Raw genomic sequence first — 72,089 nt, 5'->3', positions numbered from 1 at the left:
GCAAATAGAAGGTGAGATGCCATAATTGAAGAGTACCTTCATTAAGGGATCAGCCAGAGATTACTTTATCTGAGTCATGTTGTAAGTTTAGCTTTTCTGTATGGTTGCCATTAACAGAAATAAACTACAGGGTTAATGGTTATGAATGTAAGTTATGTGTTGTTTGAAGCTCTTGGTGAATGGAAAACAATGAATTCAATTCAGAAATGAAATTCTGAAAGTTTAACCAGAGCAACTCCTGCTTCTGCAGAAATCCATGTTTATATACAGCAATCAGTAGAAGACATTCAGTATTCAGGTATTCACAAAATACTTGGCGTTTTATCATTTTTGTGTATGAATTGTGGCCTTGCAAGAGGATTCAAGAACATTTTTACATCGCTGTCATTTTTTTTTTCCAAATACTTTTTTTGAGGTTAATTTATATACAGTAAAATGCACAGATTGGGACTTCCCTGGTGGCGCAGTGGTTAAGAATCTGCCAGCCAATGCAGGGTACACGGGTTGGGGAAGATCCCACATGCTGCGGAGCAGCTAAGCCCGTGCGCCACAACTACTGAGCCTGAGCTCTAGAGCCCGCATGCCACAACTACTGAAACCCGCGCTCCTAGAGCCCGTGCTCCGCAAGAGAAGACACCGCAATGAGAAGCCCGCGCACTGCAATGAAGAGTAGCCCCCACTCACCTCAACTAGAGAAAAGCCTGCACGCAGCAATGAAGACCGAACGCAGCCAAAAATTAAATAAATAAACTTTTTTTTTAAATGCACAGATTTAAAGTAAAGAGTTTGATCAGTTTTGAGAAGGTATACCATTGTTACTACATCAAGATAAAAGAACATTTCCCTCAGTCCAGAAGTTCCTTTGTACCCCTTTCTAGTCATTCACCACACTTACCTATCCTGGCAATCACCATTCTGACCTCTATGAACAAAGATTAGTTTTACTTAGTTTAGAACTGCAAGCATACAGTATGTTCTCTTTGGCACAGGATTGTTTTAAATTATTATTACTTGTGGGTTCAGCTGTTGTCCTGAGATTATATATGTAACATGTTTTGAAGACACCAAGTAATATAGTTGGAGAAGCTTTTGGAGAAACTAATTTCTTTTCTTTCTTTTTTTTTTTTTATTTTTTTTAATGGAAGTATAGTTGGGTTTACAGTGTTTTAGGTGTACAGCAAAGTGATTTCAGTTATACATATACATGTATGTATACCCATTCTTTTTCAGATTCTTTTCCATTATATATTATTATAAGATATCGAATATAGTTCCCAGTGCTATACAGTAGGTCCTTGTTGTTTATCTATTTTATATGTAATAGTGTGTAACTGTTAATCCCAAATTCCAAACTTATCCCTGTTTCCCCTTTCCTTTTTGGTAACCATGTTTGTTTTCTATGTGAGTCTATTTCTATTTTGTAAATAAGTTCATTTTTTTAGATTCCACATCTAAGTGGTATCATATGATGTTTGTCTTTCTCTGTCTGACTTACTTCACTCAGTATGATAATCTCTAGGTCCACCCATGTTGCTGCAAATGGCATTACTTCATTCTTTTTAATGCCTGAGTAATATTCCATTGTATATGTATATACCACATCTTCTCTATCCATTCATCTTTCAATAGACATTTAGGTTGCTTCCATGTCATGGCTATTGTAAATAATGCTGCTATGAACATTGGGGTGCATGTATCTTTTCAAATTAGAGTTTTCTCTAGATATATGCCCAGGAGTGGGATTACTGGATCATATGGTAGCTCTATTTTTAGTTTTTTAAGGAACCTCCATACTGTAGGAGAAAGTAATTTTCTGAGCTTCGAAGTTCTGATCCTTTCATTACTAGTTATTGTGACACATAAATTGACCTTTTATATTTTAAAATGGCATATAATTTAGGGTTAAGCTGCATTCTACTTTAAATAAAACTTGGTTTCTAGGCAGAAGAAGAAAGATGTGAAGCAGTGTACCTAAATATTAATGAGTCTTTGTGTTTAGATAAATACTTCTGGTTAATCTTATTTTATATATATATATATATATATATATATATATATATATAAAAGATAGCATAGCTACCTTGTTTGGTACCAGTCAGTTGTTAGTTAGGGGAGCAGGGATTTGATTTGAAATTTGTTTGCTTACAAACTTCATGTTTTTTCCAGTTAAGCTGCTGATCTGGAAAGTTGTACATTGTTTGGTAAAATTTGGACTCTGTAGTTTCCCTACTCTTGCCATTACCTGTAGGTAGAATTTTGACTTCTAGGATATTGTTCATTTTACTTTTACTGTAAAATTTATAATAAACATTTAAATTAAGTTTGTAAAAAAAAATCTTACTTTATAGAACTTGGTTTCAGTAGACTCTTAGCTCTGTGTTAGTTGGGTTTTTATTGTAAAGGAAACTAGAAACTGTCACATCATATTTTTCTTCCCTTACAAGTAATAATAGCTATATTTTTGAATGATTACTATGTGTTGCTAGGCATTGTTATTTCATTGAATCTTTTTTTTAAAAAATAAATTTGTTTATTTATTTATGGCTGTGTTGGGTCTTTGTTGCTGCTCACGGACTTTCTCTAGTTGCAGAGAGCAGGGGCCACTCTTCATTGCAGTGCGTGGGCTTCTCATTTCAGTGGCTTCTCTTGTTGCAGAGCACGGGCTCTAGGTGTGCAGGCTTCAGTAGTTGTGGCACGTGGACTCAGTCACCCCGCGGCATGTGGGATGTTCCCGGGTCAGGGATCAAGCCCATGTCCCCTGAATTGACAGGCAGATTCTTAACCACTGCACCACCAGGGCAGTCCCTCATTGAATCTTAATAGCCTCTCAAGTTAGTTACTATTATTATTCCCAAATGACTTGCTTTGGACCACATAGTAAGTGGTAGAACTCTGTATGACTTCAGAACTCTCTCCAGCTCTTAGCCCCCCAGCAACTGCTTCTGCCCGGCTCTGTGGAGTCTTGTCCTACACGTGCATAATTTAGGATTTGGGCAAGGACCTAAGTGGGAATCCTACACAGATTTTTGGGGCTCCTTCTCTTTAAGTCCCTCCTCTCTAGACCTTACCTCCTCAAATTCCATCTGCCTTATTCCAGAGCCTAGACTCCAATCCCTGTTTCTTCCCCCCACCCAGGAAGAACAGTACTCTCTACTCAGGCTCCACCTTTCATGCTGCAGTTTGGAAATTGTGTCCAGCCAAAGAGGGTGAATGCAAAGCTCACCTGTTTCCCTTTCTCAAGAATCTCACCCTGTGCTCTCTGTTGCCCAATGCCTGGAAACAGTTGCATCATAAATTGTGCCCAGTTTTATAACCTATCACAGGAAAACAAGTACACTACCAACTATTCCTCCTATTTTTAAACAAACATTTTATCATTTTTTTGAATACTTGGTTGGATGGCACAATTCATTGCATCACCTTTTCATTTTGGAACAATTTTCAGTTGTTGGATGATTTCTGAAAGATTAATCTGTTGTGATGGTTAAAACAAAATGTGCTAAACAATGATATTACACTCTATCTCTCAAGTACATAAGGTTCATATGTCAGATTTGGGGTTATTGTGTGTGTGTGTGTGTGTGTGTATATATATATATATATACTTCTCTATGACAGTAGTAGGTCTATTTTGGGCTTTTTTTGTTAAACTGTAGTTCCATAGAATTATTTTTGTGAATTGTTGATTAGTTTCATGTATTGGGCCTCAGAATCTAATTAGTGCTGTAGATCATCATGTGTTGTCATATTGCTTCCCCAAAAGAATAAATAGTTACTAAAGCCCTCATCCTTTACACTTATCGTAATTAGAGTATCTACTTGTTATAATTTATTTAAATTATTTCTTTCTCCATTGTTATTCATGTTATAAAATAAAAGTTCTAAAATAGTTTGAATCAGTTTTTGAACATTATTCAGTTTATTTTTTTAATTCTTTTTTTTGTGTGTGTTTTTCTTAAACTACATTGTTGTTTGTTATGTATAGCAATCTGATAGGAAAATATATTTAAATGAAAAAGTAAGATGCAGAACTGTGTGTATTTTGCTTCCTGCCATTTGTGTAAATATACATTTACATATATGCATGTGTGTGCATTGATTATCATCTCATGGCAATAGTCTAGTTACTACTGAAGAGGGACTAGAAGACACAGGGATGTGAGGGAAACTTCACAGTATACCCTTTTGTATTTTTTCTACTTTTGTGCTGTGTACATTTACTGACAGTAAAAAAATAAATATGTAATTAAGTTAAACTTGGTAAGATATTGATATATCATCTTACTCCTTTAAATTTTTTTCTTAATATTTTTTATTGAAGTATAGTCGATTTACAGTGTTGTGTTAATTTCTGCTATACAGCAAAGTTATACATATACATACAGTCTTTCTCTTTTATTTTCCATTATGGTCTATCATAGGATACTGAATATAGTTGCCTGTGCTATACAGTAGGACCTTGTTGTGTATCCATTCTATATATAAAAGCTTACATCTGTTAACCCCAACCTCCCACTCCATCCCTCCCCCAGCCCCTTCCCCCTTGGCAACCACCAGTGTGTTTCTATATCCGTGATTCTGTTTCTGTTTCATAGATAGGTTCATTTGTGTCATACAGTAAGTCCCCCACAAACGAACCTTCAAGTTGCAAACTTTCAAAGATGCAAACGTGCCCCTGGATGCCAGCTGCTGTACTGTGCTGCTGTGCTTTTCAAGGTACTGTCCTGTAAGGTTAAAAGTGTTTTATCTGGGGGGCTTCCCTGGTGGCGCAGTGGTTAAGCATCTGCCTGCCAATGCAGGGGACGTGGGTTCTAGCCCCGGTCCAGGAAGATCCCACATGCCGCGGAGCAACTAAGCCCATGCGCCACAACTACTGAGCCTGTGCCCTAGAGCCTGCGAGCCACAACTACTAAGCCTGCGCACCACAACTGTTGAGCCCACGTGCCACAACTACTGAAGCCTGTGTGCCTAGAGCCTGTGCTCTGCAACAGGAGTAGCCACCGCAATGAGAAGCCCGCACACCACAATGAAGAGTAGCCCCCGCTTGCTTGCAACTAGAGAAAGCCCGCGTGCAGCAACGAAGACCCAACACAGCCATACATACATACGTACATACATAAAAATATTTTTTTAAGTTTTATTTTTTGTTCTTGTTTGTTTTTTATGTATAATTTGTGTGAAAAATATTATAAACCTGTTACAGTACAGTACTATATAGCCAATTGTGTTAGTTGGGTACCTAGGCTAACTTTGTTGGACTTACAAACAAATTGGACTTACGAACGCGCTCTTGGAACAGAGCTCATTTGTTATGCAGGGGGCTTACTGTATTTTAGATTCCACATATAAGTGATATCATACGGTATTTGTCTTTCTCTGTCTGACTTACTTCACTCAGTATGGTACTCTCTAGCTCCTTACATGTTGCTGCAAATGGCATGATTTCATTCTTTTTAATGGCTGAGTAATATTCCATTGTATATGTGTACCACATCATCTTTATCCATTCATCTGTCGATGGACATTTAGGTTGTTTCCATGTCTTGGCTATTGTGAATAGTGCTGCTGTGAGCATAGGGGTACACGTATCTTTTTGAATTATGAACTTCACGGTATACCCTTTTGTATTCTATTTTTGTGCTGTGTACATTTACTGGCAATAAAAAATAAATAATATGTAATGAAGGTACACTTGGTAAGCTGTATCATCTAACTCCTTTAAACTTTTTTATTTTTCCATTTTTATAGGTAATTCGTATAGTGTTTTATAATAGGTAAGTACTCTTTCCTCAGTATTTCTTGGAGAACGCTTCATATCAGTATGTAAAACTGTCTTGTTTTAAACATATGCAAGATATTCTTATATACAGATGTGTACCATACTTATTTGATTGAGTTCTTACGGATGGAAGTTTAGGTTGCTTCCAGTTGTTTGCTATTTAATACTATAGTCAGTGTTCTTTTACATAATTCTTTTTGTAGATGTCTGAATACATCCTTAAGATTATCTAAATAGATTGCATTAGAATCAAGAATTAGATTATAGAATTAGAACTCCTGGATTGAAGAAGATACACATTTGTAATTTTAAAAGATTTTTGCCAAATTGCTCTCAGTAGAGATTGTATTAATTTCCATTTACACCAACATTGAATGAGAGTCTGTTTCCCACAGTCTAGCCAATATTTTTTTTTTTTTTTTTTTTTTTTTTCTCCGGTACGCGGGCCTCTCACTGTTGTGGCCTCTCCCGTTGCGGAGCACAGGCTCCGGACGCGCAGGCTCAGCGGCCATGGCTCACGGGCCCAGCCGCTCCGCGGCATGTGGGATCTTCCCGGACCGGGGCACGAACCCGTGTCCCCTGCATCAGCAGGCGGACTCTCAACCACTGCACCACCAGGGAAGCCCTAGCCAATAATTTATCAGACCTTTGGATATTTCTCAGTCTAGTAGTTGGAATTGATTGTCTCATTGTATTTATAATTTATTTATCTTATTATTGTGAAGTTCAGCACCTTTTCTTGTGTTTAAGAGAACTGTGTATCTTTTCTTATCTGAAAACTTTAGAAACATCACCATTGCCTACTTTTCAGCTGGGATGTGTGCTTTTCCTTTTTGATTTGCAAGAATTCTTTGTGCTATGAGTTACAAATACTTTTTTCCTAGCTTGTCATTTCTTTTGACCTTGCTTATGGTTGTAGTGGTTGTTGTCATTTTGACAGAAATATTTGCTTTTTATGTAGTCATAGTGTTTAATTTTCATATAGTCAGAATCATCCTGCCTTTTCAGGCTTTTCTTCTAATGCTTCTACTGTTTAATTTTTTTCCTGTATCTATATGGTAGTTTTTCCATTATCATTTTAGATATTTGTGCTTACTTTCTCTTTTCAACTTTTGCTTATAAAATTTTATCTACAGATGATCCTCATTATTCATAGATTCTATATTTGCAAATTTGCTAGCTTGCTAAAATTTATCTGTAATCCCGAAGTCATTATTTGTGGAGCCTTCACCATCATTCATGGACACATGCAGAGGGTGAAAAATTTGAGTCACCTAACAGACATTTTCAGCTGAGATAAAGCTGAAAATGTAGTGCTCTGTTTTCTTGTTTCAGCTTTCGTACTATAAACAAAGGTCATTTTCACAATCTATTTAGTTCTACATTTTTCTCTTTTGCACCTTTTGACTTCACTCTTTAAAATAGCCCCCAAGTATTGTGCTGTAGTGATATCTAATGTTCCCAAGTGCAGGAAGGCTGTGATGTGCCTTACAAGGAGAATACATGTGTTAGATGTGTTCAGGCATGAGTTGTAGTGCTGTTGGCCATGAGTTAAGTGTTGTTGAATCAACAATATATATGAAATAGTGTGTCTTGCAACAGAAACACGCATAAGGTTATGTACTGATCAGCTGGTAATGTGACCAGAGGTTTGCAGGAACCTAGCCCTGTGTTTCTTCTTGGAGTAATGGCTCAGTATTCACAAATTCATTGTTTGTAGTGACTTTTAAAAACATAACTGCCATGAATAATGAGAATTGACTCTATGTAATTTCAAGTCATTTTACAGTTTACAGAATAAAGAGATAGTGAAAATAACTTCGTTAGCAATTTCAATGAGAATTTAAATACAGCAAACCCCAATTTTTGTTTAACATCTTTATTGGAGAATAATTGCTTTACAATGGTATGTTAGTTTCTGCTTTATAACAAAGTGAATCAGCTATACATATACATATATCCCCATATCCCCTCCCTCTTGCGTCTCCCTCCCACCCTCCCTATCCCACCCCTCTAGGTGGTCACAAAGCACCGAGCTGATCTCCCTGTGCTATGCGGCTGCTTCCCACTAGCTATCTATTTTACGTTTGGTAGTGTATATATGTCCATGCCACTCTCTCACTTTGTCACAGCTTACCCTTCCCCCTCCCCATATCCTCAAGTCCGTTCTCTAGTAGGTCTCTAAGGAAAAAAAAAAATGTCATGAAGAACCTAGGGGTAAGATGGTAATAAAGAAACTGCAATTTTTATTATGTATTTTCCTAGTATTGAATGTTTATATATATCTCCAAATCAGATAATATTCTTTGAATGCAACTAACTGTTCATTGGCTGTTATGCATGAACCTGAAATATATTTATCTTATAAATACTGACTAATTTTTTTGAAATTTTGAATTTTATTTTATTTTTTATACAGCAGGTTCTTATTAGTCATCCATTTTATACACATCAGTGTATACATGTCCCAATCGCCCAATTCATCACACCACCACCCCACCCCCCCGTGGCTTCCCCCCATGGTGTCCATACGTTTGTTCTCTACATCTGTGTCTCTATTTCTGCCCTGCAAACTGGTTCACCTGTACCATTTTTCTAGGTTCCATATATATGCGTTAATATACGATATTTGTTTTTCTCTTTCTGACTTACTTCATTCTGTGTGACAGTCTCTACATCCATCCACGACTGACTCTAAATTTTAAATGCACCTCTGCTATGTTCTAGCTTATCATGACCTTGATTCTTCATGCACTTGGTTCGTCAAAACAGTACTTCTGAAAGCTTCTATTTGTTGGATAGACAGATGATAGCTATCCTCTGTGTTGCCTAATAGCAAAACATTTCTTTTTTTTTTTATAGATACCAGTTAGAATGATCTTATTGTTTTTCATTTCTACATATTTATTACCTTCCAATTACTTTGTATACACATCTGTCTTCCATATCTGTCCACAAACTGTAAGTAAATTTTAGTGTACAAGCATTGTAAAAGTTGAAAGAATATTGTCACATGTCCTTTTAGCAAAATGGGATGGTTCAGGTTTTTAATCATAAAATATTATATAATGAAGTCCTTCCTGTTGAAGGACTAACTAAATGATACTACCATATTTTCTTTTTTGTCCTGAGAAATATATCAGTTCCTTTATTTACAAAACAGAAACAGACTCACAGACTTAGAGAACGAACTTATGGTTACCGGGGGGGAGGGTGGGGGAAACAGATAGGGAGCTTGGGATTGACATGTACACACTGCTGTATTTAAAATAGATAACCAACAAGGACTTACTGTGTAGCATAGGGAACTCTGCTCAGTATTATGTAACAACCTAGACGGGAAAAGCATTTGAAAAAGAGTAGATACATGCATATGTATAACTGAGTCCCTTTGCTGTACACCTGAAACTATCACAACATTATTAATCAACTATACTCCAATATAAAATTAAAAGTTTAAAAAAAAAGAAGTATATCATTTCTTGAGTTTGGGAAAATTCACCTAAGTAGAATATGTCATCTGAAGATTCATCATCTGAGACTTTACTTATATGAACAATTGCACCATTATTAGTCCAGAATAAAGATCAAAATTTTTTTCTTAAAGGGTTAGATAGTAAATATGTTAGGCCATAGTTTTCCAGCTGCTGGCCTAGATGTTACTCTCTATCCCTTTACATTCGTCTTCTAATTGCTTTAATAATTTTGAAATGACTTTCTCTGTCAATTTTTTTCTCTTTGCTATTATGGACAGAAAATGAAAAAGTCTGAATTCTCAACTGTGTTCAGGGAAAGCTTTAAAAAAAAAAGACTACAAGGATTGTATCTCCATACTTCCATTAAAACTTCTTGAAAGATAATCCAGTACTTTGGACAACAGAATAAGAAAACTGAAGGATGGTGTAATAGTGATGCTTTATTTCACTACTAATGATTTATTTCATCATCGTTTTAGGTGATTCCATCCTGTCACGTCCTTATTTTAGTCTTTTGTTTTTCTTATGCATAGCTAGAGGTCGCTGGTGAATGTATTATCTACTGCTACGTAACAAATTACCCTAAAATTTAGCACCTTAAAACAGCAAATATTTATTTATTTATCTTTAGTTTCTGTGGGTCAGGAATGTGGGGCAGCTGAGGTGGGTGGTTCTCCTAAGGCTGCAAATCAGGTCGTCAGCCTCAAGGCAATAGTCATCTCACAGTTCTACTGGGGCTGGAGGATCTGCTTCAGGCTCACCCAGATGGTTGTTAAGAGGCTCTCTTGCTACCTGGCGTTCTCCATAGGCAGCCTGAGAGTCCTCACAAACTGATAGCTGGCTTCTCCAAAGTGGGCGATCCAGTACAGAATGAGCAACACCACATGTACTTTTATAACTCAGTCTCTGAATCACACACCATCACTTCCACCTTTTTCTATCCTTTTGACGTAAGTGCAACCCACGGCCAACTGGAGGGGATTAGACAAGGGCAGGAATCACTGGGGACCACCTTGAAGACTGGCTACCACAATGAGTTAAAATATATCCTGGGATGAAGAATAACAAAATGTTTCAAGATAAGGGATAGTAAAATCACTAAGATTCTATATTGTAGATTTATAAAAGAGTCCAGTAGAGTTACAGCATAATTGCAAGATAGGAGTTTTGTTTATTTTTTTTAATAAATAAATTTTCTCTTTGTTCTTTGGCAGACCTCTAAGAGTGAGTCATGAATGTAAGGACAAATAGTTAGAACTGATCGAATAAGAAACTCAAAAATTGGGAATTCCCTGGTGGTCCAGTGGTTAGGACTCGGTGCTTTCACTTCCATGGCCCAGGTTCAATCCCTGGTTGGGGAACTAAGATCCAAAAAACAAAAAAAACAAAAATTAAAATTGGGTTCACTGGGCCCAGATGACATACTCGGGATTAATTTCCACTTTCTGCTTTCCTTAGAAGTTTTTAAAATTTTTCTTCCTATCTGTTGTTTATTAAAATGGATATTTCAGGACCATAAATTTTTCTCTGACAATTTAGTTGTATTCTGTAGAATTCTTATTTTCTAGATATTCCAAATTTCAAAATTTTGTTTTTAACTCTAGAAATGTTTTAATTTCAGGTTAATTTCAATTAATTTCAGTTAATTAATTTTTAGGTTAATTTTAATTTCAGTTAGGTTTAATTTCTAGTTTTGTTGTATTGTAGTTATAGAATGTTGTTTGTATTGTTCTAATTACTATTTTTTTAACACATAATTTTGATCATTGTTTTTAATATGTTTTAAATTCTGTTAGGACAGATCAAATACCAGTGCTCCTTAAGAATTTTTTAAAAAAATACTCTTGCCCATTTATTCCTTCAAATGAATTTCACAATTAATTTGTCTAAATATCTAACTATCCCATAAAGATTGAAATTAGTATTGTTTTTTACACTAGCATATTTTTATTCTAATTTTATTTACCATGATGCATGTGTTGCTTTATGTTTTCTTCTTTATGATTTTATAAGAAAATAGATTTTTAAATTTCATAATTGTATGTAGACTTTTTATCTTTCGGATTCAGGTGCAGCTCTCTCCCAAGGAGGATGGTATATTGATGTGCCCTGGTCGATGTGAACAGAAGTTTCATCATTTTCTTCGTGAACACTTGGATGGATGCATGTCATCATTTCCCCTTGTTGCATGTGACTCATGCTTAAATAACCAGTTAGCTATTTTGAGGCAATAATCAGTTTGAATAACTGAACAATGGAAATATGAGTGATTAAAAGAAATTCAAGGTCACACACAGTGCAGAAAGTCAATCTGTCAAAATCACAACTGAACCCATTTGTATATTGTAACTTTCTTAGTAAGTATGTTAAGATTTTTATCAATGCCTTTAAAAATAAATAACTTTTTTTTTTTTTAAACCTTGACTATCTGAATATTTTTCTTTGGAATATATATGGTAGGTTGGAGTCTGTCTAAAGATGTAGAGAAAACTACTCAGGCTTATTCGGGTCAAGGGTAATATTGTAAAGATACAACCAATTGTAAAACAATGTTGCTGGTGATCCAAGGTTAGGGAACAAAGCCTAGCTGAAGCTGAATGTCAGAGGACTGGACCTGGCCAGTCAGGAACCAAGGCTGTGTTCTGTTGCTTGGATGTCATATTGTCATTCTCCTCCTGCACCTTTTCTTATCTGTCTGCCTCTCTTCTAGCCTCCTCCACACCCTCCTCATGCACACTGCCTAACAGGATTGCCCAGGCCATTCTCTCTTCATCATTACCTTGCAGTTCCATCTACCATCCATTTGACTGTATCTGTGTCTCTCAGTTCAGATTCTCTGGAGAGGTAGAACATAGTACTGTTTTAGTTTAGTCTAAAGGATTGGTGTTCATATGCCTGAGACTCTCCCTAGTCCGTTTAGCTGTGGGAGAAGATGCTAATATGTCAGTGTTATTTCTTTCAGAGGTTTTGCTTGGGTAAACTGCATGTGCCTAGCATATTAGTAGCTGCCCAGTATTTTTTGAGTAAATAAGTGAATATTCAAGTGCCTGGTAAGTAAGCTTCGCAGAATGGAATGTTCTATGGATTAAGCTTTTTTGTACAGGTAAGTAGAGTTTTATCATTTTTCATGACAATTAGCTAATATTTTATATTAATTGCCTAAAATATGCCAGGTTAAATTTAGTTATGAAGGTAGCTTATTTGCTTTCTAAGGTTTTTGGATGTTACCTCCCTTAATATTGTACCTAATACAGTTGGAGAGTAGTTGTAGGTTCAGGAAAGTCATTCATTTCAGCAAATATTTATTCACCTTTGTGTTAGGCACTGTTCTAGGTGCTTGGGAACAAAACAGATGAAAGTTCCTGCCTAGAGTGGTGGGAACTAGCTAGTAAACAAGCGAAATTTATAAGGTGGCATGTAGTGATTCATGTCGCAGAGAAAAGGGAAACAGGAAAGGGAGTTGGCAGAGTGGGATTGGAAGCAGGGATGCTTTTTAAAAAAAGAACAGGGAACTCCTAATTGAGGTGACATTTGAGCAGAGATCTGCAGAAAATGAGAGCCATTCACATAAGTGAAGAACCTCCCAAGCAAAGAAAATGACAGGTGCAAAGGTCCTAAGACAAGAGTGTGTTTAGCATGTTCAGGGAACAGCAAAGAAACCAGCTTGGCTGGAGTGGAAGTGAGCGAGGAGGAGAGATTAAGGTCATATGTAGGCCATTGCAAGGTCTTCAGCGTTTCTTGGGAATCCATTGGAAGGTTTTGAACCAAAGGTGTTGCATGATCGGATGCATAAAAAGAGGCTTCTGGGGGGAATTCCCTGGGGGTCCAGTGGTTAGGACTCTGGGCTTCCACTGCAGGGAGCACGGGTTTGATCCCTAGTCGGGGAACTAAGATCCCACATGCCGAGCAGCGTGGCCCCCCAAAATAATAATTTAAACAAAAAAGAGGCTTCTGACTGCTTTGTTGAAAATAAACCATAAGTTTCAAGGGAGAGAGAGCAGGCCGAGTAGGGCTTGGATCTGAGTGTATTTTCCAAGTGGAGCTCAGGATTTGCCAGTAGGTTCCATGTGGAGTATGAAAGAAAGGAGTCAAGAATGACCCCCAAGGTTTTTGGCCTGAGCAAGTGGGAGAATAAAGTAATGAGATGGGGACTTCCCTGGTGGCGCAGTAGTTAAGAATCCACCTGCCAATGCAGGGGACACGGGTTCGAGCCCTGGTCCGGGAAGATCCCACATGCCATGGAGCCACTAAGCCCATGCACCACAACTACTAAGCCTGCATGCCTAGAGCCTGTGCTCCGCAACAAGAGAGGCCACCACAATGAGAAGCCCACACACTGCAATGAAGACCCAGCACAGCCAAAAATAAATATGCTTATATAAAGTAATGAGATGGAGAAGTCTGCATAAAGAGTACTTATGTAGAAAGGAAGGAGGAGTTGGGTTTGGACCTGTGTAGTCTGAGGAGTTGGATATGAGTAAAGTGTTCAAAGGAGAGACCTGGGATAAAGATGAAATTTTAGAAGTTAGCATAGACCTAGAATTTAAAGCTGTTCATCAGGATGAGATAGCCGAGGAAGTGCATATAAATAGAGATGTTAGAGGAGAACTCTGGGGTACTCCCAATGTTTAGAGATCTGATGCGAGAAGCAGTAAAAGAGACTGAGATGGAGCTCTCAATTAGGAGGAAACCCAGAGTGATGCCCTGGAAGCCAAATGGAGAAAGTGTTTCGAGGAGTGATGGGCCATATCAGAGCTACCAATAGGTCAGATGCTGCTAGCAAGTCACATAGGATGAGGACAAAGAAGTATTTGTTGAATTTAGCAGTGACCCTCATAAGGGCTGTTTTGGTGCAATGGAGGAGGTGGTAGAGAATGGAAAAGAACAGATGAAGACAGCACATGTAAACAACTCTTGCAAGAATCTTTGTATTTCTGAATTTTTGTTATATTTGGGTATTAGTGAAATTATATTTGACATAACTTTAGAATTTTTTGTGAATCTTGGTTGTATATATGTGTATGTGTGTAAATTTTTTAATGTAAGATTTCTTAACTGTGGGTCATGGTGAAAAAAGGGTTTAACAAATATGGGATTAGAACAAGAAGGTGAAGAGAATGTTTAGAAAAGAGGTAAAGGATATGGGAGATGTTACTCATGTGAGCACAGGGGAAGGATTTAGGGAGTTGGAGAAGGTTGGGATATGTGATCAGAAAGGGAGAAGTTTTGAAACATAAGGATGAGTGTCAGGGCGATGAGGGATGACCTAGGAGTCCTGTGGAAATTGATGTATACTGGAATAAAGGGCATAGTGACCTTATGATCCAGAAATAATCCATTCTCTGCAAAGGGCCAGGGTAAATTAGTTTAGCTTTGTGGGCCTCTAAAAATGTAAAAAAAAAAAACATTCTTAGCTTATAGGCTGTGGTCATACTTTGCTGCCTCCTGCTTTTTTTGGGGGGGGGGGCATGCCACATGGCTTATGGGATCCTAGTTCCCAGACCAGGGATTGAACCCAGGCCCTCAGCAGTGAAAGTGCAGAGACCTAAACTCTGGACCACCAGGGAATTCCCACTGCCCCCTGCTTTATACTAGAAGCCCTTGGCAGAAGCTCTGGACAAATAATTTGCATGGAGTCCTGTTATTTTTTAAAGTATTTTTAATAGTACATGTATACGGTACAGAATTCTGATGATTATATGCAGGATAAAGTAAACCTCCCTACCGTGTCCACTAGCTATCCTGCTCCCCTCCCTGGAATCTATCATCATTTACAGTTTCTTAGTTAAGAAGTTTTCTATGTATGAACATGCACGTACATATATGCTCTCAGTCAATCTTAAATTTAACTAGATTCATTTTCCTTGAGGTTTGAACTATGAAATGTAATACTTGTACCACTTATGACGTTATTGCCTTCATATCCAAATCCAGCCTTCACTGCCTACTCTGCAGTAATGAATCTGGACCCTGTAACTACCCCTCCCTTGTCAGCAGGTACAGTGTAAAGCTTCGTCAGTAGAGGGCGCTGGTGAGACACAGGAGGGGCAAGGGACTACTTTTCTTGGGTCCAGTGTGCCTCTCTAGCAGACACCTGCAGCACATGGTTTCTGCAGCCTTGTGCAGTGCCTGCCTTCAGCAGTGGCCAGCAGCACTCAGCAGCCCCACGTGGATGGCTTTCCCTGGCACCCCCAAAACACTTCCTAAGCAAAGTGCTCCAAGCTTATACCTTCTTGGGCTGCACCTCTTTAATTAAGCCAACCTCTCTGTTGTCCATGGCTGTGCCTTCTCTGTCAAAGTCTAGGTCTCAGCCCTGGGGTACTTTCTTTGGGTGCTGTCTCTCAGCCTAGCATGAAGAGCCATAAGCTCTTCCCTATACCTGCTTAGAGTTCTCAATTTCATAATCAATCCTCATTACTCCAGTTTCCTGTTACAGTGAATAACTCTTTATAGTAAACTTTCCCCAAGTTACTGTGTGGTTTCTATCTCCTGATTGGACTCTGATACAAAACTTAAAACCTTTCTGATTAGAAAAGCATTAGATACAAAATCAGACAAGAAGATAATCCATCTTGTAGATTACCTTCTAGTAATCTCACCCTCCAGAGCAACTATTAATGTTGTAATGCTAAACTAGTTTTATGCTTTATTTTAAATATAAAAATAAAAACAGCTACTTGTAAAACAAAAAGCAGTACAAAAAGGACGAAAGTAAAAAATAATACCTTCCTGTCCCCTTTCTACCCACTTAAAATAGTTACCACTATTAACATTTCCTTGTGTATTCTTCCAGAAATTCTTAATGCATCTAGAAACATGAGAGTATAGTTTTTAAACAAATGGAATCATACCATATATACCGTCCCTGTGTTTCATGGTAAAAATAAAAATTAAGGTAAAAGAATGGTTGTTTTCCAACTTATACTAGCATTATGAATTTGGATTGGCCTTCTAACCATTCAGGAAACTCCGTTGATTAACTGGTAGGAATGAAATTTTGGACACAGGCACAGATGTAGACATTCACATCAAATGTAATACCTTGAACATTATGAAGTCACTGACAAAATATGTTCTCCCTGAGCAAAGTGGATTCATAAGAAAATTTTAAGGCCATTATAAATGCATATGTTGGACTCTTAAACGTGGTTATCTAAAAAAACACTGATACTCAAGATTCTTGAAAACACAGATTTAGCTAATTTCCAATAATGCTAAATTCTATTCTACACTTTTTTGCTGTTACAATAAACATTGAATCAAAAGCCTCTAGAATACAAGCATTTTCCCTAAATCCTATTTCTTCATATCCAACACAGTTGGTAAAGGGAAGGTATAAGTAAACCTTACTATACCAAAGTTAATTAAATGTACAAAACAGACCCTACAAGGATTAAGGAATATCTCTTGTTTCACCTATGTGTGAAAGTGATTCAGTCCTTAAGTTAGCCATTTTCTAATAACTTGAATACTCCTTTCATATTGTGGCTTTAAGATAGATTGGTACACCTCTCCCTACCCCCTTCTCTGTGGCTTTGTTACTGTTTACCATAGTTAGCCTGAAAGCCTGACGCTGACCCTGGGTAATGAAGAGTTAGATGCGTAAACTTGATTAAAGGTCTGATCTTCGGTTGGGGAGGATCATTAGGGACATCAAAGTTCCTGGTCATAATCTGTTTCTTAAGCTCAGTAATGGGTAAGCAGGTGTTTGGTTTTTTTATTACATGCCATGCATTTTATTCTTTTGTATGCAGTATTTAATAACAAGTTTTTGGATAATTAGGTTTTTTAAATTGTTGACAAAAATTTTCTTGATTTAGCAGTTTTTAGCTAAATCTTCTATTTCTGAATGATTGGAGAGAATGGCAGTACCCATTTCCAGTGAAGGGTGAAGTGTTTAGATAGAGGATGGCTTTCTATCATGGCATTAAGCAGTGTGATGTCTTCTGCATCCAGGAGCCAACTTAACATGTTAAGTCTAGTGAGTCTTGGCAGTCGTAACACACATTGACTCAAAGACTTGACTGTTGTGGCCTGAGCTTTGATACATTCTTTGAAATGCCTGGAAATCGTTAACTCTTGCAAGTTGGGCATGTTGTCCAGTGTTTGAAAGAAGTTTCTGTATCCTTCCTGTGTAATCTTGTGGTTGATTGAAAGATTAAGATTCTCGAGTTTCTGGAAACCTCCATTGATTGCTACCTTGGCTATAAATATAAAAGCAAAATATTTATGAAAACAGAATCATAAGGACTTCTATTTCAATACTGGTAGACTAGGTTATTTGAACCAACCTCTTCTACCACCATCACTTAAAGTAGAAAATGCCCAATTTTAATGAAGATATATAAATTTAACAATAAGTACATTAGATAGATTTACTTCCAATTGGAGTATTAAAGATTAATAAATTACATTTAAAAAACCAAACTGGGGCTCCCCTGGTGGCGCAGTGGTTGAGAGTCCGCCTGCCGATGCAGGGAACACGGGTTCGTGCCCCGGTCCGGGAAGATCCCACATGCCGCGGAGCGGCTGGGCCCGTGAGCCATGGCCGCTGGGCCTGCGCGTCCGGAGCCTGTGCTCCGCAACAGGAGAGGCCACAACAGTGAGAGGCCCGCGTACCACAAAAAAAGCAAAAAACTATATTTTTACAACAGACACACTTTGAATATAAGGACATAGAAAGATTAAAAGTAAAAGGGAAAAAAAAAAAGAAAAAAAAAAGAAAAAGGGATACATCTCTAAATAACTGGTGTGGCAAAAAAAATGACAACTGAAATTAGAAAATATTTTGAACTGAATGAGAATAAAAATATGACACTAAAACTTGTGAGAGGGAGCTAAAGCCAAAGTTAGTGCTCTAACTATCCATCTCAGAAAATTAGGATATCAAAAAAAAAAAAAAAAAGAAAGGACAAGAAAAGCAAATTATATCCAAAGAAAGTAGCAGGGAATAATAGAGGTAAAAGCAGAATAAATGAAAAACATGTGTAGAGAAAAAAAAAATTTAATAAAATTGAAAAACCAACCAGGTAAAAAAATATATATTGAATATATCAGGAATGAAAAGGTGACTATCACCATAGGTCATACAGATATTTTTAAAATTACAAATATTATGAGCAATTTTAGAAAAGTTTTTAAATCCTTAGAAAAATGTAACTTGCCCAAACTGAACCAATGATAACACTAACGTATACCAATAGAAAACCCACAATGAGGTATCGCAACAGATTCATCAGAATGGCTAAAGTTTAAAGGTCTGACAATACCAAGCAGTAGCCAGAATGTGAAACAACTGCTGGTAGGAATGTAAGTTGGTACAACTATGGAAAACAGAATATTTACCAAATGACTCAAAGTCCGCCCTAGAAATACCTCCATATATGCATCAACAGTCATGTACAAAATGTTCATAGCAGCATTGTTCATAGCAGCCAACTCATATCCAGTTGAATGGATAAATAAATTGGCGTATGTAGTCATACATGGGACAATATACAGCAATGAAAATCAGTGAACTCTATAGTCACACGCATCAGTATGAATCAGTATCACAAGTATGTTGAGCCCGAAGAGGCAGGCACAAGAGTACATACTGTGGAGGATTCCATGACATATATTTTTAAAACAGGTAAAACTATGGTGAAAGAAAGCAGTATGGTGGTCACCTTTGGGAAGGAGGGGAATGCAGTGTCAGAAGGGACACAAAGGCGGCTTCTGGGATGTAATATTCTATATTGTAACCTAATGAGTAATTGTTACACAAGTATGAGTAACAAGATTTAAGTATGTTCACTTGAAAACTCATTGAGCTGTACACTTAACGATTTTGTACTTTTCCTTACGTGTATTAATTTTCTATTTTAAAAAAAGTACTATAAAAAGGAGTACATGGTGGGTATGTGGCCAGGTGTGTGAGACACTAGGTGTTAAGAATGGACTTGAGGGCTTGTGTAGTCTCAAGTGGGAGGCTATCTTTTACTTCTAAATCTGACCAGAATGAACCAAAATCCACAGAACATTAGAGGGAACAATATGATAGCAAAAATGAGGAAGTGGGTTGAACATTTTTAGAGGGACGAATGTTTTTGTAGACATTTTGCAGCAGAAAGCTTGAGTAATACCACTGGCTTTCATGTGAGCTGAAAGAGTTTATCTGAGGGTATCTCACCAATTTCCACCACGCTGTCATCATCCAAAGTCTGGAAAAATGAGAGAATGCGGAGACATTGAAGATGCTGACATTGCTGGATGATCAGTTTGGCCACTTGATGAATCCCATCCCCAGAAGGAAGGATCAATTCTTCCAGGTTATTTAGAGAACCTAAAGTGTAGGCTATCAGAAGATATTAAAAAGCTATTCTCTGTACTGTGTTCCCAAACAATTGTAATTGAAAGTCTCAAAATCATGCACATCCTACGAGTCCCCATGTAGCATAGAGGCTATTCCTCTTTCTCTCCGAGAAAGGGGTCAGCCTACACCTTGACCCTCATTGCTACCTGTAGACAACCATTCCTCCACCCTTCCCCAACCAGTCTCTCCTGTACTGAAGTCCAAAAGGCCTATCACATCTCCATTTCCTTTTTTTTTGGCTGCACCACACAGCTTGCAGTTCCCCAACCTGGGATTGAACCTGGGCCTTCGGCTGTGAAAGAGTGGAGTCCTAACCACTGGACCACCAGGGAATTCCCATCCATTTCCTCTTTTAGACTGAAGCTTCTACTGGCTCCAGGAAACTCTCCTAGCTCCTCAATGCCTTCAGCCCCCTTCCTTTCTGTCCTGGTATCATCCTTAGTGAGTTCTGCCTCTTCCTCCTAGAACTAAATCCTCACAATCCACCACTCTCATAACTTAACTTTTCACTTTGATCCCTCCTTAGCATGGCTTCACTTGTTGCAGAGCATGGGCTCTTGTAGCACGGGCTTCAGTAGTTGTGGCTCGCGGGCTCTAGAGCACAGGCTCAGTAGTTGTGGTGCACGGGCTTAGTTGCTCCGCGGCATGTGGGATCTTCCCGGACCAGGGGGCTCGAACCTGTGTCCCCTGAATTGGCAGGCGGATTCTTAAGCACTGCGCCACCAGGGAAGTCCCCATTTTTGTTCAAATAAATTCTTACTTTTTAATATGCTTCAGTTTATCTTTTAAGACCTGTTAGAACTTTTTTCCAGAGCATACATTGCTTTTGTAATCATAAAAAAATAAGTTGAAAAAGTAATCTCTACAGTTATCATTTTGTTAAATCTAGGTTTTCATATACTGAGTTTTCATAACCTTAAAAGATAGTTTCACCTATATTCTAGAAACCTTTGAAACAACAGGTATTTAACTTGTCTGGAATGGATACCTGGCAATGAAATTGCATGGTGCTGGGACTTCTCTGGTGACCCAGTGGCTAAGACTCTGTGCTCCCAATGCAGGGCACCCAGGTTCGATCCCTGGTCAGGGAACTAGATCCCAATGCCGCAACTAAAGATCCCACATGCTGCAACTAAAAGATCCAATCCCGCACGTGGCAACGAAGATCCCGCATGCCATAACTAAGACCCAGCGCAGACAAATAAATAAATAAATAAGAAATTGCACAGTGCTGTAACAAACAAATCTGTATTCAAAGAAATGAGTCACTCTGAGAACATTTCTTTGAAAGACATCAAGTGAGATCAAGGCATTTGGAGGGTTAAAGCTGAGCAGCACTGTCCCTCCTAATGAGCAAGGGCAGCTAATACATGTTGTAATTTGTTATAGCTAATGCAAAATAGGAGGATTTTATGGGGGAAAGAATAAAGAGCAAGCTTTAGGCACTGTTTTATAAACATACCAAATTTTTCAGCTGTTTCCTTATCAGGAATATATTGGTGCTCAAGATTTAATATCTTCAGAGAAATAAAATTTGGTAAAACAATGACTATAAAAGGGAAAAGAAAAATTTAGTTATGTCAGCTACATTTCTTACACCAAAAAGTAATGTGTTTAAAGAGTATTTTAAAAGTGATAGAAATTAATATAATAATTCAGATTGAATTAATTAGTATGACAAGTAGATAACACAAATCTTTGCTCAGGAAACAATTCTCATAACTAGAAATGTTTAAACATCTAGAAACAAATATACCTTACTTGAAAATTCATTTAAGATCAGATATTTATTGCAATAGTTTTGTTCTTTGACATCAATTGCATTTTTAAAATCTGGCTGTTAAAAAATGTCCACAGAAGCATCTTAAACCAAAATTTTACAATTTTAGCTCTTACCAAATGGGGCGGCTTCAAAAAATGGTCCAGTAAGCTTAATTTCTTCAAGTTTCTTGCAGGAAGCAAGTACAGTCATGAGAGACTCAAGATCCGAAAAGAAATTACATTGCAGATGGAAAACACGAAGGTTTGGAGAATTCTGAATTAATTTGACTGTAAAATATCAAATTTAAGGCATCAGAGATTGAAAGTTTCTATCAGAATTAGTCATTTAATTTATTAACTTGTTTCAACAATAGTGAATTAAAGCATCATGATGTAATGAATTGGGCTTAGGTTCAGGGTCTGTGACTAACTGATGAGTTACGTGAACCGTCGTTACTGACCCTCTCTGGGGAATCAGTTTTCTCCTCTATATAGTAATGGCATTGACTCAGCTAAAACCTTCAGCTTTAACATCCTAATGTCTCTAAGTTTGCACATGATGTTTACACTATAGAAACACTATGCAAAGAAACATAAAGGCAGTGACAACTCTGAAGCAAAACTTAAATTTGAAAAAATTGCTGAACAATATCAGAAAACTACTACTTCAGCTTCAGCTGCAGATTTTTTTGCATGCAGCTCTGCACGTCAGTTCAGTAGAGATTTACCTTTTTTTAGTCTTTAGTGTTTAGTCTTTACTAAATAAACTAAGGAATTGATGATACCTAAGTAATTTTGCTAAATGATATATTTAAGAAAGATAGCTGTACAGATTGTTCGTCAGCCATGAGAATGGTTGATGAAATATATTTATAAAGGCTGATGAGAAACAGGGAAAGGCTTCTGATCACTACCAATCATCAGATTTCCTTCCCTCTTATCTGGCAGATCTCTAAGTTGCAACGTAAGAGCAACTTAAACAAAAACAAAATAAAAGAACTCTACAAACTATTTTTGGAGAGGCAGTACATACCACTGGTTAAGAGCTCAGACTTAAAAGTCAGAATTCCTGTGTTTAGTTGCAAATTTACTATTTCCTTATCTGGGTGACCTTGAGCAAATTATCAATACTTAACCTCTATAACTCCATTTCCCCAACTGTAAAAATTAGAATATAATAGTATTTACCTTGTAGAATGGGTATGAAGGTTAAATGAGTTAAGATTTATAAAGTGCTTAGAACAATTCCTGCCATGTAGTAACAGCTCAATAATTACAAATAGCTGTCATTTTTTAATGACAACAAGTGCTATTCCAACAATTTACCTTGGATACAGGCTACACCCTCAGATCCACAGAAGCTTTAACTTAAATTATTGGCCAAGTAGGTTTTCCAAGTAATACAAAAACAAGTAAATCAAAGTGCCACACTTACCTAGTTTGGAAGGACCGTATTCAGCTAAAATTCGGATCAATAGTTTCTCCATATGGTGGAGATTTAGGAATTCTTCAGGAATGACTAAAAAAACATCTCGTTTATCATCCAGATTCACAGACAGTTCTTTCAAGCACAAGAACTTGTCCAAACTAAGAAAGAGTTGATCTAGAAAGTAGCACACAGTTTCCCATTATTAATCTAAAGAGTTCCAAATGCAAAATTTCAAACTGTCATTTGATTCATCAAACTATTTTCGTATTTCACATGACAACCTTTCACATACCATGAGACTTCCTTTTTTAGAAAGCACATATATGAAGATAACGCTTTCTGCAGCATTTACTGATTACGTCAACCAAAAAAAATACATGCACAACCTAAAAGTTTTGAGTTATGTTTTATTCAGTGGACATTCTTAGGACTTCAAGTCCGGGAGGCAGCATCTCAAATAATCCTGAGAAAACTGCTCCAAGGAGGTGAGGCGGGGAGCCAGGATATATAGGAGTTTTGCAACAAAGGCAGGTAGTCAGAACAAAAGATTACTGTTAATAAAAGAAAACTAGATATCTCAAGTTAAGGAATTTAGCACTTTTCTATGTATGGGAAGATGCAAGAGTCTGGGGTCACTAAAATCATTCTTTTGATATGCACCTCAGCTATCTGGGGCTAGTATCCTGTGTTTTCACATCCTGAGTTTCTTCAAGCTGCACCCTTTGGGGTGGCTGCAGTCTGATGACTGCTAAATGGCAGGTATTGTTTGTTTCCTTCCTGAGTTTCCTCCGGGCTCACTATCAGGGGTGGCTGCAACTGCTGATAGCTACAACATCCTTTGTTTACTGATATGGCAGGCAATATTTTATTTCTCATCTACTATATGAGAAGCCCTGTACTACACTCTGGATTCACAAAGACATCTCAGCAAATGGGCCTGGGACAACTGAATTTCTCCATGCAAAGAAGTTGGACCCTTACCTCCCACCACCATACACAGAATTGGCTCAAAATAAATCAACAACCTAAATATAAGAGCTAAAACCATACAACTCTTAGAAGAAAACAGAAATAAATCTTCATAACCTTGGATTTGACAATAGATTCTTAGATATGCTACCAAGAGCACTAGCACAAAAGTAAAACAGACAAATTGGACTTCACTGAAATTTGAAACTTTACAGATTGAAGTACATTATTGAGACAGTGAAAAGGGCAATCTATCGGGGAAAATATTTTAAAACCAAGTGTCCAATAAAGATTTAATTACACAAAGAACTCCTATAACTCAAAACAAAAAGACAACACAATTTTAAAAATGGACAAAGGAACAAACAACCTAATCACAAAATGGGCAGGAGACCTAAAGGGACATTTCTCCAAAGAAGACATACAGATGGCTAACAAGCACATAAGATGCTCCACATTGCTAATTATTAGAGAAATGCAAATCAAAACTATGAGGTATCACCTGACAATGGTCAAAATGGCTATCATCAAAAAGTCTACAAATAGGGACTTCCCTGGTGACGCAATGGTTAAGACTCCGCCTGCCAATGCAGGGGACACGGGTTCGAGCCTTGGTCCAGGAAGATCCCACATGCCACAGAGCAGCTAAGCCCGTGCACCACAACTACTGAGCCTGTGCTCTAGAGCCCACGAGCCACGACTACTGAACCTGCGAGCCAGAACTACTGAAGCCCGCACACCTAGAGCCTGTGCCCTGCAACAAGAGAAGCCACTGCAACGAGAAGACCACGCACCGCAATGAAGAGCAGCCCGCGCGCGGCAATGAAGACCCAACGCAGCCAAAAATAAATAAATAAAATTTTTTACAAGTCTCCAAAAATAAATGGTGGAGAGTATGTGGAAAAAGTGTACCTACTACACTGTTGGTGGGAATGTAAACTGGTGCAGCCACTATGGAAAACGGTAAAGAGGTTCTTTAAAAAAACTAAAAATAGGGACTTCCCTGGTGGCGCAGTGGTTAAGAATCCGCCTGCCAATGCAGGGGGCACGGGTTCAATCCCTGGTCCAGGAAGATCCCACATGCCGTGGAGCAACTAAGCCCATGCACCACAACTACTGAGCCTGCACTCTAGAGCCCATGAGCCACAACTACTGAGCCCACATGCCACAACTACTGAAGCCTGTGCTCCTAGATTCCATGCTCCACAAGAGAAGCCACCACAATGAGAGGCCCGCATACTGCAACTAGAGAAAGGCTGCACACAGCAATGAAGACCCAACGCAGCCAAAAAAAAAAAAAAAAAACTAAACTAAAAATAGAGTTACCATATAATCCAGCGATCCCACTCCTGGGCATGTATCAGGAGAAAACCATGGTTTGAAAGGGTACATGCACCACAGTGTTCACAGCAGTACTATTTACAATAGGCAAGACATGGAAGCAACCTAAATGTCCATCAACAGATGACTAGATAAAGAGGATGTGACGCACACACACAACGGAATATTACTCAGCCATAAAAAAGAATGAAATAATGCCATTTGCAGCTACATGGATGGACCTAGAGATTCTCATACTAAATGAAGTCAGACAGAAAGACAAATATCATATGATATCACTTCTATGTGGAATCTAAAAAAGTGATACAAATGAACTTATTTACAAAACAGAAATAGACTCACAGACATAGAAAAAAACTTATGGTTACCAAAGGGGAAAGGGGAGGGAGGGAGGGATAAATTAGAAGTTTGAGATTAACAGATATAGACTACTATGTATAAAATAAACAAGGACCTACAGTATAGCACAGGGAACTATATTCAATATCTTGTAATGATCTATAATGGAAAAGAATCTGAAAAAGTTTATATACACACACACACACACACACACACAATCTGAATCACTTTGCTATATACCAGAAACTAACACAAAATTGTAAATAAACTACACTTCAATTTTTTTAAATGGGCAAAAGGATTTAATAGACTGTCTCCAAAAAAGACACACTAACAGCCAATAAGCACATGAAAAGATGCTCAACAGCATTAGTCATTAGGAAAATGCAAATCAAAACCAACGTGAGATACAATTTCACACCAATTAGGGTGTCTCTGATTTAAAAAAAACAAAAAAGCATTGAGGATGTGAAGAAACTGGAGCCCTTGTACATTGCTTGTAGGAATGTAAAATGCTGCAGCCAGCGTGGAAAACAGTTTGGAGTTTCCTTGAAAATTAAAATAGAATTACTATCATTAATAGCCAATAATTCCACTTCCGGGTATATATCCAAAAGAATTGAAAGTAGGGTCTCCAAGTAATATTTGTGCACCCATGTTCATGGCAACTTTAGCCAGAATAAACAGTGCAAGTGTCCATCAACAGATGAATTGATTAATAAAATGTGATATGTACATACAATGAAATATTATTCAGCTATAAAAGTAGTGAAGTTCTGACGCATGCCACAACATGGATGAACCTTAAAAACGTGAAAGAAGCCAGACACAAAAGGACAAAATATTGTATGGATTCATTTATGTGAAATAGAATAGAAAAATTCATAGAGACATCAGCATCTGGGGAGAAGAAGGAGGTATTGTTTAATAGGTACAGAGTTTGGGATGATGGAAAGGTTCTGGAAGTGGATAGTGGTGATGGTTGCACAACACTGTCATGGTACTTAATGCCACTGAATTGTATACTGAAAAATGATTTTAAGGTTTCATGTATGTTTTACCATGATAAATATTTGAAAAAACAAAAATTTTCTAAATTTGATGATAAATATCAACCCACAGATCCAAAAAAAAATGTTCAGTGACCCTCAAGTAAGATAGATACAAAGAAAAGCACACCTAGGCATTTAACAAACTGCTGAAAATCAAACCCCTACTAGCAACAATCAGAAAATGAAAAAATTTAAATACCATGTACAGGAGTATCAAAAATACAAGTACCTAGGAATAAATTTAATGAAAGATGATAAAGTCTATACTGAAAACTCTCAAACACTGCTTAGACAAGTGAAAAGAGACACAAATAACTGGGAGATACTACTTCCCACTTGTTTATTTCCCAGAGTACAAGCCCTTTCTTCCATGAAGCAGGTGGGGTGAGGGTAATTCTCAAGCATCATTTACATATAGATCATTCTTTGACTAATAACAAGTCATTTGTTTATTAAGAGACCTCATTAGTCATTGTATTATTTTTATCAGAGTTTGAAAGCTGTTCTGTTATTTGGAAGCCTTTCACTAATTCATATTACTAACAGAAATAAGTTAGTAAAGATTTATTTTATATCTGTTCAATCAGCAAGGATTTATGGTCTCACACTTTCAAAAGTTTTCATCCACCTAAAACTAAGAGTGAGAAGATAAGAGTACACATCCTAACAGTCATCTAAAACAGATGCAGGTTTACCTTGTAGATGGGTTGTCTCTGAGACTTCAAGAGATTCTAGGGAAGGCAGAGTGAGAAGCAATTCCTGTTCTACTGCACTCAGCTCAGATTGGCTTACGGAGCACTTGGTGAACGAGGCCTTATACTGCTCAAGAGCTGGGCGGATGCTTTCAATAAAACCCATGCTCCTGGTCAAGTGGAGTTCAATGTGCTGTGAAGCTGAGAAAACTTTCGTTAGAAACCTTAGCATCTCCTGATCCACAGCATCAGTACCAGTCACATGAACTTCCAGAAGGGGAATCTTGTACTGCTTTGGAGAAAGGTCCCAATAGCCAGCGCTGATATCTGCTGGTGTCTTGAGTTGCATGTTCAGAAAACTGTTCACGGTTTCCTGTTTTTCAACTAAATTCTGCTTCCATTCACTCTCAAGTTCAAAGGCAGAAGCATAGTCCTGATCTATAGTTGGTGCCTGGGATTTGTCGAAAATTTTTTCCAGTAATGAAAAATCTGATTTGGGTAACCTATTTCCTCTTATGGAGACCTGGACTCTCCCCAACAATAACAGGCTTTCTGGGTGGTCAAAAAAATACCGTAACTTAAGTACACTCAAAGACAGGGTTCTCCCTTGAAGGAACTGCAAAATGAATGGAGAACAGGCAGCAACAGTGTTGCTTCGATAAGCAGTTTTTACAGCCAGAGCCAGTAAATGTTTTGAAACCAGTGAAAGGTAATTTTCTGGAGAGTATTGCCACAACAACCGGAGACACTGCATCTTCTCTGAAATCTCTGGATGATGCTTCAGGTAGTCATCATTTTCAGATATATTCTCCAGTGTCTCTTGATTATCCACCAAAAGAAGCAATTGGGATACAATTGTTGGCCCTGCCTTTGTTGAAGAGTGGCAAGAGACATAGCTCAAAAAATTTGCATAGGGACCTACAGCCATCATGGCTGAGTTAATTTGTTTCAAATAATGAAGTCCCGAATCTTGATCCTCTTGCCTATCTGAATCCAGGAGTTCAGTCAGCCTCATCCCAGCAAGAAATTCTTGGAATGAAGCATTCAAAAACTGGTAGACTGGCCTCAGTCTCTGGGCTGTGAATTTGCTCATCAGGTACATGGCTAGATCTTCATCTTCACCAATCCCTACTTCTATGAGATCATCATCACTAAACTCAAAGCAAGATGAAAAAAAACCTTTCAAGGCCAGCTCACCACAGGAGGACACAGTTGCTTTGAGAAGGTCAGCTGCAGTTTTGTGCTTTAAGAAAAGGCATTCTATATAGGACTTGAAAACAGCCACATCATCAAAGGACTGACAAAAAGGATACCGAAGCCAATTAGCACAGACTGCTGCTACGAAGAAGGGAGTTTTCTGAATTCCCAGCCATGTTTCATTCACTCTAAAGTCAACCATAAACTTTCGCAGACGGGTCAAATCATCTGGAAAGAGCTTCCGTAATATATAGATGGTATTACAGAAGGGAAACGCTTTGATCTCTAAAATTGTATCTAGGTGTCGGCGGATGTCCTTAGCCCTGTTTGTATGGACAGCAATCAATAAGCAGGTCCTTGACAAATGGTTTCTTTGAATCATCCTCTCTATGCTTTGGGGGATTGAGCACATCTCTTTGTAGTCATCCAAAAGGAATAACACCTGGTTCTTTAACTGCTGGATGATGTTCCGCAGGCCCATTTCAGTAACAGATCCTTCTGTCTCTAGGAGTTGGTCACAAATAACATTGGCCAGCCCCTGGTCCAGTCTGGTAGAGCCAAGGGAGACATAGAAAACCAACTGGAACCTGTGTAACAAGGGACAGCATCCTGATGCCCATAGAAGAGCTACTTTCTTCAGGAGGACCGTCTTTCCACTACCAGCTTCACCCTCCACACACATGACGGAGTTCAAGTTAGCAAAGACCTCAGGCAACACCACAGGCTCCTGCACAGTACTGGTGATGTGTTTTGAAGCAAGGGACAGATCACAATTCAGCAGCTGATCGGTGGCTAGACAGGAAGAGATCTCAAGCAAAGACATGTGGCAGAAAGGGGCACTGGTGTAGGCTTTTCTCAGGCGCTCACTCAGACTTTTTGCCTCCTGAAGCCACTGGGCTTCACCATGGGCCACCTCTGTGGAGAAACGCAAGGAGGCACAGTTATAAATATTTTTTTAAAATCCCCTATGTAGAAATATATGTACACATTCATCTAATCCCATGTGCTACTTCCAGATCCTTACCTGGCACTGCAGAACTCACTGCTGACTCTTCAAGATTGCTTTCACTTGTAGTTTCCTTTGAAAAGAAAATCCTCTATTAAATCAGCATTTGTATAAGAGGGTGGGGCTTTGAATTACAATTAGGGACCAGACGTTTTCTAAACCCAACCCATCCTCAAGTATTTACGCCAGTTGCAGGGAGGAGCGCTACAAACGTGAAACAATAAGTGATCTGCAAACACACGCAAGCGTGTGCTCCTGGGTGATATCCAAACAGTGCATTCCACAGACTTGAGCTGTGATTACTGTCCAGATGATTAGAATCACAGTGTCTAGAGCAAGATGGGCCCTCCAGAAATCATTAGGTGCAACTTCTGATCTTAGTTATCAACAGTTTTTTAAATATTACATACCTGGGATATAGGAAGGTTATGTTTCTTCCTTTAAAAATAAGCTATTTAAGGGGTCCCCCTGGTGGTCCAGTGGGTAAGACTCCAGCTTCCGGTGCAGGGGGCCCAGGTTCCATCCCTGGTCGGGGAACTAGATCCTGCATGCATGCTGCAACTAAGAGTGCACATGCCACAACTATGAGCCTCCATGCCACAACTAAAAGATCCCACATGCCACAACTAAGATCCGGCACAGACATAATAAATAAAAAATAAATATTTTTAAAAAATAAGCTAGTTAAGGGAGGTGGGGGGATGAGCAAAGATGAATCAAGTGAACGACAAATTACCTTGTTTTCTTTTTGGGGGATGACGAACATAATACACCTAACATACAGCCTCAAATAAGGGGTGTGTGTGTATTAAATTGGCAGTGGCTAATCTCCTAGAGAACTATGTAGAATTTCTCAGTTTAAAAAGGGGTCAACCTATTAATCTGTATTTTTGATTTGGTTGGTTGGTTGCTGTTGTAAAAGAAACATATCTTCCCAACTTTGAGAAAAGCCAACTACCAAGTCAGACCTTACTGTCCTCCAAATGATGATCACAGATGGAATCCAGGTAGCCTGGATGCTAATCAACTTTTAGGTCCAAACGAGTCTGGGCCTCACAGTAGAAGGGATTGACTCTACATTTCATGAAACTAGGTATTATGTTTTGTTTATTGTAGCATCCCCATCTGCAACTGGCGCATGATCGGTGCTTAACAAGTATTTGTAGAATTCATTTATTTATTTTTTTTATGATGAGCAGTTCCTGTTCAAAAACAGTTTTTAATCACATGATCACACACTCTGAAAATAAACAAGGTGGCGTTCATACCGTTAAGTCAGAAAGTTCACCATGGCTCTGAAGGTCTGGAATCACTTCTGCAGAGCACTTCATATTGTGGAGAAACTGACAACTAAGCACAAAAGTTAAAAGTTATAAAAATAATTGTATGGGACTTCCCTGGTGGCGCAGTGTTTAAGAATCTGCCTGCCAATGCAGGGGACACGGGTTTGAGCCCTGGTCCGGGAAGATCCCACATGCTGAGGAGCAACTAAGCCCATGCCCCACAACTACTGAGCCTGTGAGCCCGTGAGCCACAACTACTGAGCCCACATGCCACAACTACTGAAACCCGTGCACCTAAAGCCCGTGCTCCGCAACAAGAGAAGCCACCGCAATGAGAAGCCTGCATGCAGCAACGAAGATCCAACGCAGCCAAAAATAAATAAATTAATTAATTAATTTAAAAAAATAGTTGTATGCAATTAAGCACTTGCATTAGGTTTTCAAAAACACTGTTAGAGTTTTAGTGGCAAAAATTAAGTATAAAATTAACATTTCCAGTGATTCTGTCAGTGTCTTTATCAAACAAGACATGTAGACTATAAATCTCAGCAGTAGAGATATAAATGGTTCATAAAGTAGTGGTGGGGATAACCCTCCAATTTGGTGGAATGGGAGCGTATTTAACACTCATCCATGAGACCAACTAAAATGAACCTAAAGGAAAAAAAAAATAGAGAAGACAACTCTATCTATGGATTCTGGAATAATGACAACAAAAAGGACATTAGTAGAAAAAATGGTGAAATATGTATAACATCTGGAGTTGATAGCAATGTACCAGTGTTGGTTTTTTAACCAATGTACCAGGATAATATAAGGTGTTAGTATTAGAGGAAACTGGGTGTGGGAATATAGGAACTCTCTGTATTATCTTTTCACCTTTTCTCTAAGTCGAAAATTTTTTCCAAATAAAAAGTTTATTTTAGAAAAAAACTCCATCAATATGAAGACTAAAGAATGGCCACAAACATACTCTCTAAAAACAATTTGCTAGACATCATGAAACTGGAACATAAAATACCTTCTAAATTCAGGTTATGATGTCTGCCTGAAGAACCAAGGAAGAAAATTCTAAAGAGCTCTACCCACAATCATTAACTTGGATAGATGAGAACTATAAATGTCAGTAGGTAAATGATAAAACTAGAAACAACTATCCTGGTTTATTTTTATGCTGCTGAATTACAGGAAAGCAGGAGATAAAGCAAGAGGACACATCATTTTTATTTTCCTACTTGAAGATGAGCCCAGGAATAGAAGGGTAGCTACAGGAAGATAGCTAGTAGGACTTCAAATGCTTCGGTCCAAGGTCACTATGCAGATAGACCCATCAAGGAAAAGGACTCTGAAGGAAGGGAACATACAAGCATTTTCATACAAGTAAAGCCAATACAGTTAGTTGCCAGCAGACCAGCACTACAAGAAAAGTTAAAGGAAGTTCTTCAGTTAAAAGGAAAATGATAACAGATGCAAACTTGGTTCTACCCAAAGGAATGAAGTGTGCCAGGGATGGTAACTCAATGGGTAAACAAGAAATACGTTTTTTCTCTTTTTAAAATGTATTCAAAAGATAATTTTTAGAGCAAAGATATAATACTATATTGTGAGATTTAGAATATATGTGATGTAAAAATGTATGAAAACAAAATCACAAACAATAGGAGGGGGAAAATAGAAGTATACTGTTATATGGTTCATACATTATATGTCAACTGTGATAATATTATTTGAACATGACTGTGATATGTTAAACATGCATTATGTAGATTCTAGAGCAGGTACTAAAAAGATAAAGATGTACATCTAAAAAGCCAACAATAGAGATAAAATGGAATACTAAAAAATACTCAAATGCAAGTCAGAAAAGAAGAAGAAACAAAGAACAGATGGGATAAATAGAAAACAAATAGCAAAATAGTAGATTTAAATCCAACCATATTAATAATTATATTAAATGTAAATGTTCTAAACACTCCCATTAGAAAGCAGATATTGGGGAATTTCATGGGGGTCCAGTGGTTAGGACTCTGAGCTCTCACGGCCAGGGGCCCAGGTTAGATCCCTGGTCAGGGAACTAAGATCCCACGAGCTGGCAATATGGCCAAAAAAACTCAAACAAACAAACAACAACAACAAAAGAGAAAGCAGATACTGTCAGACTGTTAAAAGAAAAGCAAGACCCAACTATGTTGCCTACAAGAAACTCACTTTAAATATAAAGTCATAGATTAAAAGTAAAATGATTTCAGGAATTCCATGGTAGTCCAGTGGTTAGGACTTGATGCTCTCTGGGTTCAATCCCTGCATCGGGGAACTAAGATCCCTCAAGCCACGCAGCGTGGCCAAAAAAAAAAAAAGTAGAACAATTTCAAAAAAGGTGGTATCATGTAAAAACTATACAAAAGCTGGAGTGACTACATATATTAATATCAGATAAAGACTTAAGAATAAGGAGTACTATGAGAGATAAAGAGGGACATTTCATATATTCTCTGAATATGAAAGAGGAAAGGGCAAAGAGTAGCCAAGATATGGTCCTGAAGAAAAAGAACAAGGAAACTGTATGGGAAAATATGCTCAACATTATTAGTAATTAGATTGACAAAAATTAAAATTTGGGCAATACTAAATTAGTGAGGAAGCAGACAGAATGGAAACATCTATGCTAGTGAGAATATAAATCAGTACAACCACTTCAAAAAAAGTTTTGCATAATCTAATAAAGTTGAATATGTGCAAACCCTATTACTCTGCAATTCCATGGTTGGTTATGCATCCTGGAGAAACACATGTGAGCACTGGGAATTATGTACAAGAGGGTTCATAGTGGCATTATTTGAATTGCAACACTCTGAAAACAACCCAGATGTTGAATCTAGAATAGAATGGATAAATTACATATTCATAAAACAATATACTATATAGCAATGAGAACAAGTGAACTACAACTCTATACATAATTATGAATGAGTCTCAAAAACTTTGTGTAAAGTTTGAGTAAAATAAGTCAGTCATCACAGAAGAACCATGCAGTATGCTTCCATTTATTTGAACTTCAAGAATAAGCAAAGTTAAATGTGTTTAATAATACACATGTAGTTGGTGAAACCATTAGGAGAAGAAGGAACAATTAACCCAAATTTCAGGATCATGTTTACCTCTGAATTGGAGGGACAAGGATATAATCAGAATTGGGAAGGTGAGCACACAGTAGCATTCTAAGGACTTGATAATATTCAATTTCTTAACTTTAGTGCTGGGTTCATTTGTTTCTTTGTTAATTGTCCTTTAAGTCATACATAAACATTTTAGGTACTCCTTTAAATGCATACTAGTTTGTGATTTTAAAAAAAAGGCAGGGGCTTCCCTGGTGGCGCAGTGGTTGAGAGTCCGCCTGCTGATGCAGGGGACACAGGTTCGTGCTCCGGTCCGGGAAGATCCCACATGACACGGAACGGCTGGGCCCGTGAGCCATGGCTACTGAGCCTGCGCGTCCGGAGTCTGTGCTCCGCAACGGGAGAGGCCACAACAGTGAGAGGCCCGCGTACAGCAAAAAAAAAAAAAAAGAGGCAGAAGATTTGAGCCTCACATGGAGCACCAAAAAACAAAAACAACAACAACAAAAACCACAAAACAAAACAAAAAACAAAAAAGGCAGAGGAAAAATTAAAATGCCACACAAAAAGGGAGTTGATAGAATCCAGGAGAGGTTCTAAATAAAATTAGACTGCATCCTAGCTTATTTTTCCAAGAATTAAGAAGAATATCCCCACTGTTTAAAAATTTACAAAATATCAAATCCAAATAAGAAAGAAAAAAACACAACTACTTCTGTCAAAACACCTTCAAAACTGTATCCTCTTTAGAATCTTAGAATTAGATGGAAGTATTTAAGACCTGTTTATATTAATATTTATTTCTGGAAGAGCACTTACTAATTACAAAGTGAAAACAAAAAAATGTTCTCTTACAATTGAACATTTTTGAAGAGTTTGGTGAGTGAAAAATAAGCCAAAAAAAAAAAAAGGTTAAAGAGCTACAGAAAATAAATATTAAAAAGTAGCCATTTATTCATGAAATTTTAGAACACTGGAAACAAACAGAAAATCCTAAATGCATCCAGGATGGAAAAAGTAGTTTGCAATGAAAGGATTAAGAATCAGAAAGACATGGAATTTCAACAGCAGTATTGGAAGCTATTAGAAAATATAGCAATGCCTGTTCAACTTAGAATGACTTCCAACCTGGAATTCTACACCTAGCTAAACTACCAAATGAGTGTGAGAAAATATATATAAATATTCAGATATATGCATTAAATGAAAGCTAAAAACATGTATCGCTTCTGCAATCTTTCCCAGGGAACTGTGGAGGAGTGTTCCAAAGTGAATGAATAGAGTGAAGTAAGTCAGAAAGAGAAAAACAAATATCATGTATTAACACATATATGTGGAATCCAGAAAAATGGTATAGATGATTTTATTTGCAAAGCAGAAAAAGACATAGAGAACAAATGTATGGATACCAAGGGGGAATGGGGGTGGTGGGAGGAATTGGGAGATTGGGATTGACACACATACACTATTGACACTATGTATAAAATAGGAACTAATGAGAACATACTGTGTAGCACAAGGAGCTCTATCTAATGCACTGTGGTGACCTAAATGGGAAGGAAATCCAAAAAAGAGGGGATATATATATATATATATATATATATATATGTATAGCTGATTCATTTTGCTGTACAGCAGAAACTAACACAATATTGTAAAGCAACTATACTCTGATAAAAATTAATTTAAAAAAGAAAAAGACATAATCCAATTCCACAATTAAACAAAACAAAACAACACCACAGTGAGTGAATAAACCAAGAAGAGGGTGACAGTAGATCCAGGAAACAGGAGCTACAACACAGGAGAGAGGCAATAGGAATCCCTAGGATGACGTGAAGAACGATCTCAGGATCCTAGGGTGACTACAGGACAAATAGTTCATATTGAAGCAGGTCAGAGACTTCACAACAGACTCCTTTAAGAAAATGAAAATGGTGCGCTATCTTACAAGTTTGAATGACCGGACAGCAAGATTTAAACATCTGGGAGAATTTGAAGATGAACTGGTGCTAAATACATTTTAAAACTAAGAAAATGGGTATATTTTTTAAAAAGGAAAATAACAAGTGTTGGCGAGGAGATGGAGAAACTGAAATACATACATATACACATATATCTCAGCCATAAAAAAGAATGAAGTACTGATACATTCTACAAGATGGATGAACCTCAAAACATTGTGCTAAGTGAAGCCAAATACAAAAGATCATATTACATGCTTCCATTTACATGAAATATCCAGAACAGTAAATCTATAGAGACAAAAAGCTGACTGGTAGCTCTAAGGAGCTAGGGTGCACTGGAGAGATAGGGAATGACTGCTTAATGGGTACAGAGCTCTCTTTTGGGATAATGAGAATGTTTTGGAATCAGACAGCAGGGGGTGGTAGCATAACCTTGTGCATGTACTAAATGCCACTGGACTGTACACTTTAAAATAGTTTACATGTGAATTTCACCTCAAAAACTAAGCAAACATACTAATAAGACAATTGTTACTTACTACAAAAATTGGAAGTGGTACAGGGAGGGAAGGTAAATTATTTATTACTAGGCTCTGCCTTTATGAAGTCATGCTAATGTAAACATGTAATGTGAAAATAATGATTGAACCAAAACTGTGCTGTGACTATAGTGAGAGGAAGGCTAGATGGGAAAGGGGTCATGAAAGCAAGGGCATGAAAGTGAGAAAGACTCATCCTTCATCGTAAGAATCAGAGAGGTGGGCAAAGACTTAATCAGAATATAAAATGAGGGGGAAATTGCTAAAGTATCAATACATCCAGATTCATAGACACTAAACATTCATTCTACTCACTTGGGAAAATATTTGGTGTGTTCTTCTAATGGGTCATCACCTTCCTCAAACTTATACAAATATCCTCCACAGGAAAAACACTGGACGATGTCGCTTTTACCTAGAAGTAAGGAAATTTGATCAGTGCCACTGGCCAGTATATTTGTCGAGTGACACACATAATAACTACCAGGCCTTTATTAGCAAAACCCTACTTGCACTTTCAATCAGATTTTGTGACAAAGTCACAAATCGGGTCACCAGTGAGGAAATATTCTACTTAGGGCTCTTCTCTCACCAATGGGGTCATGAACAAGTAACATTCAATGTTCCTATGTACCACGCACTGATTAACACCCTCTCCCTGTCCCCTCCTCATTCTATGGAGGCAAGAGATTTGCAAATCAGAATGTGGAATTGAAGTTCCATGAAGGAAGAGATTTTTTCCTGTTTTGCTCCCTAATGAATCTCATGGACCTAGAAGAGTGCCTAGGACTTACTAGGCACCCAGTAAGTTATTTATTTAATGAATAAATCAGAAAGAAAATATCTGGAGCTCAGGAAAATATATATGATCAAATATAGCAACTCTCATGTAAGTAAGTTCGTGAAGAAGCAAATGCCTCTTACTACATTATTGCTAGGTTTATTCCACTAGAAGTAGGATCAAGTCTTCATGTGAGACTCTGTTTCTTTGGAAGGAAATTAGCATTTGGATCTACCAAAAGATTGAACTAGAAATGGAGCATCCATCATCTTCCTTCTCTTCTTGGACTCCCGTAGGCATTGTAAAGCCAGAGCAGAGGAAAACCTCCCTTTGTGTCTGGATAAAAATAGGAGGTCCTAGAGATTGCAAGACCCCAAAAGGGTGAGATGCCTAGGATTTGTGGGGAGAGGAGGAGGTTCAAAAGGAAGAGGGTGAGGACACTGGACAGAGGGTCCTAGAGGAAGGCTGGCAAGAGGAAGACAGAATGGAGAGAGCAGGAAGAAAGGGTGGCCTTTCCAAATGCTTAAGCCTGTGAGGCATTAAGATTTTTTGTACCAATGGAACATGTCAGTTCGAGTGAACACTACATTCCCCTACTCTGTACTGCTCTGTGGTATTCTTGACTTGACCCCTCTGTAAAAGGTCCACACGGACCTCCACTGTAACTTAGCATGTGTGTTTGGTCTGAAGAAGGCCAGCAAGGTTCCCAGGAAGGACACAATATCCGTTCACCTTATTGTACCTCAGGCAGAGGTTTAGCTGAGGGGAACCTGCCCGCTCTTTGTGCATCACAGAGTGGAACTCCCTGATGACCAGCAGCTCAAGAGAGAATACTATGAACCGATGGAAGATTCTACATGCTTAGGAATCATTAAAAGCAATTTCCTTACTTTCTCTTCCAAGGAGTGTGTGGCAAAAACTGCTATCCACACTCCTAGTTATCTCTCATTCTTCCATAGTAACAGAAACCCCAATTTTCAGCTGGGCACATTGCTACCCAGAAAAAAAGTTAAACGTCCCAGCTCCTCTTATAGGTAGGTGTGGCCATCTGACACAGAAAGGAAAAGGAATATATAAGGAATAATGAGGGAATTCCCTGGCGGTCCAGTGGGTAAGACTCGGCGCTCCCAATGCAGGGGGCCCGGGTTCAATCCCTGGTACGGGAACTAGATCCCACACGCGTGCCACAACTAAGAGTTCACATGCCACAACTAAGAAGTCCACATGCCGCAACTAGGAGCCCACCTGCCGCAACTAAAAAGAAAGATCCCGCACACCACAATGAAGATCCCATGTGCTGCAACTAAGACCCGGCACAGCCTAAATAAATAAATAAATATTTTTTTTTAAAAGAAAAAGGAATAATGAAAAGAAGTAGGGATTGTTGAGCTTAGTTAAATACGAGCCCAGGATCATGATGTGTATGTGGGGTTTAAATGGGCAGCAAGGCAAGAGCTTGGGGCAAACTGCTGACTCACCTATGTAGAAAAAACCTGCTTTGGCCAGAGCTGCAGCTCCCACAGGGGATGCCTGGGGCCAGTTCTTGAAAGAGACCAGTCGGAGTTCTTCATTAGCAAAGATGCTGCCATTGCAACACACTTGAATAAAAAGCATATGGTGAGACCAGCAAGCTTTGATATTGCAAGTATCAGTGTTTGAATTATCCTTTCATATTTACAGACAAAATAATATGTTTGGCATTTGCTTCAATATAATTGAAGGAGGGGATTAGAAAAGAAGAAACAGGCAAGGCCAGACTGACCACATGTTGAAGCAGAGTGGTAGATGCATGGTGGGGATTTACTATTGTCTTATTTCTATATAGATTCAAAATTTTTATAATAAAATATTTTCTAATTATCTTTTCACCATATAGCATCAGGATAAAGCAAGAAAAAGCTAGAGGAGCTTCCCTTCCACCCCAAGTTAGTATCAGATTTGAGAAAGGCAAATTTTCCTTGCAGCTCCCTTAAGAGCAGGCAGATTTGTTTCTTGCCCTTTGGGTGTCCACTCTATGCAGTGGTTTCTATTAGACTTTCCACACTGGGCTGGCCCTGGGGTTTGGTTCCTGTCTTCTGCACCCTTTGAAGATCTGAAAACCAACTTATGTTTATTAAATACGTTAATAAAATTAGATACTGCAAAATTCCTTAAGATGAAAGCTTGCTTCATTATTCCACTTAGCCGCAGGACTCCTGCTGTCACTTGAGTTTTAACTGGAATATGACTTAATGTACTGGAAAAACCTCAGTCTTTTCCTCCTGTGTGTCTCCTTTACTCTCACACTACCATCACATTCACGATACTTTTGATACAGGGTGTATGGGGGTTTTCTTCCAGTAAACAATTCTCTGCAACACCAGCTGGGTGTCCTACAATTTAACTCTGTTCCAACACTGTCTACTTAGTAGTGTCAGATCCTACAGGTTAAAGGCTCAATCCCATAACACTGCTCCTACCCCATTTCATTCGTTAGAGTGGATCACAGAACTCAGAGAAACACTTATGTTTGTTTAGTAAAGGATATAATCAAGGGTACAGATGAACAGCCAGATGAACTGGCTAGTAGAGTGAGATCTGGGAGCTTCTATCCTCATGGAGTTGGAATGTGTCACATTCCCAGTGTGGATGTGTTCACATACCTGAAGGCTCCTGGAAACCTGTACTACTGGGATTTTTATGGAGGCTTCCTCACACAGGCATGATCGATCATTAACTCCATTTATACCCCTCTTCCTGCTCTGAAGAATAGGGGGTGGGGCTGAAAATTCAAACTTCTAATCATGGCTTGCTCTTTCCAGTGACCAGCTCCCATCCAGAAGCCATCCAGGAGCTCACCCAGAATCACCTCACTGGAAACCAAAGACGCTCCCAGTGTTCTTATCACTTAGGAGTTAACAAGGTTTTAGGAGCCCTGTGTCAGGGACAGCGTCAAAGATCCAATATTAGAACAAGAGATGCACCTCGTGATGTTATCACTTAGGAAATTACATGGATTTCAGGAGCTCTCTGCCAGGAACTAGGGGCAGAGACCAATATTTATTTTCTATTATTTCACATTTAATTTCTTAACAGACACTGATCCATTTAAGAATGTTTTCAAAACCATTTTATCCAGAAACCTTAATTGTTTTAAAGGAAATTCAGTCAAGGACCCAACCCTGACATATTTCCCTATGCTCATTTATGTTAAAAAACTAAGTCACTCCAGGAGACCAGAAACTCTAATGAAATGGTTTTTTAAAAAATTACTCTGGCACCATAAAATGAGGAGGAAAATGGAGGGGTTAAAAATAAAATTAGGCTGAAAAAGAAAAAGCAAAAGAAGAAATAAACAAGCAAAGCTTTTTGAAATACGTCTGAATCTTTACCTGAAGCCATAGGTAAATCTCTCTTGACCCAGGAATTCACAAAATGTTCTCCCTGGAGAAAATTAAAACTCAAGTTATCCTACAAACGACTATGTATAAAACAAATAAGCTACAAGTATCTAATGTACAGCACAGGGAACATATCCAATATTTTATAGTAATTATAAATGGGGTATAACCTTTAAAAATTGTGAATCATTGTGTTGTACACCTGAAACAAATATCGTGCATCAATACCTCAATTTTAAAAAATTCAAGTTATCGACTTGGAGCATACAACTATCTATGAATAAAAAATTAAAAGAACTCCCTCCTCCAACCCTGCCCCCAAATGAAGAGTTTCATTGGATTGAGTGTCAGTGTTGTTAGAGAATTATTCCTTTAATTAGTATTTCTATTAATGTTGTAATTTTTTATGCAGTGTAAAGGGAAGAAAAAAATACTGTGAATGTTTATTTATACTCAACAGGAAGCCGTCTCCGGGTCGGTTTTTCCAGAGATCCAACTCAAAAGCTAAGTTACAACAAGATATCACAGAGGTCCTTTGACTAATGAGAAGTATGAGATATAGGAAGGAAACTGGATTCAGAAGGGTGGTTAGGTATTGAGTAACTGATTCTTCTCTGAAAACTGCACCCAGATTGCTATCTGAAGAAACACTCCTCCCCCACTTTCAGGCCATGTTTTCTGCAGGGTTCTCATCTGAGTCGTGTTAGCCAATAAATTCGCTCTTTTTGCATAAGCAATTTAAGCTGGGTTTTCCCATCACCTGTCACTAGGGAAGCCTTCACGATAGAGCATAAAGTAACCAGCTCTGAGGCCCACTGTGGGTAGTGTGCAGTGGTCTGAATGTCTTATGCGGGCACTCAGATGGGGGTGGCCAAGGGAAGCTAGGGGAGGTGACCTCAGTCAAAGAGGGTAAGACTGCCGGGAAGGCAGACAGACCAATCAAAAGGCAGCCCTGAAAAAAAATTCTAAGGGCTCTAGTTGACCAAGAGAACATGCTTTTCTTCAATCTGCCCAATGGGAGGTAGGAGAATGAAATAAGGGAAGAAAGAAGGAGAGCCCATGACAAAAGAGTGATGCCGCCCCCTTCTCATTCAGCTAATAGGTACTCAAAAGCCAACTTGAGAAAAAATTTGTTGTTATAAATTACCGTGACGCCAACAAATCCCTTGTAGCTTTGAATATACTGGGTAATTTCCTCTGAGGATTTCTTACTTTGAAGAAATTCACATCTATAATTAATAAACAGAATTAAAATTTACCCTGATACTGTAATAGAGATGTCCTGTATCTTTATATAACTGCAGTGACACAACGGACATTTGTTAAAACTTACTGCATTGTATGCTTTAAATTGCTCAATTTTATTTTACTTTGATAAAACTGTCAAAAAATTTACCCCAAAACTTATGACAATTATCATTATTCTCATATAATTATTGTTTCCACTAACAACATGTGTAATAATTTAAAACTAAATCTTCAGATTATCTTCTCTCTTGAAACAAAATATAATTCAATCAAAGAGACAGATTTACAGTAATATATAGACTGGAGGGGGTTTTCTTTGTTAAATTCAACTATGGTGACTATATCTAATTCCTGTGGTTAAATAAAAGTTACTGGCAGCAAGGATAACAAACAATAATAAATTTCATCCACTGAAAAACATATATCACTACTCTGTAAAAAAAATAAAATGGAAATTAATAAATTGAATTTTTTAAAAAGAGTATATGGAATACATTTTAAAAACACATTCCTGGGCTTCCCTGGTGGTGCAGTGGTTGAGAATCTGCCTGCTAATGCAGGGGAGCAGGGGACACGGGTTTGAGCCCTGGTCTGGGAGGATCCCACATGCCGCGGAGCAACTAGGCCCGTGAGCCACAACTACTGAGCCTGCGTGTCTGGAGCATGTGCTCCGCAACAAGAGAGGCTGCAATAGTGAGAGGCCTGCACACCGCGATGAAGAGTAGCCCCGGCTTGCCACAACTAGAGAAAGCCCTCGCACAGAAACGAAGACCCAACACAGCAAAAATAAATAAATTAATTAAAAAAACCAAAACAAAACATTCCTTTCCACAAAACAGAAGCAATTTTTTTTTTTTTTTTTTTTTTTTGTGGTACGTGGGCCTCTCACTGTTGTGGCCTCTCCCGTTGCCGAGCACAGGCTCCGGAGGTGCTGGCTCAGTGACCATGGCTCACAGGCCCAGCCGCTCCGCAGCATGTGGGATCTTCCTGGACCGGGACATGAACCCGTGTCCCCTGCATCAGCAGGCAGACTCTCAACCACTGCAACACCAGGGAAGCCCCAGAAGCAATTTTTAAGTTAACTTTAAAAAAATCTCTCTCATTCAAATTTAAGGTTCCTTTCTAGTGATTTTATAGTAACATGAGGGCTGAGAGTCAGGAGGCCAGAATGTTAGTCCCAGTTCTGCCACTAACGGGAAGTGATCAATCTTGCCACTGTTCTCTTATACAGACATGAGAACGTGAACTCCACTAGGTGAGTCATATATTGTTCTAGGGCCACCACTCTGGGTAGCTAAGGTCCCTAGGTTTTAGATGTGCAGATCCTTCCGAGGAGTGCCCCAAACCTGTACACAACCCAGATTCGTACACAATCCACATAGCACATGACGGACGGGGCCCTCCCCACATGCTTAGTGTGGATTGAGAAGGTGCTCGATAGACACTACTTCTTTAAAAAAATACAACAAAGGGCTTCCCTGGTGGCACAGTGGTTAAGAATCCGCCTACCAATGCAGGGGACACGGGTTCGAGCCCTGATCCGTGAGGATCCCACATGCCGTGGAGCAACTAAGCCCGCAAGCCACAACTACTGAGCCCATGTGCCACAACTACTAAAGCCTGTGCTCTAGAGCCCGCGAGCTACAACTAATGAGTCTGCGCTCTAGAGCCCGTGCTCCGCAGCAAGAGAAGTCACTGCAATGAGAAGCCCGTGCACTGCAACAAAGACCCAACACAGCCAAAAATAAAATAACAAATAAATTACAAATATATATATAATGTTTAAAAAAATACAATAAAGATCAGCTTATTTTATTTATTTACAATTATTTAGTACACTGAGTACTACGTTTTAATGAGTAGGAGTAGACTCAGATATTGTGCCCATAGTTTATAAAAGCAGCAAACAAAGCCAAAATTGATGCCCCAACTGCTAAGGTTAGAGCACAACCAACAAGAAACTGGGGAATTCTTAGTTCTAATTCCAGCTCTGAAATGTATTGGTTAAGCATATGCTCATGATGACAAACAGGTGGAAGGTGAAACGGTCATGGAATACACGGGAGTTTTTACAAGGCATTTGCTCCATATACTTTACTTATCACCCTTATAACAACCCTACCAGCTATGGGTTATCATTTTCATTTTTACACACGAGACTCAGAGGGTCAGTAATGGGGGTCACCAAGTGGCCGGCTCTGTGTATCTGCGAGCCTCTGCACTCTGCCCTGCCCTTTGTATTGATAGCAGCAGACCTTAGCTCCTTCCACCTCTGGAGTTGAGTGCTGGACTCACATATTCTCCCTATGCTTCTCACCTTTCCCTCAGTCCTACGTCAGAGAAGGTGTACCAGGGCCACCCAAGACAGGATGTGCAACTCTTGTTGGTGTTAGACCATCACATGATGGTTGATGTGAATGGTGCTGCTGGGAGTTGTCCAGTGTATAACCCAGTGACACTAAGCATTGTGGCCATGAGAATAAGTGAAGCATTGGCTGAGGCTACAGCTACGACAGGTGCCCAAGAGCCAGGGCTGATATTCACTCGGTACACACCCATGTGGTTCACTGCCAACACTCAGTATGATTGGCTGGGTGTCTATTCTTGATTGGTCAAGGAACCAGAATGACATTCAAAGTATTTAACCATCTGGCTTCCTGTATCCCTATAACTGTCTCATCTGCTTGTCAGGAAGAGCTCCCCTCCCTTTCCAATCTCCCTCTCCATCTCTCTCTCTTCCCCTCTTCCTTCTCTCCTTTGTTCCCTTCCTCCCTCCCACCCCCTCACTTTCTTTTCAACCATAAAAGAAATACACATTTGTTTCCCAGAATTTAAACAAGATAGAAGTGAACAAAGCAAAATATGAAAATCCCTCTCCACCTCATCTCCTGACAAACCCAAACCTCAAGAGTTCGATTGTTTGGTTTGTATATTTTCTTAACTTTTTCTATATATATTTCAAACAAGTCCATATATAGGTTGAATGGTTTTAAAGGCTTATACTACACATTATTTTGCATACTGCTTTTTTCACTTAACATATCAGACATACTTCCATTTTTGTGAGCATGGCTGTCCATGTGAAAGATGACTTATCGTAGGTCTGGTTGGACCTACGATCCAACCAGAAACTTCTTTGCATGTGGTAGGTGTATGACAAATATGTTAAAGAAATAAACTATGAGCCGAAGCACACTGCTAGATCCAATGATTAGATTATAGGAAATACAGGAAGTAGAGAAACATGTTAAATGACACCACAGAAACATTCAGCCAAACACAGAGTGTAGGCAATTTTACAGGACAGACTACGTGGCTCCTTTCATGAGTAAGTGACAAGAAAAAGTCAGGGAGGAGGAAATCTGTAAATTAAAAATCTTGAGATATATCAACTAAATGTAATGTATGGACCTTGTTTGGATCCTGATTCAAATCAACCAATGGCAAAGAGAAAGTGAGGTGGGGGGATGTGGACATTTGAACACTGTCTCAGATATTTGATGTTATTGAGGAATTACTGTTAATCCTCTTTAGAAGACAGAATGATACTGTGGTTATGTTTCTTTAAAATATTTTTATATTTTAGAGTTATATACTAAAATACCAACAAGTGACATTATATGATGTCTGGGATTTGCTTTAAAATAATTTGGTTATTTTTATTTCTGGGGAAGGAGTGGGTGAGAGATGGATGACATATGATTTGGCCATGTGTTGATAAGTGTTCTCTCTACTTGTATATGAAATTTTCCAAAATGAAAGTTTTAAAAATTGTTAAAGGAATGAATCTGTATTTGGTAGATACAGAGCCATGTAGAAAATACTAGTAAACGTAACATTAGAAATAATTTTTAAAAGCACTTCATTTTCTAAGCAGAGAACTCAAGACCATTGTAATAATCAAAACTCTTACTGAGTTTTTGAAATACAATGTTTTCATTTGGTATATATTCAGCAGTGCATGAAACCACTTGTAATAATGTTTTAAACATTGTCTTACTTTCCAACTTCCTTTATGTACCATTTTATATCATCCCTATGCAAATTATTCCTGTTTATTAAGGCAGATCCTGAAACTTATACTTGGCAAAACATATCTTAGTATTTTGGATAATAAAACAGTAAGAAACTATTTTGAAATTATATAATTAAAAATTTTCATGATATCATCAGGGCTTTCTTGCTTGAATAAATCCTGGAGTGTTCCAATTTCGGAGAGAGAAAGATCAAAACTGAAGGTTCTACTCTGGGAAGGTGACTCTTGCCTTTAGTTTTGTTTTGTCTTAAAAAAAAATTACAAGCAAAAAATATTTATCTACTTACTTGGGGAACCACTTGGCATGTTCCTTCCAGGGGTCATCATCATCTTCCCAATTTCCTAAACAGCCACCACAGGAAAAGCACTGTACAGTGTCACGTTTACCTGCATATGAAGGAAGACACTTAGACTGCCCGGCAACAGCACCATGGAATGGTCCAGAAGGGGTGTCTCCAGAAGTTGACTGCTCTGTGCATGAATGAGACACGCTCCATCCCATCTGCCCACTCACACTCTCATCTGGCTGAATCCTCATCCACAGCCCCGCTGCCCTAAGCGACCATTTCCGAAGCCTGGGACCCCACCTCTCAGGTGTGGCACACACAGAGCTCTAAGCTGTTGGGCTCAGTATGCTCACTGAAGTAGTGGGGAAGCAGAGGAATCCCCCGCGCTCATGAAGTAAAGCGCAGTTAGAAGGTCTAAGCTGTAGCTTTGCTATGAAATTTCAGTGGAAACTTAGGCACATTTCTTTTTTTTTTCCTTCACATTTGACATTTGTATTTGACAAGTATATTTTTCTTTTCTGACAACTGTTTTTAGGGGAACTACAAAGGGATCAACACACTAGCTTTCAAAACTAAGAAGAAAACTTACTTGAGGTTTAAGGCATTTTGAGATGTAAATGGTACACAAACTGGTAGGCAAATTACAATCAAACTACAGACTCCAACTTTTTTGAACACGACAGAAAGATCCGTTTTTTCTGCGTTTTACTCTGCTTCAGTCTCTATGTCAATTAGGACATTAACTATAATATCTTGAAGAAATAAGTGATAAGCACACTGTGACATCTGGGGAATTCTATACCGGAAATCTCTTAAATTTTCTTCTTGGGTCCAACTTGGGTAACACCATCAAGGTGAATTTCTTCAGCTTCTGCTATTAATTAATTAACAATAGTAACAATTAACATTTGATATATCCAACATACACTGTGTGCCAAGCACTATGCAGTGTACCTGAGATGAATTGAAATATTTTGTTTCTTTTTTTTTTAACTTTTTATTTTATATTGGAGTACAGCCGATTAACAATGTTTGATAGTTTCAGGTGCACAGTAAAGCTACTCAGCCATACATATGCATGTATCCTTTGTCCCCCAAACTCCCCTCCCATCCAGCCTGCCACATAACATTGAGCAGAGTTCCCTGTGCTATACAGTAGGTCCATGTTGGTTATCCTTAGGCACATTTCTTAAACTCTTTGAGCCTCAATGAAGTCAACTGTGAAATGGGGGGAAAGGGCAAGTTTGTCAGATTAGTATTAATGCTTAGTCCATGCCTAGCATCAAGTAGGTACTCAGTAAATGATAGCTGTTTTTGTTATCACAATTCTCACTCAGACCTGTCATAACATTTATGGCGTGGCTAGGATAATTCAAACAAAGTATCATTTTCTGAAATGCAACTTGCCCTATATGTTAGAGTTAGCTTTAAGGTTAAAACAAAAACAAAAACAAAAACCCTACAATACTGCTGCAATTAAAAGAATCAAAGAAAGATCATTTCAGAGCAGCAAAAGGAGGATGGGTGAGAAGGAGACTGGGGTCAGGCTGACCTCACAGCTTATTTTCAGGGCCTTATAAATCCAGTCAAGTATTGTCTAAGGTCCAAAGTTTTAGGAAAAGTCACTATCTTATTTTTTATATATTTTTGGTAAATTGACATGTACTACACATAAAATAAAGCTAAAGTGAAATTACTGAAGTTGAATTTTAATAAAAGAGACCTTATACCTAATATAACACATTGACCAAGTGAGGAAAGATTTACAATATTGCAACTGAAATATGGAACCTAAACTTAATTCCAGCAAAATATTTCAGAAAATGACTTCAAACTACCTGTAAAGACAAAGCCAGCAGCTGAGAGCTCCCTTGGGGCTGTCCCTTGGGCATAAAATGGCCATTTCTTGTAGGATTTGAGTCTGGCCTTCTCTTCTTGGTATCTTGCTTTGTCGTCCCTCCTCAACTTGTTCTCTGGATTCTTTACTCTTATATCATACTTGGCAATGTTACCAACGTCTTTGCCCAAAAGGAACTCACAATCCGGATGGAACTTCTTATGGTCTTCCATGGGGAGTCTCTGGAGGCTGGTACCAAAGAGGATTAAGCTACAGCAGAAGCACTGAACCCCAGATTTTATGTCAGTGAAATAAAACCCAGCCGCTGCCATCTCCTGGGGTGTCCATGCACTGTAGGCCTCATAGGTCACAAAAGTCTTTAACCTTTTTGCTTCACTGCGCATTTGGGAATTAAAGCCTTTTTGCATTTTTTCTCGTGCTTTCTGCTGCTCTTTTTCTAGTTCCTTTACATATTGAAGCACATCTATGCCTAGAAGACCAGACAGCTCCGGGAGCAAAGCATAATCAAACTGGGAAATCCTCTCGTCAGGCGCTTCCTCCTGGGCGGCCATTTTCTGAAAAGGGGAAGAAAATGTTCATGAACATCGCCACCTGGTTTACTAGTCCTGAGGTTTGTTTCAACCCTTTATTCTTTCTGTTTTTTCTTCTGAATAACATTGATCTTCTGCTCATCATTTAGCCCAATTCAGAGCAAATATGCTAGTAGGTCTGTGACAGCAGACCTTTATCCTGCCCTCAACAGTAAGGTCACCTATGGAGTCCAAACAGTTGGAGGCCCCCTTATCAGAGCATCAATTGTCACTTAAGTTAAAGGCATAAAATAGGGGATACCCATATCATCATATAACAAGTTCAAAGATGTGTGCTTGTATTCTCAACATTTCAAGAATCAACAAGGTATTCCATTTAATACCTACAAGTGGAGTTGGATATTTCCACTCTACCAGCTTTGCTCTATGTGCCCCGCCTTAATCCAGCTCAGCTGATTTAGAATTTGCCCATCTACCCACATTTCCGCAACAGTTGCAGCTAATTGAAGACCTTGATTAAGCCCAAGCATGCCCTTCATTTGGCAGTACCTAATGCAAGGAAAAGAGCTCCTTTGTCACTAATATGTTCAGTACATTTCAGCAATGGTTCCTCAGGAAGCTCTATCAGTCCACAAGGTTACTTGGCTTTTTGACTGAAGAGCTCCTTCATTTCAGTTGTCTCTTCATGCCCTCTCCCATAGAGTCCCTTTAGTGGATATGAGATGAGGGTCACATTCCAAACAAAAGAAATATCTGCCCAATTCTCCCTCTGGTATCATGTTCCTTCCCTTTACAGAAGGAACCGGCCAAAGCTTGGTGGACTTGGCAGCCTAGGGCTCTTTCTTAGTACTTTCATTTTTGCCAAAACAGCCCAAACCATGAAAAGTGGGAAAGAGATTTAGAACCAGGGATGCCAGGCTGGCTGCTGAGGCCTTCCTTATTTGCCTCACTATTCTTGGCTGACTTTTCCTCTGTCCTTCTTTCTGTTTTAACCCATTTAGCTGGTCCTTCTGGCTCTGGGTCTATCACCTTTAAATTCCATTGCTGGGGGCGGGGGAGGGATAAATTGGGAATTTGGGATTAACAGATACCCATTACTACATATAAAATAGATAAACAACAAGGATCTACTATATAGCACAGGAAACTATATTCAATATCTTGTAATAACCTATAATGGGAAAAGAATCTTAAAAAAAAGATATATACATATAAGTGAATCACTGTGCTGTACACCTGAAACATTGTGAATCAACTATACTTCAATACATTTTTTAAAAATAGCAAAAAAAATATTTCATTGCTGTGCTTTTCTTCCCATGAATAATTATAGTACTAGGGCAAAGTCAAACCAGGATGGCCTCAGCAGCCAACCTGGCAGCAGTGGTTCTACGTCTTTCTCCCACTTTTCATCTTTTTTTCTCCTAAACAAAGCCGGAGCCAGCATTTAAATTAAGTCAAAAACTGTTCCCGGGACTTCCCTGGTAGTCCAGTGGGTGAGACTCCACCCTCCCAATGCAGGGGGCCCAGGTTCCATCCCTGTTCGGGGAACTAGATCCCTCATGCATGCTCCAACTAAGTCCGCATGCCACAACTACAAAAAAAAAAAAAAAAAAAAAAGGATCCCGCATGCTGCAACTAAGACCCGGTACAGCCAAAATAAGTAAATAAATAATAAATAAATTTTAAAAAATTTGTTCCCATTATCCCATTCACACTGCCAACTTCAGCAAGTACACAGGGTCAGATAACTGAAAAAACTCACAAGCCTCTACACAGTATACTTACTTCAGAATTTAATAAAGGTAGAGGATAAGGTACAAAAATACAGGCAAACATCAGAGAGGTCTCAGACTCCAGCCCCAGTTTCTAGGACCCTTTCTCTGTTGTTCAGGACATGCTTCATTTTAGGTAATGAACCACCTAGATATCTGCAAGGTACCTTGGTCTCAGGGAAACCACACTGTCACCTGAGGAGGGGTCTTTTATGCCGCTCCAGTCACATGGCCCAAAGTAGGCTGCCTGACCAGTCTCAAACAAGCTGGTACGGGCTGCCCCCTGGTCTCTCAGATCCTAGCACAGGGCTACATTCATCGCTAGTTAGTATGTTTCATTTAGGTTTGGCCAACAGACAACACCATGGCTCCAGGCCTCCCTGGAGATAAATAAGCACAGGGTGGCAACAAACCAGCTGGAATCAATCCTGCACTTCTACAGCAAAGTTCAGTCGTCAGTTTTGCTGGTATCCGGGCCATTTCCAGGAGGAGAGAAGATCTCCAAGGCCCTCTTCAGGTTTCATGCTCATTAATTACAAGTGCTATGAGTACCAGTGATGCTGCTGTGTCGTGCAAAGGATTTAAATCCACACCTGTATGACTCCAGTGCCTGTCCTCTTGCCTCCAAAGAGAGAAACAAGAGTAAGAGAAATAAGAGGGTCATAAGTTTAGGTGTGGAAGAAAAGCACTTTTGCCAGAGATGGTAATTTACTTACCTAGAGGTTTATCCAGAGCCCCGGTCAAATGGAAGGAGAATGCGTAGTGTAAATACGAATGCTCTCTTTGTCCTTTAGTGGGAAGCAGTGAGAACATATTTGAGGAACTGAAACTCAAAATAAGTTGCAGTTTTCTGAGAAATCACCAGTAAATGGTCTAGGGTGCTGAGTCAGCAGGGCTTAGTCAGGAACCAAAAGGTCTCACAAAACCTACCAAGTCCCATAGCAGAAGTGTTTTATTCTAAATAATTTAAGATTGGTTAACGTTTCTGGTGCTAGTATAAGTCTTATTTCTTTGACGGCAGTTTCCATCTTTCTGGTATCTTTTAGGGTTTTCTCTCTTATCCGTGGGTTATAAAATTTCAAAGTTATCGTGTCTCAGTGTGGGTCTTTCTACATTCATTGGACCCAGTGGACTTGTTTCAAGCTGAACGTGTGGGCCTCCCATCAGTCCTGGGAAATTATCTTCTATAATTTCTTTGGTAATTCCCTACTGCCTACTATCCTCTTTTCCCTCTTTCTGGTATTCCCATTATTCAGATGGGAATTTATCACTGAAGTTCGTATCTTTTTTTTTTTGCTCACATATTCTCCCGTGCTTTGGCTTTACTTTCTCGGAGGTTTCCTCTTCATTATCTTCCAACTTTCCAATAAAAATTCTTTTTAAATATTTATTTATTTGGCTGCACTGGGTCTTAGTTGCGGCACGCGGGATCTTTCAGTTGGGGCACGCGGGATCTTAGTTGCGGCATGCAGGATCTAGTTTCCTGACCATGGATGGAACCTGGACACCCTGCATTGGGAGCGTGGAGTCTTAACTACCGGGCCACCAGGGAAGTCCCACCAATGGTAATTATTAAGTTCAGCAATTATATTTTCAATTTCCCACAGCTCTTTCTTGTTGTCTGTTTCTTATTTTCACAAGATCTGATTTTTTTAGCCAACGCAATCTTTTATGAACCTCTCCTATACTGTCAAATGACAAAATTAAAACAACTTAATAATGAGTTTGTTGTCCTTCAGTCAAGGGAAAGCAATCCATAGACTGGGGGGAGCACACTGTCTCACAGCGCTCCTCCAGAGGGATGGGGGGAAAGAGTGGGTTTTATAGAGAATAGGCATGATTGGCTAAGAGGTCAGGGGTTCATTATACATCTAGCAGGTCAGGCAAACTAGGTAAAGCTGAGTTGGGGGATTGTGATTGGTTTATATTAGGTTTCCTTGACAGGTGTTTCCTGTAAGTGCAGGCTGACTTGGGTTTAGATTTGTGACTTGGGTCGGGCCACTGAGGCAGCCCCCATTTTGTGGGTCCCGATATACAAATTATCTTTATCAGTACTAATACAAATAAAGTTCACCTGCCTCCTGAATGATCTGTTTCCTCCAAGGCTAATTACCATTTACCTTTTTGTTCATTTTTCACATTACCAGCTTTCCTCAAATGTGTACTGATCCTTGGTTTTCAATTCATGTTTGAAAATTAGGCGATTTCAAAGTTGACTGATCAAAATTATGGCCAAAAATTCTGATGAAAAGCCACATGAGTGTGACCTGAACCTAAGCCCTTTACTTTATGGAGAACAGATTGGGGAGCCAAGATTTACCCTGGAGAAGCCCTCAATGTCAGAGAAACACCTCAGAAAATGATTTCAAGTTAGCTGTAAAGTCAGAGCTAGTAGCTGAAAGCTCACTTGGTGTGTTCCTTGAGCACAGAATGGCCAGTTCTTGAAGCATTCTTCGTTTTGGGATGCCCAGGGCCCACCCTAGCTCCTCTAAGTCAGCTGAAACAGTTTATTCCATTTTTTTAGAAGAGAAGAATCCACTAATTTTTTGCCTCAGTGTTAATAACACCTGCATATTAAATAGTCTGATGGTGGGGTGGATGGAGTCAATTGTCTCATGCAGAGACTTTAATTTAGTCTCTTGATTTTCAGCCCTTCCCATCATTCCTGTCCGCCTTCAACCTGGCTTTCTGGGCCCCCAGCTGCTCCAGGGTTCTGTACAAAGTACAGAGTCTCCCAGGGGTTACATGTGTATTCAGGCTGTGGGCTCCTTTGGTCTGTTTCACTGGTTACTACCATTCCATTTGAGTTTCCACCTTCCAAAAATTTGTTAAAATATTCTGTATGCTGATGGTCCCCTCCTGCTTTCTTAATTTTTCTGGGTTTATAGTTTTAAAAATCATTTCAATAATATTGTGTAATTATTACCAACAATAACTAAATTTTGCTTAGAGCCTACTACTTGCCAGGCACAGTTCTAAAAACCTTAGATATGTCCATTTAATCCCTTTAACAGTCCAAATGAAGTAGCTATTTTTATTACCTACAATTTACGGATGAGAAAACCCAGGCACAAAGGGGTTCAGATTAACCAGACAGTCTGGCAACAGAGTCTGCACTTTGAACCACTGTGTTTGGCTGCTATAAAGGCTAGATATTAAGGAAAGGCAAACCCAGGTGTCCTAGAGAGCTCATGCTCTCTCCATTTTGGTAGTTTAGCCAATTGCTGAGTTAGCAAGTCTTCAAGCTGTTACCAGCCTCATCGGCATGTGAACTCCTCTAGCCAAGCTCTGGTCCAACAGGGCCCTTTACCCAGCCAAGAAGCAACCATTGTTAAATAGCTGACCCCTCCTAACTTTTGTATTAACACATATAACAAGGACAGTGTTTTTTTGAAACACTTTCCCCGGTACATCCAGCTGCTCCTAGACCAGCAATTCTTTTTACAGGAAGTTCAGAGGTCAAGGGAACCTCTCTGCACTGCTGACTGTTCTGCCTGTAAAATTTTGCCCAATCAGCCTTACTTTTCATCTATGATGTTATGTACATCTGTGTCCAATGCACATTACAGTTACTGTAGCACCCTGTAGATTTTGTTGCCGTTGTGAATTTTTTTTTTTTTTACTATTCTATTTTCTAAATGTTTATTGACGATGTATAGGACTCTTTCTGATCTACTTTTTTAAATATAAATGTATTTTATTTCTTTATTTTTGGCTGCATTGTGTCTTCGTTGCTGCATACGGGCTTTCTCTAGTTGTGACGAGCAGCTCCTACTCTTCGTTTTGGTGCGCGTGCTTCTCATTGCGGTGGCTTCTGTTGTTGCAGAGCACAGGCTCTAGGCACGCGGGCTCAGTAGTTGTGGTGCATGGGCTCAGTTGCTGTGCGGCACGTGGGATCCTCCTGGCAGGGCTCGAACCCGTGTCCCCTATATTGGCAGGGGATTCTCAATCACTGCACCACCAGGGAAGTCCCTGGTCTACTTTTAATATATGATTGTAAATCCTCTTGAATTTTCTAAGTAGATATTTGTATTATCTGAATATTTTGAGGGGCTTCCCTGGTGGCGCAGTGGTTGAGAGTCCGCCTGCCGATGCAGGGGACACGGGTTCATGCCCCGGTCTGGGAGGATCCCACATGCCGCGGAGCGGCTGGGCCCGTGAGCCATGGCCACTGAGCCTGCGCGTCTGGAGCCTGTGCTCCGCAACGGGAGAGGCCACAACAGTGAGAGGCCCGCGTACTGGAAAAAAAAAAAAATTCTAATACAAATAACTTCTTAAGGAGAATCTAAAGAAATGAAAAATCAATTCCAGGTTTAGGATTTGGTTTCTGTAAAGCTACCTGAGTTAATTTTTTTTTTAAGTTCAGAAGAATTCTATGACCAGGAACCTGTTTTTTAAGTTATCTATGTATCTCTGTAATATGATTAGAGGCAGTGGTTCTCCTACTTTAGCATTTATTACAGTCACCTGGAGGACTTGTTAAAACACAGATTGCTAAGCCTACTCCCAGAGTCTCTGATTCAATAGGCCTGTGATGGGGCCCAAGAATATGCATTTCTAACAGGTTCCCGATGATGCTGCTGATGCTACTGATCCAGACACCACCCTGAGAATCACTGATTCCAGAGATCCTTAAAAGTTCCCTCTTCCTCTAAAGAATCGATTCTAAATACCTAAAATCCAAATCGAATTATCCCCTAAAACGGGTATATCCCAGAAAAGCCTGACACCTAAAAGTTAAAAGATTCTGCCCTAATAAGGGACAGAGAAGAGACTGGCCAGGCCAAAGTGCGTTAATTGGCGGCCTGCAAGAAAGTTTTATTTAGCCCGTGTGGTTTTAAAAAATTAGACGTCAACATTTAAAACTTAGGAGAATTCACTTAAAAATCCAGTTTTTCAGTTTCTGTTTAAATATCAAAATATACTGCCCGAGGGAAACTACATTCTCAGAAAGAAAAAATAGGCTGTGACTGAGTAATAGTTACCTCCTTTGAAAAAACGTTTTTCTTTTGGACTAGGTAACAAATGCACATGTATAAAATTCAAAAGATACAAAGAAAGGTGTACGGTGAAATCGACATCTCTCTTCTACCCGAGCCCAGCATCTAGAGGCTGCCTCCTTTACATGGAACCAGTGCTTTCCAGATGCTACCACTTTGCATTTACCTGGCCCCTTTTCAAGTATTTGCCTGGTCCCCTCAGGCATCTGAATTTGCATCTGAGCCCATTTTACAGCCCCTCTTCTGCATTCCCAGGCACTTGGTTTATCATTAGGACTTTCACACTTCTTTTTTTTAATTAATTTTTTATTTTTATTTTTTAGCCACGCCACGCGGCATGTGGGATCTTAGTGCCCCAACCAGGAATCGAACCCATGGCCCCTGCAGTGGAAGTGCAGAGTCTTAACCACTGGACTGCCAGGGAAGTCCCCATGCTGACGTCTTTAAAGGTCTGCCTCTTAGACTGGGAGGGTCACAGAGCCACAAGGTTAGGGTTTGTGTCTTCTTCTTGGTGTCTATATCCTGACGGCTAGGGTCTCATCAGACAGACAGCAGGTAATAAACAAGCAAGGCTTGTTGAGTGAATTAATGAATAAATGAACAAACTGTGCATTACTTCCAGGGCTCTGGCCTGAGGTGTGACTCAAATAACAATTTAGTCACATGAAATCAAGAATTTAAATCCCATAAGAACCCCATCAGTCTCCCAAGAAGAGAATTAGAAAATGTGGAAAGAAAATAATGACTCTTCTATTCTTATAGAACTGGACCCAAAAGGGGTATTAGGACACTCCTGAGGCTACTTCCCAGAAGCATGACAATCTCCTGTGCCCTTTTCTTCCTTACTATAGGCCTCAGGGACTCAAACTTCTCGCCCTTTCGCCTAAACTCTATCACCTACTAAAGATCATGGGACTCTACCACCCCACTTCCCAAGGGCTGGTTGTACCCTTTCTTTCTCACCACTCAAGAAATTATTTCATGTTATAAATTTGCCGATCACTACAGAGATACAGACAGCTGAACACAGGACCACAAACATGAGGAATTTCACAAAGTATTGAGAAATCTTACAAAATGTTTACAGTTCTTCCCTACTGCCATTCCGAGCAGCAGAAGCCCTGTTGTTCCTGCACTGTTTCAACATACATTAGTGTTTGATTATGGCATGTACTCAAATATACAGTGGGTTACCTGTGCTTCTTAAATACAGGACTTACATGCTTTTAATCTACTTATCTCTCTTCTTCAGCCTCCAAATACTACTGCAATCTTCACCTTGCAGTTATTCTCAAGGGCAAACAAGGTCACAACAAACAGAAACTGTGCACATATTGCCACATATAGGTGGAAATGTATTGTTTGCACTATGACCCAAATAAATGAAAAAGAAATTTTATTACAGTTCCCCTCCAACCTCCAGTTCCATACCTATTACCTTATTTGATGAACATGATTGCTTTCAGGCCCTCAACTAACAGCTAACATTAGCTACATTACTTTCATCTCCCTCACCACAACTTCCCAGGATTCCATAAGTTTTATTATTTTTGAATACTTAATTCATTTACAGGGCTTAAAATTGTTAACTATATACAAATATTTTAAAATAATTCTTACTCTCCACTGTGCTACACCACCACCCCAGGCAACCATTTTTATTAGTTCCCTATGTATTCCAGTGTTTCTTTTTATTTAAAAAAAAAAATTTTTTTTTCGGCCACGTGGTGCGTCTTGTGGGATCTTAGTTCCCCGACCAGAGATCGAACCCGTACCCCCTGCAATGGAAGCGCAGAGTTTTAACCACTGGACCGCTAGAGAATTCCCTCATTTTTTTAAAAGACAGCTTTCTTGAGATATACTTCACGTACATGTAACGTAACTTATTCAAAGTGCATAATTCAGTGGTTTTTAGTATGTTCACAGAGTTGAACAGCCATCACCACAATCAATCTTAGAACATTTTCATCACTCGCAGAAGAAACTCTATACCCATTAAAATTCACTCTTTTCCCCAGCTGTTTGTAGTATTCCCCTACAATCTTTATTTTTGTAAGGTCCATAGTGATGTCTCCTCTTTCACTCGATCTTAGTAATTTGAGTCTTCTTTTTTTTTCTCTTGGTCAACTTAGCAAAATATTTGTCAATTGGTTGAACCAACTTCTGGTTTCATAGACTTTCTCTATTGTTTTCCACTGTTTCTTTTTGCTAAGAAAAATATATATTCTTATTTTTCCTTCTTCCTTACATAACAGGTAGCATACTATATATTCTGAACACTAGTATATTCTGAAGAATGTACTTCAGGTCGAAGGAAAATGATCCTCAACAGATCTGAGATGTAAGAATAAATCAAGAGCCATGAAAGTGGTAAATATGTGATTAAATCTTAATAAATACTAACTGATTAAAACAAATATAAATGTCTAGTGAAACACCAAAAGAATTAAATGTACAACAATAATAATAAATAAGTGAGGAAGGAGGAAAGTGAGGTTAAATGTGTTATCCGTGGGGAGGGTAAAGGTACAAGTTAACTTTAGGTTTTGATGTTATGAAGGAGTACTGGAAGCAGCGCTTCCTCAGATTCTCTTGGCCACGTCCTTCTTTCCAAGGTGCTGCCCGCCTCCTCCTCTGCACTGCTGCTGCCTTTGCCCAGCTTCCTGAGCAGGCTGGAGTCCAAACTGAACTACACCGAGCCTATCTGACCTTCCAGAGTTGGCTGCAATGCCACACCACTGAGCCTGACAGCTGGCTCCCTTAGCAGTTACCAAAGGATCAGATGACACAGCCCTGTGTGGCAAGCCTTGGCTAGTGGGAAATGGAAGAAGTTAGGAAATTGCATTACCCTCCCCTCCTCCCTTCGACAGACTGTGCAGAGGGGCAGCTTCTCTTTATAAACCTTCTGGAGAAGTCCCAAACTCTAAGTGAACACACTTGCTGGGAGACTCCTATGACTCTTCACAGTTTGTTATCAAGCCTGGCCACTGTGATAGCATATTGTTTCTCCTTGTCTCACTTTCCCTTTTTTTCCTTAACCATACTTCCCTAGATCTGCATCTCCCAAATAAAGCAACAATACTTTCACCTTTGCCTGAGGTTCTACTTTCTAGAGGACCCAAGTTAAGGAATTACGTGTACTGTAATTTCTAGAATAACCTCTAAAAGAATAAAAATAGAGTATACAATTTCCAAACTAGTTTAGGAAAACAAAGAATGGTGGGAAACAAGCAATCCAAAAAAGGGCAAGAGGGACTTCCCTGGTGGTACAGTGGTTAAGAATCCTTCTGCCAATGCAGGGGACACAGGTTTGATCCCTGGTCCAGGAAGATTCCACATGCCGCAGAGCAACTAAGCCCGTGCACCACAACTACTAAGCCTGCACTCTAGAGCCCGCGTGCCACAACTACTGAAGTCTATGCACCTAGAGCCCATGCTCCACAACGAGAAGCCACCACAATGAGAAGCCTGCGCACCACAATGAAGACTAGCCCCCACTTACCGCAACTAGAGAAAGCCTGCACGCAGCAACGAAGACCCAACGCAGCCCAAAATAAATTTTAAAAAACAAACAAAAAAAGGCAAGAAAGAAGAGAAAAATGAAGATGGAGTAGTTGAAACAAATAGCACAAAGATGGCAGATTTAAACCAAAATGTATCAGTAGGCACATTAAATATAAATGGACTAAATGCTTCAGTTAAAACAAAATGACTTTCAGGAAAATAAAAAAGAATATGAAGTGAAATGTATACATTCAAAAGTATTTAAAATGAATCTAATTTTCATAATGAATTTTAAGCTTTAAGGAGTTCTCTAATCAAACAGAACTCAGAAAGACATACTATTCAGAAAGATTCCTAATGTTAAAAAGTTTCCTTCATTATTGTAGTATACTGTGGAGTTCCATGAGGGAGACTAAGGCCAGAACTAACAGTATTATTAGATCACCATTTTTATTTCTATAATCTAAAACAAACCAGGATTTTCTCTATAATTTTTTAAAAATTTACTTATTTATTTTTGGCTTCATTGGGTCTTCGTTGCTGCACGCGGTCTTTCTCTAGTTGTGGCGAGCGGGGGCTACTCTTTGTTGCAGTGTGCCGGCTTCTCATTGTGGTGGCTTCTCTTGTTGCGGAGCACAGGCCCTAGGTGTATGGGCTTCAGTAGTTGCGGCACGCGGACTCAGCAGTTGTGGCTCGTGGGTTCTAGAGCGCAGGCTCAGTAGCTGTGGCTCACGGGCTTAGTTGCTCCGCGGCATGTGGGATCATCCCGGACCAGGGCTCAAACCTGTGTCCCCTGCATTCGCAGGCAGATTCTTAACTACTGTGCCACCAGGGAAGCCCTCTCTATAATTTTGAGACTAGAAATTCCTCCTTACGTCTAACTAAAATATTCACCTTAACCTTACCAAGTATACAAATAAACCCCAAAATTGTAGAAAGAGATAAAGCAGCCCCCAAAAAGGCACTCCATGTCCCTTTTATATACAGTACTGTGAGTGTGTGTCTAATATATTTCTAAGTAACTTTTCAAGAGGTGCCTACTCATGGCCTTTCTTTTACTTCAAGTAGGGGGAGATAAAATATTCTGATTATGTTAAAGGCATCTCCTTCAAGCCACTGATACCTCTTGTGGACAGAGCAAAAGGAAGGAAGACAGCAGTTAATTTGGTTACCTAGAGCCGAAGTCTGTTTACTTGTAAAGAACCATTTGGGTCTAGGCGCAAACAGTATGACTCTTGGGAGAAAGATCTGTACTTTGGTCAAATTACGTCTTAGTGTGTGTGTGCACACATGTGTTGCTAAAAATACATAATTCTTTCTAATAACCTATAAGGGAAAATAATCTGAAAAAGAATATGTATATATATATATAAAAAACTGAAAATAATGCATATTCCTGGGCTTCCTCCAAGATTTATTGAATAGACTCTCCAGGGTGGGATTACATTGTCTTTACTGATAACATTCTTCACTAAGAATTGTTATTTATAAAATCACGAATATCATAGTTAAACTCAATCTAGAGTGACTAAAGTTCATAGATTTAAAATAAACATACCTTTGCTATGGAAACCTGATTCACTCTCAGAAGGGTATACCCTAGAGAGAGTCCTGCCTATAACAGTATATCTTCATTGAACCTGAAACATGGACCTCATCATACATTCTCACCTACATTTTTCTGATGACCCAGGGTAGGAAAGTTGAGGGGGATTAAGTTAAACAGTCCCTGGGTATGAACCTGAGTGAGGCTAACAAGGATAGTTCATTAACCTGAACTATAAAAGGTAAGCCAGTCTCAGACAACAAACCACCAAAATGGCGGTATTAGATATACACCATTAAGTAAATACTTTACCAATCATTACAGAGGAAGCTTTAAAGTAATAGGTTTCTTAGACTTTCCTTTCGAACGGTTCTTCACTGGAGTTTCTTCTAAAGAATCATTTTATTTACAGTCGCAAATGTCTTTTTAACACATTCAATGTGTATTATATGCTGGAATCAAATAGCTGAAGGAGCTGGAATCTTATGAATACAGCCAGGACAACAATGGAGAGAGTCATGAACAAAAATATCACAGTCCACACAAAAAACATTTTGGCACACAGTGCAAACATAGACCTGCAGTGAAAAGAAGAAAACTAAATTTAAAAAGTAGTTTCCAAAAGTTAGGTACAGCATAGTTAGAAGACATTCAAGTTGCTTTGCTCTTTTATATCTCTATCACTTTTTCCCTACTCACCTACCAACTTTATTAGTTCCAATGTACTATATATTCTCAAATCGAAGGCAATTAATTTTTTCCAAAAAAGTACTCCTTAGAAATGAGGGAAGGGGCTTCCCTGGTGGCTCAGTGGTTAAGAATCCGCCTGCCAATGCAGGGAACATGGGTTCGATCCCTGGTCCATGGAAGATCCTACATGCTGCGAGCAACTAAGCCCGTGTGCCACAGCTACTGAGCCTGCACTCTGGAGCCCACGAGACACAACTACTGAAGCCCACGCATCTAGAACCCATGCTCTGCAACAAGAGAAGACACCACAATGAGAAACCCGTGCACCGCAACGAAGAGTAGCCCCTGCTTGTTGCAACTAGAGAAAGCCTGCGCACAGCAACAAAGACCCAATGCAGCCAAAAATAAATAAATAAGATAAGTAAATTTATAAAAGAAAAAAAAAGAAATGAGGGAATAACTTCGTTTTTGAGTCCTTAAAGTCCCTTGGGGACTTCCCTGGTGGCGCAGTGGTTAAGAATCTGCCTGCCAGTGCAGGGGACATGGGTTTGAGCCCTGGTGCAGGAAGATCCCACATGCTGCGAAGCAACTAAGCCCGTGCACCACAACTACTGAGCCTGCACTCTAGAGCCCACGAGCCACAACTACTGAGCCCACGTGCCACAACTACTGAGCCCGTGTACCACAACTACTGAAGGCCGCGCGCCTAGAGCCCATGCTCTGCAACAAGAGAAGACACCGCAATGAGAAGCCCTCGCACTGCAACAAAGAACAGCCCCCGCTCGTCACAACTAGAGAAAGCCCGCGTGCAGCAGCAAAGACTCAACGCAGCCAAAAATAAATAAAAATAAGATAAATTTATTAAAAAAAAGATGGTGTCTTCTTAAAAACTTCCAAATGAGTCAAAAAGTGGTTCTAGTGAGGATGCAGCTACTGATGTCAAAGAGGCATGTAGAACTTAATAAAATTGTTTTTTTTAATTGGTTTTATATATATATATTTGGATTTTTGGGGGGTTTTTTTTGGCATGCCTCAAGGCTTGTGGGATCTCAGTTCCCCAACCAGGGATTGAACCTGGGCCACGGCAGTGAAAGCACCGAATCCTAATCACTAGACCACCAGGAAACTCCGATACAACTGTTTTATGAAATGTGAGAGTAGAATAAAACAAGCCATCCTTTCAACTAATAGTTTATATAGTTTATAAAGTATAGTTTTAAATATGGACATGTAACTAAATTAACAAAAAATTAAAACTAGATAGTGATCTATCTTATTTGCAACTTTATATAAGTTTATATGTTCAAATTGGCCCCATCAAAATTTTTAAAAATATTTTCTCAGTGGCACAATGGGGGAATAACCTTTGGTCTGTGGTCACCTTAAACGGTAACTTCAAAATGAGTTATGAGTGCCTAAAGTACAACATGGAGAAAAAAACTTTTAGTATTTCCAAACTAATATTTCAGTATTTCAGTTTAGCTTGCAAACTGAAGACAAACTACTAAAATATCTTTATAGCAAAATTAGAATGCAGAATTACAAAACAACTGTTTGTAATAGCTCCCATTTTATCTCTACCTACTGTTATACTTCTAAGGAATAACCTGATATGAGCCTGGTCTTCAACAATCTATTGAAAACTTATAATACTATTTTCTCAATATTTATTGTACAATACTTAATATTTACAAAGCACATGAACTTACATGTTGGTCTTTCAATTCCCCCTGACAGGCATAACAAAATCTGAAAAAGAAAGTTTAAGAATCATTTTGTTAAGGACTCACTCATTAAAATAGCTCAGGAAAACTTCTACAAGAATTCTCTTATTAATAATAAGTACAGTTGACCCTTGAACAACACGCAGGCTAGGGGTACCAATCCCTGAGGTCAAAAATCTGAGTATAACTTTACAGTTGGCACTCTGGCTCTCTGACCCTCCATATCAGCAGTTCCACATCCGAGGATTCAACCAACTGTGGATCATGTACTGTAGTATGTGTTTATGGAAAAAATCTACAAGTATGTGGACCATTGCAGTTCAAATCCGTGTTGTTCAAGGGTCAACTGTAATTATCTTTACATATGATTTTTAGGAGAAAGAATTAAGAATACCAGTAATTTAAGAAAATTCCACAGTAAATCCCAAGGTCATCTGACAGCTTAAAATCTTCCTTAAACAAATTTTATTTTATTTTCATCAAGGTTAAATATGAGTATGATTTCTCAGCTGGTATTCTGCAAGGGAATTAAGACCTACAGAAAATGATTTGCATGATTATTTTTCAACTTTCCCAAAGACAGCAGACAGCTGGTACAAGTCTAGATGGATAGAAGTTAATTTATCATAAAAATGGATGCCTAAGGGCTTAATTTTCAAGGAATGGTTTAAAGAATTAAAAGTTCTCAAAATTTATTACAAAAGAGAGCAGTTCTCTGCCTACCCACCCGCACTTCATTTCCAGAGCAAATGCTCATAGTGCTACCTCTTGGTTTTTTTTCATAGGCCATTGGCTATGATCCTGCCACTACAGAAGATGAGATTTTAATTCTCTTTCAACTATCTTGAACCAATAGCAATGGGTACACATAACTACATAGAAAGAATTGAGAATGACATTTGTTAAGTCATTTTGGATAGAACAATATTAAATGTTTAGTTTATTATGACTACATAGACATATTCATCTGAGCCATGCCATACAAATTTTCCTCTCTGTAAAACACTTTCTCCTGGAGTTAATAACTGTATTGTTATTCATAAGCTTAACTTTTCTAATTACCACTAACTCAGCCCCAACCGATCCCTGAGAAGTCTGAATATCCTCTTGTTATGTTCAGCTACATCAGGAATTCTATAGTTTCCATCCTCTGGTGACATCTCTCCTGGAGCATTCTGACCTTCTCCAAACTAGACTGACTGTTCTCCATATCTGACATACAAGTGTCATTCTAGGACGTCATCCTACAGCTTTCTTTAGCCACTTTTGAATTAGGTAAATATTCCTATTCTCTTTCATTCATTCTCTTTCTCTATTCTTTTGAATCATCTCTTCCACAGCTTCCCAAGAAAGTCTCTTGAGACCTTACAAGTCTGAAAATGTCTTTATTCTACCTACATATTTTTTTTTGGCTGCGCTGCTCGTCATGTGGGAACTTAGTTCCCTGACCAGAGATCAAACCCACACCCCCTGCATTGGAAGCACGGAGTCTTAACCACTGGACTGCCAGGGAAGTTCCTATTCTACCTACATTTAAATACCTTGGCTAGGTATATAATTCAGGTTGGTAATAATTCTCATTCCAAATTTTGAAGGAAATTGCTCCCTGTCAGCATCCAGTGTTGCTCACAAGAAGCCAAACAATTTTAATTCCAGGTCATGTGACCCAATTCTCCCTCTCCAGAAATGTTTAGGGTTAGTATTTTGCTGTGTATTCTGAAATTTCACAATGATACACTTCAGTGCAGGTCTGCCTTCAATATGTCAGGCACTTGACAGTCCCTTTCAATCTAGAAAATTTTTTCCTTCGACAGTAGAAAATATCCTTGAATATTTCTTTCATACTCTTCATTTGATCTTTTCTTTATTTTTTATATTATTTTGATATTAGGCCTTCTGGATAAATCTTCCAGTTTTACACCATGGAAGTCAGCAAATGCTACAAATCGGGGCTTTTTTTTTTTTTCTTTTTGGAGAGCTGATTTACCAACATACCACCACTCTTACTACACATAGATGGGTTTAGGGAAATTAACAGATCTCTGGAGATCCAGATCTGTTTAATGAATCATTTCAGTCATAAACAAGGCATTCTACATCTCATTTTCTACATTAGCAGTAATCGTGACCAAGTGAATATGACTCTTTTTAATGTAGTAACAATATATTCAAACATTATCACTTGTAACAGATACAAATTACTCAAAACTCATATACCTTTCTCCATTATGTTCTTCCAGAGGAATATCTTGAAAAGCATCCAAAGGAAATAAGTGATGGTAAGACCGTGCCAAGTGGGGAGCAGACACCAAAGTAAGACCTAACACATAAAGCAGAAAGACATATTTAATAACCCAAACCTCATAAAGATGATGGCTGAAATGTCAAATGATATAACTTAGGCTAAATATTTTCAAGTTCTGTTTTTTTAGGATTGCAGGCATTCATTTCTTTAGTTTACCTGTGGCCATAAAAGGAGACTCCAGGATGGAGTCTTAGTTCTGTCACTAAGTATGTGACCTCTCTTGGCATATTTCCTTACTTATAAATTAAATAAAATTCTACAATTCTGTTACTTTAACTTCTCATTCTCCTTATATATATTTATTTTATGAAGAGCTGCAAAAACGTCTACTAGATCTACTGCACTGCCTTTAAAGAACATAATTTTTTTCAGAAAGAGAATTAGGAAACTCTTTTAGAATGCCATGTTTATTTTTAAAAATGGAGTACTAAGCACACAATGAAAAAAGTAATCTATGTCTTTTTTCACAGATTAAATCCAGAAACATAGGCAGAGCTTAATATTTATATTTATTTTAATAGCAATATAGGTAAGAAATTATTCAAGATTAATTTACTGGATCATGAACAGTTGGTTTCTTACCACAGATTTTACACTCAACAGGAAGCTCACAGTACTTTGCCCGACACTGTGGGCAGAAATAGCCTCCTAATGTAAGTCCTGGCTCAGTGTTGCTATCCAGATGCCTGTGGGGGGAAACATTAGTTTTTAAAAAGTGATATATAAAGATGTGAGCAGTTAGAGCAAAAGCCACTCTGATTTTAAAACCTTCAAGTTGTTTCACTGCTCACTTACACTCTGTTCATTTTTGTCTTTTTTTCCTCTTTGCATTTTGTTTTGAATAGTTTCCATTAATGTCTTTGAATTCACTCACCTTCTCTTCTTCAGTGACTAATCTGCTGTTAATCCTAATCCAGCTTATTTCTCATCTAAAACACTGTATTCTTCATCTCTAGAAGTTTGATTGGGGTCTTTTTTCTATTTTCCATATCTCCTATCATACTCATGTACTCCTCAACTTTCCTGAGCATATGGAGTATATTTACAATAATTATTTTAACACCAAACCTATTACTTCTATCAACTGTGTTATTTCTGGATATGTTTCCATTCTACGATTTTTCTCCTTGTTATGGGTCATACTTTCCTACTTCTTTGCATGACTGGTAATTTTTGATTGGTTGCCAGATATTGTGAATTTTGCTCTGTTTTGGGTGCTGGATTTTTTTTTGCATTGCCTTAAATACACTGTGGCTTTTTCTGGAATATACTTTAGTAACTGTGAAATAGTATGATGCCAAGACTTGCTTTTAAGTTTGTTAGGCTGTCCAGAACAGCTGCTAGTCTAGAGTTAACTTGGTTTCATTACTGTGGACTCTATTCAATGCCTGCGGTGTTAAGAGGCCTTTCCACACTGACTGGTGGTAACATGAACTACTCCCTGCCCCGTGTGAGCTCTAGGGATTGTTCTGCTGCTCCTCTCCAGTTCTTTCCCTGGCCTCCAGATTCCCGGCAGGAATGTACAGATCAACATTCAGCTAATGACTCATGGGGAGCTTCAGAGGAAGCTCTCCAGAGCTCTCTGTGCAGCTCTTTACTCTCGAGTACTCTGCCCTGCAAAATGGTAGCCTCTTCCACCCCCCCACCCCCCAAACTCTGAACTTTGTTTCTGAACGGAGCAAAACCTCCTGGTTCTGTGTGGGTCTTCCCTCCCTGCACAGCAGCCTGGAAATTCTCTCTAGGCAGTAAGCTGCAATCATAGGGCCCACCTCATTTGTTTCTCGTCTTGCAGGGATCATTATTTGCACTGCCTGTTGTCCAATATACAAAAACTACAGTTTTGTATATTTTGTTTGGTTTTCTGCAAGGAGACAGAAGTGTAAATCTAGTCCCTATTACACTTTTATAGCTAAAGACAGTAGTCTTATTTATGAGTTTTAAGACTTACTTTCTTAAGTTTACTTTTGTTTTATAATTATGTAAAATGTAAAGCTCCAAAGTTAAAACAAGTTATATGCAGAAAAGTCTAGGATCTATCTCTTTGCCTTTCTCCACACATTGCATTAGTAAACATTTTTTTACTTTTTGGTTTCATTACTATTTTTATTATTAATATAAACAAGTATGTGTATCTACTCAAACCTCCACCCTCTTCTTAGATGATCGGTAGCACACTATACACTTTTCTCTACCTTACTGTTTTACTTAGTAATATTACAGGAGTATATATAGTTTTCACTCCTTTTTACAGCTACATAGAAAGTAATCTTCTACAAAAGCCATTACATTTCAAGTCCATCTTTTAAATTTATAACTTACAGGAAGGACTTAACAATGTAAAAACATTATCACGGACAATTTCAAGGTTTTTACTTACGCCATACTGAAAGAGGGTTTTGCATCTTGATCAGACAGAGAAGCAATGGTATGCTGAGGAAATCCTTCACAGAAGAAAATGTATTACTTTTTTTTCCTCAAGGAAACAGAAAAATTCTAGTAATAGAAACCTAAAAATGTTCCTACCAGAAAGCCCACTACGTTGTGCAAAAGTTCTCTTTCCTGCCTTTTAGATGTTTATTATAGCACGGTCAAACTGACAGTAATTCCCAGTTTAAAAAAGAATTAATAGTAGAGGAAATGGGGGAAAGATCTGTCCATACATATGGCCTCAGATTCTAAAGTTCATATCCATATTTTCTAATTTAACAACGCTTAACACACACTGCTTTTTAAAAAGAAAATGTAATTTTTAAATACTTTCTGATATAACAGAGGAGTCTATAATATAGTCCACTTTCATTTTATATAAGAACATACTCCTAGTTTAAAATTTTGGAATGTCCAAACCCATGTAGTCTCTTTTCCATATATATTTTTAAATTCTGAAAACAAGTCTAAGAAAAGCAGAAACCATAAAAAAAGAGAAATTTCATTCTATATAAAAATTTTAAACCTATCTACATTTCAAAACAAATAAATAAAAGTAAAGGAAAATGACCAACTGAAAAAACATTTGCATCAGGTGACTGAAAATGGGTTGATATTCCTAAATGGTTCTAATAAATCAATTTGGAGAATTATTATAAGTTTAAAAATAACTTTAAGATAGGCTAAGGAAATGTATCAGTAAATCGAAAAGATTAGCCAACATAATATCTAAAATGTACTAAGTGTTTATATCAAGCATTACTCTAAATACTTGGTCTGTATTAACTCAATCCTTGCAACAGGCAATTAAATAGATACTAATATCACGTGAGATGAGGAAACAGGAAAGAGAAGTTGAACAGTACTATAAATAGCCAAAAACAAGGCAGAAAAGCATTCCATCTCACTGACAGTTTAAAAATGCATATTAAACAAGGAGTCTCTCTTTTTTTTTTTTTTTCTGGTACGCGGGCCTCTCACTGCTGTGGCCTTTCCCGCTGCGGAGCACAGGCTCGGGACGCGCAGGCTCAGCGGCCATGGCTCACGGGCCCAGCCGCTCCGCGGCATGTGGGATCTTCCCGGACCGGGGCACGAACCCGCGTCCCCTGCATCAGCAGGCGGACTCTCAACTACTGCGCCACCAGGGAAGCCCCAGGAGTCTCTTTTTGTATTGAAAAAGTTGGGATTTTTCAATTACAAATTACAAAATAGTTGGGCTTTTTCAATTTACAAATAAATGTTTACTATAAAATAATAATTGTATTACACAGCTTTGATAAAACAGTACAGCAGATTTTATAGCTTTTTTGATTTCTTAATACAAGAATTTCTCCATAAACACAGTGTCTTTATACCTAACCTTAACAATTAAAAAAAAAAAAGTAGTGTTCCTTGAGTGATAGGACTACAAGTGAGTTTAATTTTCTTTTTACTTCTCTGTATTTCCCAAAATTGCTTCAACAGCATAATTTTCTCTAATTATAAAACACTTAAGTTAAATACAAGAAATTCTTAAACGTTAACTTGTGCAAATGAGATAGAAAGTCTAGCTTGAGTCAAAATATATTTTTTTAAATGTCTATTTTAAAATAACACAAAATAGGGAATTCCCTGGAGGTCCAGTGGTTAGGACTTGGCACTTTCACTGCAGTGGCCCGGGTCCGGGTCGGGGAACTATTTAAGATCCTGCAAGTGGTGTGGCCAAAAAAAAATTAAAAATAAAAATAAATTAATTAAATAACACAAAATAAATACTTACCCATACGAATAAGTGAGCATTCAGAGCTTGAGCTAGCAGGAGGAGGACTAACATGATGTGTCAGCAATTCTTTGTAATGGCTTTCATCTAAAATAACATGGTATGTGCCTAACAAGATGAGAAGTAAAAGAGAAGAAACAACAGCTTTCCAGACATAAGAATGAACTGTAATTTCTATATAATTCTGTAAAAGTTTTACCATCTGAAAATGTTCATTTTCAAAGTAAATTCTTAAGTTAAATTATCATTTTTCAAAAACTTTATTTAAATAACATCTCCAAATTGACTTCTCTAGGAATAACTGTAATTACAATTTAATTAAAGCCAAGTTACAAGTTCTTCACTAAGTATTAATATAGTAAAATTTCTAGCTTTTCAAGAGTTATAATGCTTACTCTGAACATTGACATAACTACTGAAAATTCCTTGCATTCTGAGATGATATCTTATAGAATTGGTGATATATTTAATGTAACTACCCATATTTTGGACTTCAGGACATGAACTGATTTAAGTTTAGCAGCTTAAAAAACATATAAAAACATCCTAATTAATAGACTGTTACTTTACATAGTAATTATGAGTAAATATTGAAGATTCTAGATATATACCACCAGTTTCACGAGCAAGCACAGTGCAAACCCGAACCTCTGCAGACAATCCAATAACAGACACTCTAATTTTAGCTGCCTTTAGGGTCTTCGTAAAATCCAAGTAAATGGTGAGTTTTGAGGGAAGAAAAAAAATTGAATAATTAATGTGTTTGAAAAATAGAATGTTCTGAAAAGTAGTAATAAATTCACTATAGAATTCTCTTTAGAGTTGTAACTTTGATTTTGATTATGAAGAAATTATTGGTTCTACCTTGATTAGATCATAGATATTAGATGGATCACAGGTTGTGAGACTGCTAAAGATGATTAGGACTTCTCTACTTGTATGTCCGGGCATGTGTCTAAAGAAAGATAAAAACCACTCCAATTAGGTATAACAAATTACACTAATAAAAAACTCAGAAACAATAGTACCCATGTTTTACACACTTAGACTACAGAATAACCCCATTTATTTCAACATTACAAAGGAATGAATTGTGAGTATACTCTAAAAACCTTAATGCCAGTTTTTCTAAAATTAGCTACACACTTAAAAAAAATTCATTGATTCACTTATTCATTCAATAAACATTTCTTGAATACTCTTTTAAGTTCTGGGGATGAAGTGATAAACGACCAACAAGGTTCCTGACATCATGAAGCTTACATTCTAATAGATTTGTTTCATACAAAGTCTAAAGTGTACATTGGAAAGTGTGACAATACCATAGGAATCAACTTTAAGGTGCATATGTGTGGCTTGAAAATAGTAACATACTTCTTTTTTAAAGACAATTTAATCTTATGTTGATTCAGTCATAATATTCATAAACAGTAATGTTTGTGTACCATTTAATTCAATGATGGTTTACGGGATTTTAAGATGTGATGAACTGTTCTCCTCTATACCAAATAGATATTTCTATGCTTTTTGGAGCAACTTTATCAATTATTTATAGCTTTCCAGCTTATATTTTCATTGTTAGGCTCAGCTTTCACTTGTGGATGCTGCTATTGTGCCTACCGTCACTATGTGTGTTACCTCCTTCTCATCTACTTCAAAACTAAAAAAGTATCATATAAAGGTATAAAAATCTGAGTCAGGACAGACTATCCAGGGATAAAATATATAAGCTTTAAATATATCGAATACTTTCTTTGGGGCTTTAACTATATTCCACATAGTTAAACTTGCTAGAAAAGTGCTATTAATTTATAGATGTATTACAAAATAAGTTAATAAAAACCAATGTACAACAAACTCAGTTATTATACCACATTAAATTCCACATACAATCAATTTTCAATAAAATATTTTTTATATTTCTTTTGTACTACTGATATTACTACAGCTTTAATTATATTTTTCTAAAACCTTTAAGGATATACCTCAGCAACTAAAATGTAAAATAAAAATTACTTACCAACACCATACTAAACATTATAAATGACATTACATATTTCTTTCAATAATGATTTCATTACAGCTGGGTTTATGGAGACGCATATTAACATATTATCATTTCAACTTAACTCATTCAAAAAACTTTGAAATAAATTATAAACAATAAATGTAAAATACTAACTTTAGAGTCTGCATAGCCATGCTTAAGGAGTTATAAAGAGATGGCTCTCCATGGCAAGTCATATCTACAGCTTTCTTCAAAGATATTATGTGTTTCCTTGAGTTTCCTAAAATAGAAATGGAATAATCTACTTTTAATAAAAATAATATATATATATTATATAAATTTACCTTTCTCCCAAATTTACATATCTATGATGTTAAACAACAGAATCCCTTTGATTTACATTTTTAGCAAGTTGCAATTTTTTTTGAATTTTTGAATTTTATTTTATTTTTTATATAGCAGGTTCTTATCAGCAAGTTGCACTTTCATCAGAAATGTTTTGTTATATAGTCTCACTCGTACTGAAAAAACAGAATACAAATAATCTATTAGCACACATTTTAATAATATTAACCTAGAGTGCATATATTTTTACTCTTAATATTTCCTATTTCATCATTTTTAATACTAATATATGTTCACATTTTAACATCTCTGAAATCACGATGTGTCTTACAATCACCGGCAGCCAGGCAGCGTTTGTGACACAGCTGTCACTGCCTGCTCAAGTGTGAACCTATGAATGCTGTTGATGTGTTGCTGCTTCAACTGTATCATGTGCATTGTTTGTGCTGTTCATGTTGAGTTTAACTGCGATTTAAAGTGTTTTTAGAAAGGCTAATACAGACGGTTATATTTTTATGTAGAAAGGCATGGAACAGAACAGTGAGGTGTAAATTTGTTATTGGTGAAGCAAAAACTCATTGATAGA

At 38.3% G+C, this 72,089-nt stretch overlaps 3 protein-coding genes across 8 annotated transcripts in view; 1 reads left to right on the top strand and 2 right to left on the bottom strand.

Moving 5' to 3' along the window:
• Positions 1–11,679, top strand: part of LOC114892938 (survival motor neuron protein) — a 45,628-nt gene extending 33,949 nt beyond the window's left edge. The window contains exons 9-10 of one of the 4 annotated variants that reach the window (XM_029218308.1): positions 5,749–5,774; positions 11,325–11,679. The gene's annotated coding sequence lies outside the window, so the exon portion shown is untranslated. Of the gene's footprint in view, positions 1–5,748; positions 5,775–8,641; positions 8,889–11,302 lie in introns of those variants that run through there. The other 3 variants (XM_029218311.1, XM_029218309.1, XM_029218310.1) reach the window with 3 other exon arrangements.
• A 3,252-nt stretch (positions 11,680–14,931) lies between these two features.
• NAIP (NLR family apoptosis inhibitory protein) lies at positions 14,932–50,945 on the bottom strand. Of its 2 annotated transcripts, XM_029216914.1 has the most exons (15): positions 50,912–50,945; positions 47,871–48,444; positions 46,033–46,132; positions 41,609–41,690; positions 40,453–40,504; positions 38,560–38,679; positions 36,616–36,715; positions 30,664–30,745; positions 29,414–29,468; positions 27,196–29,304; positions 22,806–22,973; positions 21,506–21,658; positions 21,072–21,158; positions 19,427–19,591; positions 14,932–17,459 (listed from the first exon to the last, which is right to left on the bottom strand). In XM_029216914.1, the coding sequence occupies exons 2-15, from the start codon at positions 48,439–48,441 to the stop codon at positions 17,095–17,097; spliced, it is 4,209 nt and encodes a 1,402-aa protein (XP_029072747.1). In that variant the 5' UTR covers positions 48,442–48,444; positions 50,912–50,945; the 3' UTR covers positions 14,932–17,094. The 2 variants fall into 2 exon arrangements, with proteins under 2 accessions (XP_029072747.1, XP_029072748.1); XM_029216915.1 differs by lacking the exon at positions 50,912–50,945 and having other exon boundaries at positions 17,355–17,459; positions 19,427–19,457; positions 47,871–49,970.
• Positions 50,946–60,096: 9,151 nt separating this feature from the next.
• The window catches only part of LOC114892256 (general transcription factor IIH subunit 2), a 20,495-nt gene continuing 8,502 nt past the window's right edge, over positions 60,097–72,089 (bottom strand). Inside the window, exons 8-16 of one of the 2 annotated variants that reach the window (XM_029216916.1) lie at positions 71,333–71,438; positions 70,015–70,105; positions 69,762–69,849; positions 69,151–69,258; positions 67,342–67,405; positions 65,547–65,650; positions 64,877–64,979; positions 62,645–62,684; positions 60,097–60,823 (exon numbers count right to left, since the gene is read on the bottom strand). In XM_029216916.1, coding sequence (XP_029072749.1) covers positions 60,704–60,823; positions 62,645–62,684; positions 64,877–64,979; positions 65,547–65,650; positions 67,342–67,405; positions 69,151–69,258; positions 69,762–69,849; positions 70,015–70,105; positions 71,333–71,438 — 824 coding nt within the window. In that variant the 3' untranslated portion in view covers positions 60,097–60,703. The remainder of the gene's footprint in view (positions 60,824–62,644; positions 62,685–64,876; positions 64,980–65,546; positions 65,651–67,341; positions 67,406–69,150; positions 69,259–69,761; positions 69,850–70,014; positions 70,106–71,332; positions 71,439–72,089) is intronic. The other variant, XM_029216917.1, reaches the window with a different exon arrangement.

The sequence above is a fragment of the Monodon monoceros genome, unplaced genomic scaffold (genome assembly GCF_005190385.1).
Source record: "Monodon monoceros isolate NGI ecotype Baffin Bay Population unplaced genomic scaffold, NGI_Narwhal_1 Super_Scaffold_12, whole genome shotgun sequence".
Classification (NCBI taxonomy): domain Eukaryota; kingdom Metazoa; phylum Chordata; class Mammalia; order Artiodactyla; family Monodontidae; genus Monodon; species Monodon monoceros.
The sequence above is the reverse complement of the archived record's forward strand: the minus strand, read 5'-3'. Positions and strand labels throughout refer to the sequence as shown.

Coding starts and splice junctions, on each gene's coding strand:
- NAIP (XM_029216914.1), bottom strand. CDS start 48,441: ATGGCCGCCCAGGAGGAAGCGCCTGACGAGAGGATTTCCCAGTTTGAT. Junction 30,746..36,615: donor CACACCAAATATTTTCCCAA/GTGAGTAGAATG, acceptor TTTTGTGCTTAG/TTGTCAGTTTCTCCACAATA. Junction 21,659..22,805: donor ATACGGTCCTTCCAAACTAG/GTAAGTGTGGCA, acceptor GATATTTTACAG/TCAAATTAATTCAGAATTCT.